At 42.4% G+C, this 72,089-nt stretch overlaps 1 protein-coding gene across 1 annotated transcript; it reads left to right on the top strand.

Moving 5' to 3' along the window:
* The first annotated feature begins 33,529 nt into the window (after positions 1–33,529).
* Positions 33,530–62,802, top strand: LOC116528413 (nucleolar and spindle-associated protein 1-like). Its single transcript, XM_032245649.1, is given in 7 exon segments — positions 33,530–33,708; positions 34,861–35,055; positions 38,629–38,889; positions 39,223–39,308; positions 60,880–61,188; positions 61,523–61,708; positions 61,784–62,802. Coding segments are annotated over 7 exon segments (1,986 nt in total). The 3' UTR covers positions 62,554–62,802.
* Positions 62,803–72,089: the final 9,287 nt, after the last annotated feature.

The following is a 72,089-nucleotide window of genomic DNA, read 5'->3' as shown; positions in this document are numbered from 1 at the left end:
AAGCATTTGTCTGTATTGTAGATGTATACTGTGGCTAGCAGGAAAGATCTGGTGTCCCCTAGGGGTCTGGAGGACCTCAAGGATGCCCTGCCCCTCCAAAAGGAACCAAGACCCTGAGGGGAGGACCAAGGTGGTGGGAAGACCCAGGTGTTCATGAGGTGGAGGGAGAAAAGAGATGGGAGAGGAAACAAGGGAATCCAGGGAGGGACCTTCGAGACTCTCTTCAATCATCATTGTCAGAGGGCTGGTCTCGTTGAGGGTTTGGGAATGGGGTAGGTGGAGGAGCATTTGTAGGCTTTGTGGCTGGTGCACTGTGGACACGTAGGATGAGATATAGTCCTACTCTTTGACTTCAGATAATACTTCACGAGGTCTGATTGTGTCATTCCTTCCTGAGCCTTTGGTTTCCCAAACAAATCATTTCACTCCAGCCGTGGGTTAATATCACTCTGGCTCTGGGGCTTTGGTCAAGCTGACATGGGTGGGGCTTGCAGAGCTCTTTGTACTTCCACGTCTGGATTTGCAAATTGGCTGCTGACCTGGGTCGGTAGTTTCTGAAATGTAGCCCCTCTCTGCTCCAGCTCTGCTGATAGTCTCCTTCCCAGATAGGGGGTGAGGGTACTGCTGTGGACCTATAGCCTCTCCTGGCTCCATCAAGGGAGAGAAGGACCATCTTTCTTGGGACATTTCTGGTGGGAAGACACCTTCTTCTTCGGTGGTGAGCTTTGCAGTCAGACTGCTCTGGGCTCTGCTAGCTATTCATTTTTATGGTTTGAAATCTCCGACACAGGGAAGTTGCTGGTTGTGCGACTTGGATCATGTGATTTTACCTCTCTAAACCCCAATTTTCCCACTGAAAAGTAAATAAAATAATAGCTCCAACATATTATTGTTGTTGGAAGAATGGATGACAGAGACTAAATTGCTAGGCATGGGAAGTGCCTAATGAATGGGAGATAATGTAATATTCAGAACTCTGAATTTTTAATATGATCATGTACTTATCAGTGAACATTAGCTGATTTAGCCTTTATGAATTGATAAATCCTGCTTGTACTGGACCATCTTTCCCTGATTCTAGAGTAAAAGCTGCATTTTGGGTATGTATGTAGATGAGGAAGGTAGGTATACGCAATGCTATGGGGTGAGGCAGGGTTTTCTTTGTAGGAGATCCTGTCAGTGACATCAGCACAGATCTAGGCCTCTGGAGAGACCTCAGAATTGTAAGAACTGTGTCAGTTTCCACATGGAATATGGTGCTTGGAACTGATATAGAGAAAACCATCTCCTGAGAACTGCTGTATGTGCTGGGCACAAGGGGCTCTTATGATGGAATGCTATGGAAACTTCTATTCTTTCATGGACCATATTTAGGAACACTGAACACTAGGGGCTCAACTCCATCTTATTTACTTGGGACCTGAGGGGAGACTTGAACTTGGCTCACAACTTAGGTTTGGTCATGTTAGATCCTGTCTGAGAGCCTAGAAAAGGATTTCCAAAGGGTGCTAGACTGCAGGGAGGACCATGGCGACTCTGGAGGGAAAGTCACCTGCAGTAAAGAAGCTTGGCAGAGACAGTGGAGAGTATCAGGAGGCAGCCAGATGCCTAGGCAGCTAGGGGTGGATCCCTGGTGAAACCCCATCTCCAAGCCAAAGACAGTTTAAAAAGCCTGGAAGCCAAACTACAAGTTAAATCCTTGGACCGGATTGAGAACTTGTCTTCCTGTTTGGCACACTTTCCTCTGATTGTTCCCCACCCTTCACCTGTTTCACATATACGTACCCTTTCCTAATTGGTTTTCTACACTCTTGTGCCCACCTTTGAGTGGTGTCTTTGCTTTAACCTTTTTTGCATACTCACAAACCAATCAGCAAGCACTCCCCATTCTGAGTCCATAAGAGGCCCTGAACCCAGCCATATGGGGGGAACTTTCCTGTCTTCAGGTAGGGGGTCCACCCCCGTGTCCCATCTCTGCTAAAAGCTGTTTTATTGCTCAATAAAATTCTTCTCCCCCCTCTTCACTCTTCAATGCACAGTGCATCCTCCTTCTTCTTGGGTGCAGTATAAGATCTTGGAACCATTGAACATGGGTACAAGCTATAATATAGGCGAGCTGGGGCACCTTAGCATAGCCAAGCAAGGCCCGGGTGGGGTATCATTGGCCCAGGGGTCCCTGGCATGCAAAGTGACTGAGAAGAAAAATCCTGCATCACAGTCAGATGAAACAGCAGGGCTGAGAGGAATCCCAGGTTTCCAGGTGTGCGTGGGCTCCATTTCCATGCCGGTTCCCTCACTAGCCCTCCGGCTAAGGGTGCTCTGGAAAAGGGCTGGGGTAGTAAGGTAAGAACTGTCACTTGCAGTCAGACATCTTTGCTGTGGAGAGCCCAGGACACAGAAGATCCCTGGTGGTGGGTGGTCAGGAGAGGGTGGTGGCAGTTCAGGCAGCACCCGGTGGAAGACAGAGGAACAGCGGCCCGGCAATCACAGGGCAATGAGTCGGTGTGGCCCTGAGTGAGGGGCTGTCAAGCTACGTTTCACATGGTCAGGCTCATGTAACACAAGTTCTTACCTCTGTGGAAAGGGCATAATAATAGTACCTATTGTGGGCCAGGCATGGTGGCTCATGCTTATAATTTCAACATTTTGGGAGGTGGATCACCTAAGATCAGGAGTTCGAGATCAGCCTGTCCAGCATGATGAAACCCCATCTCTACTAAAAATACAAAAATTAGCCAGGCATGGTTGGGGGAGCCTGTAATCCCAGCTTCTTGGGAGGCTGAGATAGGAGACTTGCTTGAATCTAGGAGGCAGAGGTTGTAGTGAGCCAAGGTTGCACTACTGTACTTCAGCCTGGGCGACAAGAGTGAGATTCCATCTCAAAATAAATAAATACAATTTTAAAAAGTACCCATCTCCTGGATTGCTGACAGCCAAGAACAGTGCCCAGTACAAAGTAGGTGCTCAGTAAATGTTAGCCATTATTGTGTGAGAGCTGTCCAGGAGACAGACCTCCTGAAGAGGAGAGTTGGAAGTGAAATCTTGGGAAGAGTCTGGGCAGTCTGGGGTATGGCTATCAATGAGACCGTGGTACTCACTAGTGGGTAAAAACGTGGAACATCCAAGTAACACACACTCAGGATCTGCTTCCCCACCAGCTCTCTCACCAGCTCTTTTTCCCTGTGGCCTCTGATCCTGGGACTGGACCCAGAGAAGACACTGGTTTGTAATAAAATTCATGGTTGATTTGTCTACATCAAACGGATGGCTTTGATTGTGGCTTGTTGAAACAGCCTATTCTGGGGTGATTGAGGTGGAACAGTGTTTCTGAAGAGCCTGAATATTCCAAGTGTTTTGCATTTGGTGCAGGGTTGTATGGTAGGACAAAGCCCTCTTGCTTCCATTTGCAGTAATCTTTCAGCTGGGAGATTATTCTCTTTACTTCTCCATTACAGCAGTTAACTTCCTCTACCTGCTGATATCTCCTTCCTACTGAGATCCTACTTAATTTCTAAGGCCCAGCTCATGTTGGGTTAAGTCATTCCTTGGTCCTAGAACTCTTTGTTTATATATTATCCTTGGTCATTATCCCATTCATATTCTGCAATGGTTCATGAATCTCTGTCTCCTTTATTTTGTTGTCAGTTCTTTGAGAAGGTGCCTAAATGTATGTGGGTATCTCATTCATTATTTTATTGCCCATGGGGTTCCGTGATGTTTACTAGAACCACAATGAAATACCGTGAAGTAAAAAACACATCACCCCATTTCATAGATGAGGAAACACGCATAGAAAAGGCCACCCAACTGGTGGGTAAGGAAGTCAAGATCCAAGGAATCCAGGGTCCCAGCCTCCCCACTGCACTCTACTGATTTTCATGGTAGGAACTTCAATATTTCATGAATTGAGTATGGTGAGTTTCACAGGCTTTGTTCTAAATATTATCTATAATATGTATTCCTGCCATTTGGGGATGATAGGCTGCTTTCTCTTCTAAGAAGACTGTGTCTAAAAGACTGCCAAAAGCAGCATCTTCTCGAATTGCCTGTCGTTAGCTTAAAAAAAAATTTCCAGAAGGCCAGGCATGGTGGCTCACACCTATAATCCCAGCACTTTGGGAGCCCGAGGCGGGTGGATCATGAGGCCAGGAGTTCAAGACCAGCCTGGCCAAGATGGTGAAAGCTTGTCTCTACTAAAAATACAAAAAAAATTAGCCAGGTGTGGTGGTGGGCGCCTGTTATCCCAGCTACTCGGGAGACTGAGGCAGAGAATTGCTTGAACCCGGGAGGCGGAGGTTGCAGTGAGCTGAGATCACGCCACTACACTCCAGCCTGGGCAACAGAGTGAGACTATGTCTCAAAAAAAAATTTTTTTTTCCAGAAGATAAAAAAGCAGCATATAGTGACAATGTGGCTTTATCCTTGGCATTGACAGGCTTCTTTGGGGCTGCTAGATACACGGTAATATATTAAGTTACATGCCTTTCAGTTTGAAAGACTTTGAATAAGGCTTACGATCAGCATTTGGAAGGCCTTTCTTCTACTTTTTCCCAGCTAACATTGCAGTCCCTCTGGCTGAGTAATTTATCCTGTAACATTAATATATAGAGTCTGTTCATGTTTTAAGAAATGTTCTAGTAACTCATTTTTTCTTCTCTGTGAAAGTCATTGAATTGAATTATGCTCTCAATGAAACTCTCTTAAAATACATTAATGAAAATGTTAGTACCTTAACAGAGTACTGTGATATCCATCTAGATTTAAATGTTTATTGGGCAAATAGGAGAAATGATTAAACCCCCTTAGGAAAATCAATCAAAACTGCCCCAAAGCCTTGTCTTGTAAATAGTGTCACATACCAGCAACACTCACCCTCTCATCTGCTTTTTTGGCACTAAATTCAGTCAGCTGAGACCAAGCTACCGTGTAAGGAACAGATTAAACTAACATCCATCAAGGTGAAAGATAATTATTACTTGTGTCAGACAACACCTGTTTTTGCAGCATTCCTCAACTTCGTTAAACTGGAGACAGGCTAAACTTTCCACTGAATTTTCCATTTGACAGTTCCTCCAGGCGGTGTGTCTGCAGAACACCCTTGCTGTGTTTATGTTTTTGAGGAAGATTAAAAATGTCATCTGTGAAATATAAGCTGAAAATCTCAAACTGTAATATATTCACCTATATAAATATAGGGGCTGAATGGGAGTCAAACGGAAGGAAAGGCAAGCCCTTAGCTTCTTCTGGAGCAGAAATCTTTCATCGGACGTCTTTTATGATGTTAAACGTGCAGGTTGTCCACACTCTTCATACTTCAGATTGTGGTGGTGTTGATCACTCTTCACTTTACAGTTTTAGGACTATTCATCATTTCTCAACAGCTTGTGGTATTTTCTTACAAATGGGGAGCCAGATGTCAGGTGCCATTTGGAGTATGTGAGCGTGGGTCTCCTTTTCAGTCTTGACTCCATGCCTATGATGACATTTTTACCTGAGAAAAGAATCTCTGACCTGGGGCAAAAATCTGAAACGAAATTGTTTTTTTTTTTAATTGACACTGGTTTGGCTACTGCAGAAGTGCTAATGTCATTGTCAAGTTCGCTCCAAGGCTTGTCCCTTGTTGGAGAGGCACTGGTGCACTTCAAGATGTTTCAGCTGGGGCACAATTTGGTACATGTCCAAGAGACAAAAGAAGAAAAAAAGAGAACACATTGGCTCCCCTCTGGGGGAAGGTGATGGGCCCTGCAGCTTTTCTGGCTGTTAATCTTACTCGTAACATCTGTGTTGACTTCAATCACTGTTTCTCTTGACATTCTCTAAATACAGGCTCCAGCCCAGCTGAAATGGAGGGGAAGGAGACTTGAAGCTTCCCTTTTATTATAGGGGTAGACATTAAAAAGCATTTAAGATACTTTATTCTTGGGATTACAGTAATGAGTATATTTTTAAAAATTCTTTACTCATTTCAACTTCTCATGCTCCGTATTCACTCAGGTTCCAGGCCCTTTCATGGGACCTGAACCTCATCTCTTTTCCTCCCCACCCCCAAGCCATCCCTTGTTTCAGCCCACCTCACCTTGACTGCTACAGTAGCTTTCTGTCCTTTCCACAGTGGGGAGGGGAAGCTGCTGGCAAACGGTGGTGGGTGCTGTTGGTTGCCTGTCCAGCATCAGTGCCCCCTACTCCCTTCTTAACCAAATCCCAGGTTTCCTCAGGTCCCTCTTCTTACCCCACAAAGCCATATGCCTCAGGGGAAGCATCTCAATCCAGTCAGTTGCAATCCCTGTTTATCTTCTGTGCACTGACAGTCACTTGTCCCAAACACAAGTTAGGTCACTCCCCTGCTAAAAATGTCTAACCCTGATAACAGGTGCCTGCATTGCTCATCCCTCACCATGGCTTTCAAGGTCTTTTGTAATCCGGCCTCGGCCTTTTAAATCAACAGTATCAGTCAGAATGCTTTGGGCTGCAAGTAACAGAAACTGTGATTCAGATAACAGGAAAATGTACGATCTCACAATACAGAAAGTCCACTAAAAGGGAAGGCTTCAGGTTACTTGTTTTAAGGGCTCAGTGACTGACATCCATGAAGAGCCAGATTCTTTCCACCTGTCTGTTCTGCTCTCCTCTGGGTGCTGATTTCTTCCTCCACTTGGGTATAAGATGGCTGGAGGGATTCCATGACACACAGCCAGACCAATGATGTCCAGATGAAGAGGAGAGAAGAAAGCCTTCCTCAGAGCCCCGTCTCTGCTGACTTCCCTTCTTCTCTCACTGGCCAGAACTAGGCTCATTACCCACTGGCTGGTGTCATTCTCAGGCCAATGGGTCACCTCCCATCTCAGAGTGGGGAGCGGTGCCAGCTTCCCCTGAGGCATGTGGCTTTGTGGGGTGAGAAGAGGGACCTGAGAAAATGTGGGATTTGGTTAAGAAGGCAGTAGGGGGCACTGATGCTGGATAGGCAACCAACAGCACCCACCACCATTTGCCAGCAGCTTCCCCACTCACTGTGCTCTGATACACCTGTCATGGCCTTTCTATTTCTTCTCAAGAATGTCTTGCAGCCGGGTGTGATGGCTCACACCTGTAATTCCAGCACTTTGGGAGACCGAGGCAGGCATATTACCTGAGATCAGCAGTTCGAGACCAGCCTGGCCAACAGGGTGAGACCTTGTCTCTACTAAAAATGCAAAAATTAGCCAGGCATGGTGGCAGATGCCTGTGGTTCCAGCTATTTGGGAGGCCAAGGCAGGAGAATCCCTTGAACCTGGGAGGCAAAGGTTGCATTGAGCCAAGATAGCACCACTGCACTCCAGCCTGTGCAACACAGTGGGACTCTGTCTCACACACACAGACACACACACACACACACACACACACACACACACACACACACGTCTTGCTTCTCCATGTTCCTTCTGGAAGACTCTTCTTCATCCTTAATGGCTGTATTAGTTTCCTACTGCTGCCATAATGAGTTGCCACACTCTTCGTGGTTTAAATGACATAAATTTGTTATCTTACAGTTGTGGAGGGCAGAAGTCAAAAATGGGTATCTTGGAATTAAATTCAAGGTATCTATAGAGCCACGTTCCTTCTGGAGGCTCTAAGGAGAATCTGTTCCTTGGCCTTTCCAGTTTCTAGAGGCCTCCTGCATTCCTTGGCTCACAGCCACATCATTCTGACCACTGCTTCTGTTGTCACATCTTCTCTCTCCGATCCTCCCACCTCTCAAATGAACCTTTGTGATTACATTGGGCCCTCCCCGATAATCACCCTGTTTTACCACCCTCAACTTAATCACATCTGCAAAGTCCCTTTTGCCATATAAGGCAACATATTCACAGGTTCTAGGGATTAGGATACAGACATATTTGGGTGGCCAGTATTTTACCTATCACAATGACCTAGCACAATGCCACCTTTTCTATGATACCTTCCCTGGTTCCATTCCAGAAATATCATTCTAGGAGAAATAGAAGAGATGGGAGGGGCAGGACATTTGCCACCCTTGGGGTCCTGGTCTCATGCCACCTCCCTTGGCTGTCCAGGGAAGGCTGGATGGCGACCATCTGTGGCCTCCACCTCTCTCTGACCTGCTCTCTGGGCATGTTCTCTCACCTCCCTTTCCCTGTTTTTTGACCTGACATTGAACTTCCTTCAGGTCTGAGTCAAAGAGACTTTATACCCAACCCACTGTGGTTTGTGGAGGCGTTCACTAAAGGAAATGAAGAGGAAATTCTACCCACAGGACAAAGTGTTGTCTTTTTCTGCCCCCAGGTTACAATGATTTTTCTAGGGTGAGCCCTTTTTTTCTGACCGTATGCTGTCCTGGCCAGGCCTGAGCTCTTGTCTGTGGACAAAAGTGGCTCAGGTCATGATTGAATGTCTCTCTGCCTCTGTCTATCTCTCCAAATATTTACCACACACCTGTGCAAGGCATGGTGGTAGATACCATTGCTGCAGAGCACAGTTTCCCAGGTACAAACCCTGAGATGTGGAGGATTCTTGCCAAGTGATTTGTTTGTAAGTATTCCCAGGAAAAATCAGAGGGCAGTGGGGAATGAGGCAGGCAGGGGAGAAAGCTAACCAGGATGTTCTATCAAGCACAGTCCCACAAAAGGCCACTTTGGTTCCATCGTCCAGGGTAGCACTGAGGCCTGTAGGTCACATCTCAGATGGTCCTGATAGGGGGGCGATTGTCATTGGTTAAGGGCTGCCCCCAAAGAGACAAATTCCCAGGGAAAAGGAATTTCTGACAGCCAGAGGGGAGCCCTCCATTAAAAGAGGTGCAGGTACTGTTGTGAAGAAAAGGCCACTGGGAGCCAATACGCCCCGAGATGGTGCAGCAATCCGAGCTGCTCTGGGCAGAGCCCTGATATCCTCCATGCGCTGGAGAAGGCCCTGTACTTCAGGCATTTCCTCTTCTCACATGGCCTCTTCATCCCTGCCCCAAACCCACTCCCACCCAAGACGCCTGGCCTCTGCAGAAGGCTGATCTTCCGGCTGGTCTTCCCAAGCTCAGACACTCTGTGTAGGCTTCAGGTCATACTGTACGTCTTTTTGGACTTTGAACTCCTTTTTGAACCTGAAAATTGCTTGCTGCCTTCTAGTCACCTCTGTCCACTAAAAACTGCTTGATTGCCTGAGGATGATGGATGCATCTGTCTCCGAGGCAGGCCAGGACTCCTGCCCTCTGCCTATTGCTGTGAGCCGGCTGTTGGGCCACCCTCCTGAGCACCCAGACAGGGAGGAGGCCATTTTGTCCCTGGCTGGTCATCTTGTCTCCTTGGAGGCTCATCTCTCTCTCCCTGCTCCTTGCAACTTGACCCCATTCTTGATTCTGCTCACTTGGTCTATACTTCCCTACCATTTAGCAGAAGCTGGTTCTGCATTTGAGGCAGACAGTTTCATCCAGAGCTTTTAGCTCCCTTTTCCTGATGCTCTGACAGTCATCAGGTGCTACAATTACTTCCTTACGTGTTAACACATGACGCTCCTCCTCAAGTAACTCAAATGGAGGACTTCCCAAAAATACATCATTGTTTTAAAATTGTAATCACTGTTTTATTCTACTTAAACTGATACATAAGTTATGCTAATGATAATAAGCATAACAACAGCTCATATTTGAGTACTGTGCCATGTACTTTACATGCAATATTTTTTGTTTCATTCTTCACCCACAAATAGTCCTACAAGGTTGGAACTCTTATTATCACCATTTACTTGATGGGAAATGAGGCTCAGAGAGGTCAAGTCAGAGCTTGCAGAGCTAAGACTTGAACCCAGGTCTGGCTGAGTCCATAAAACCTACCCTCTGCCTTATCACTCTGTATTACCTCCCACCTCACAATGACAGAAGGGGTCTCCTACTCAGAGTTGAGGGTATTGAATAGGGATGAATAAGTCTGGCAGATGAGAGTGTTTTTCCAGAGCTTTAAATTCCAATGGTGTTTGGTCACCTCGTTTATTAGATTCCTTACCCAAGAATTAAGTTAAGAAATGGGCTCTTTCTCCAAAATCCCTTTCAGATGTGTTGGCCAGCACAGCAGCTCTCATCACCCCAAAGTGAGTCACCATGCAAACCAGTTGTGCTTTTCTGGGAGAGGGGCTTAGACCCTCCACATCAGTTCCTTTTGAAAGAGTTTTTCCTGGAAGCTTCACAAAGTAACTGTTGCTTTTGTCTTGTTGGCCAGAACTGTGTCAAATGGCTACTCACCCTTAGCTGCAAGGCGGGCTGAGAAGGAAAGTTTGAGTTTTCTGTTTGTTTGTTTGTTTAAGTTTGGCCTTTTCTATCTTTTCCCTCCTCTGTTCAGCAATATATGAAAAGCATAATATATTGTGATCAACTAAGATTTATACCAGGGTTACAAGGATGGTTCAATTTAGGAAATTTCTCAATGTAATTCACTATGTTAACAAGTTAAAGGCAAATAATCACAGGATCATAGACTGAGAAAAAGTATTTAATAAAATTAACATTTTTTTTCCTATAGTTAGAAACAAACAAGAATAAAATATCTAGTAATGAATTTAGCCAAAAAGGTACAATAATTATATACTATAAGCTATAAAACATTACCAAAAGAAATTAGAAAGGCCTAAATAATTTTTTTTTTTTTTTTTTTTTGAGACGGAGTTTCGCTCTTGTTACCCAGGCTGGAGTGCAATGGCGCGATCTCGGCTCACCGCAACCTCCGCCTCCTGGGTTCAGGCAATTCTCCTGCCTCAGCCTCCTGAGTAGCTGGGGTTACAGGCACACACCACCATGCCCAGCTGAATTTTTGTATTTGTAGTAGAGACGGGGTTTCACCATGTTGACCAGGATGGTCTCGATCTCTTGACCTCGTGATCCACCCGCCTCGGCCTCCCAAAGTGCTGGGATTACAGGCTTGAGCCACCGCGCCCGGCCACAGGCCTAAATAATTGAAAAGACATCCTGTGTTCCTGGATTAGAAGGCTTGATATGATTGAAATGGCAATACCACCCAAAGAGATCTACAGATTCAATGCAATTGTAATCAAGATACCAATGTCCTTTTTTTCAGAAATGGGAAAGCCAGTCCTAAAATTCACAAGAAATTGTAAAGGACTCCAAATAGTCAAAATAAATTTGAAAAAGATGAACCAAGTTGGAGGGCTCACACTTTCCAATTTCAAAACTTACTATAAAGTTACAGTAATCAAAACAGTGTGGTCCTGGCATAGGATAGCAATACAGATCAGTGGAATAGAATTGAGAGTTGTTTTAGTCAGGTGGTGTTGTCATAATACAATAGACTAGGTGGTTTGAACAGCAAAAATTTATTTCTCATAGTTTTGGAGGCTGGAAGCCTAAGATAAAGGTGTTGGCTGATTCAGTTCCTGGTGGACTCTCTTCTTGGCTTACAGATGGCTGTCTTTTTGCTGTGTCTTCACATGGCCTTTTCTTGACCCTTTTGAGAGGAGGGCTGAGAGAACTCTCTTCCTTCTGATAAGTCTACTAATCTCATCATGGGGGCCTTGTGGTTTTGACTTAATTTAAACCTAGTTACCTTCTGCTATGGTTTGAATGTGTCTTCCAAAAACCACGTATTGAAAACTTAACCCCCAGTGTGACAGTGTTGGGAAGTGGGGTCTAAATGGGAGGTGTTCAGGTTATGCAGACTCCACTTTCATGATGGATTAATGCAGATTAGAAAAGGGCTTGAAGCTGCAAGTTTGAAATCTTGCTCTCTCTTGTTCGTTGCCTTCTGCCATGGAATGATACAGCAAGAAGGCCCTCACAAGATGTTGGCTCCCTGATCTTGGACTTTCCAGCCTCCAGAACCATGAGCCAATAAATTTCTGTTTATTATAAATTACCTAGTCTCAAGTATCCCATTATAGTAGCACAATATGGACTAAAATACTTCCTAAAGTCCCATGACCAAAAACCATTGCATCGGGGGTTAGGGCTTCAACATATGAATTTTGGGGTTATATAAACATTCAGTTAATAACAAAAGTCCAGAAATAAACCCAACATCTATGGTCAATTTATTATTACAAAGATATCAAGACCATCCAATGGGGAAAGAGGCTACTCTTTGACAAATAGTGCTGAGACAACTGGATGTCCACATGCAAAAGAATAAAGTTTGGCCAGGTGCAGTGGCTCATGCCTGTAATCCTAGCACTTTGGGAAGCTGAAGCAGTAGGATTGCTTGAGGCCAGGAGTTCAGAATCAGCCTGGATCACATAGCGAGACCCTATAAAAAATAAATAAGTTGGACCCTTATTTCATACCATATACAAAGTTAACTTAAAATGGACAAAAGGCCTAAATATGAGAATGAGAGCCAGAAATCTCTTACAAAAAGACATAGGGGTAAATCTTTATGACCTTGTTTTGGCAATGGTTTCTTACATATGACACCAAAAGCACAAACAAGATAAGAAAAAAACAGATAAATTGGACTTCATTAAAATTAAAAACTTTTGTTCTTTAAAGAACACTATCAACAAAGCGAAAATATACCCACAGAATAGGAGAAAATATGTGCAAATCACATATTTGACAAAGGACTAGTATCTAGAATATACAAATAACTCTTGCAACTGAACAAAAAACAGGCAAACAAAAAATAGGCAAATAAATTGAATAGACATTTCTACAAAGATGATATACAAGTGGCTAACAAGTATATGGAATGATGGTCAACATCAGTAGCCATTAAGAAAATTCAAGCCAAAACCACAAGGTATTACTTTATATCCACCAGGATAGTTATCATTTAAAAAAAAAAAAAAAGAAAGAAAGCATGGGCAAGTATGTGGAGAAATTATATCTCTTTCACATTGCTAGTGAGAATGTAAAATGGTACAAAGTCTGTGGAAATTACTTTGACATTTCTTCCATAAGTTAAACATAGGATTAGCATATGACCCAACCATTCCATTCCTGGGTATATTACTGAAAGAACTGAAAACAGATGTTCAAACAAAAACTTATTCACAAATCTTTATAGCAGCACTATTCACAATAGTCAAAAGATGGACCCAATTTACATGTTCATCAACAGACAAATAGATAAACAAAATGTGGCATATCCAGATAACAGAATATTATTCAGCCATAAAAACGAGTGAAGTACTGATATATTCTACAGTATGGGCAAACCTTGACAACATTATGTTAGGTGAAAGAAGCCAGACACCAAAACCACGTATTGTATGAGTACATTTTCAGAATATAAAATGTATAGACATAAAGCAGATTAATGGTTGCCAGAGGCTGGGATTGGGTGAGGATGGGGAGGATTGCTTCATGGATGCAGGACTTCCTTTTAGCATGATGAAAATTTTCTGGAACTAGATAGTGGTGATGATTGTAAAAGATTACAAATATACGAAATGTTACCAGTGATAGATTTTATGTTATGTATACTTTATCACACACATACATGGGCCAAAAACAAACAAATAAGCATTAATTTTTAATAAAATGGGAATAAAAGATAACTTCCTCAACATGGTAAAGAGTATTGGCTAGAAACCTATACAGTACTAGTAAGTCTAAGTGAGAAAGCATTAGAAATCTCACTATAGTTAGGATTAAGCAAAGACGTTGATATCATCTCTATTACCAGCATTGGACTATAAATTCTGGACAATGCAATATGACAGGAAACAGGAAAAGCTCCTTGGGGTCTTTAAAATGCTGGAAGTTTTCAGTGTCCTCTGCAAAGGTGTTAGTTGAAGCCTTAAGCATAGGTGGCTGGAAGAAGCATAGGTAAATCAAGCCTTAACTTTGAAAACTCTTATGTGTATGTGGCGTTCGGGGTGGAGAATGGAGAATAAAGAAGGCTTAACAAGAACCACATAATTTATTATTATAGAAGTATGGGAGTTTTAGGAAGGAGGGAGTGGTCAAGATGTAAATTCTATGGAGAGGATGAAAAGAACAAAAGCTGAGAAACCTGTTTTCTTTGTCCACTAAGATTATTAGTGAGCTTTAAGAAAATGGTCTCAGTGGAGGGAGTAGAAACTGGTTTGAAGGGGAGATGTGAGAAGGAGAGGCAGTGGTGCAGAACATTCCTTTGAAAAGCTGGGTGGTGACTGATAGCAGTGGTACTGCCCGAGATGGCTTGTGTGGCAGGGGTGGACGTAGTTTTTACTTCCCTGGCAGCTCTATTAATCCTCACAAAACTACTCTAAATAGATAACTGAAGTAAAAATAGTGTTCTTCAAAAAAGCCCCCATGTCTAACTAGAATATTGTCATCAAATCATTCATATGTTGAAATCCTTATTGTTTAGGCTGGGCACTGTGGGTCACGCCTGTAATCCTAGCACTTTGGGAGGCTGAGGCAGGTGGATCACCTGAGGTCAGGAGTTTGAGACCAGCCTGGCCAATATGGTGAAACCTCTTCTCTACTAAAAATACAACAATTAGCCAGGTGTGGTAGTGCATACCTGTAATCCCGGATACTCAGGGGGGCTGAGACAGGAGAATCACTTGAACCCGGGAAGCAGAGGTTGCAGTGAGCCAAGATCATGCCACTAGGTGACAGAGTGAGACTCCACCTCAAAAACAAACAAAACAAAAAAACCTCTTTTCTAAGTTACCCAGTTTCAGATATTCTTTTATAATAGTGCAAAATGTACTAATACAAACTCCAACCACATTTCTCTTCAAGAAATACTAAGGAATACACCCATGCTAACAGTGTTGATTTATGTGATAATGTTCATGTGAAATGTTCCCCCCACCAGTTCCCTCCTTACCCCATTCATCAATGGATTCATACTCAGCCAGATTTTGCTTAGGTCATCCACCTCCATGATGGCTTCCCTGACTTTCCCAGACTGGGTTGATCTTTCTTTTCTTTGTAAATTTTATTTTACTTTTCTGATAGATGAGTGATATGGTTTGAATGTGTGTCCCCTCCAAATTTCATATTGAAATGTAATCCCCAAGGTTAGAGGTGGGGCCTAGCGGGAGGTGTTTGGATCATGAGGGTGGATCCCTCATGAATGTCTTGGTGCCCTCCTCACAGTAATGAGTGAGTTCTCACTCTGAGTTTAAGTGAGATTGTTTAAAAGAATGTGGCACCCCCTCCACCTTGCTCTGTTGCCATGTGACATGCTGGCTCCCATTGCCTGATGTAACTGTAAGCTTCCTGAGGCCTCATCAAAGCAGATGCCAGGACTATGCTATGTGTACAGCTTTCAGAATCATGAGCCAAATAAACCTCTTTTCTTTATAAACTACTCAGCCCCTCAGGTATTCCTTTTTTTTTTTTTTTTTTTTTTGAGACAGAGTTTCACTCTTGTTGCCCAGGCTGGAGTGCAGTGGTGTGATCTAGGTTCACTGCAGCATCTGCCTCCCAGGTTCAAGTGATTCTCCTGCCTCAACCTCCAGAGTAGCTGGGACTACAGGTGCACGCCACCACGCCCAGCTAATTTTTGTATTTTTTGTAGACACAGGGTTTCGCCATGCTGGCCAGGCTTGTCTCAAACTTCTGACCTCGGGTGATCCACTCGCCTCACCCTCTCAAAGTGTTGGGATTACAGGTATGAGCCACCGCACCTAACCAGGTATTTCTTTATAACAATGCAAATGGACCAAAACAATGTGTTTTGATGATGGCATTGGTGTTATTGCTTCCTGATATGATTTGGCTGTGTCGTCACCCACATCTCATCTTGAATTGTAGCTCCCCTAATTCCCACATGTTGTGGGAGGGATCTGGTGGGAAAGAACTGAATCATAGAGGCTGTTCCCCCATACTGTTCTCATGGGAGTAAATAAGTCTCACGAGAGCTGATGGTTTCATAAAGGGTTTTCTCTTTCACTTGGCTCTCATTCTCTCTTGTCTGCCACTATATAAGACATGCCTTTTGCCTTCCACCATGATTGTGGGGCCTCCATTGCCACATGGAACTGCGAGTCCATTAAACCTTTTTTTCTTTATAAATTACCCAGTCTTGGGTATGTCTTTATCAGCAGCATGAAAACAAACAATACACTTTCATTGCTGGGAAAACTCTTCAAGAATAGGAATTCTGGCTGGGTGTAGGGGCTCATGCCTCTGTAATCCCAGCACTTTGGGAAGCCAAGGTAGGTGGATCACAAGGTCAAGAGATTGAGACCATCCTGGTCAAGATGGTGAAACCCCATCTCTACTAAAAATACAAAAAGTAGCTGGGTGTGGTGGTGGGCACCTATAATCCCAGCTACTCAGGAGGCTGAGGCAGGAGAATTGCTTGAACCTGGGAGGCAGAAGTTGCAATGAGTGGAGATCGTGCCACTGCACTCCAGCCTGGTGACTGAGCAAGACTCCGTCTCAAAAAAAAAAAAAAAAAAAAAAAAAGGGAATTCTGGCTCACTCATCTTCATGGCCCCAAAGCCTAGCTCTTCTCCCAGCTCTTGGAGCTCATGAAGTCTTTGTTGAATTGAAAGACAATGAACCACTGATATGGAATATGAGCAAAAAGCCTTGGGAGTACTCAGGAAAGACTGATGGGGCCTGGAGTTCCCCAGGCACAGGGAAAGGGTTTTCTTTGTAGAGAAAACAACAAGTACAAATGCCTGAAGACTCAAAAGACCAGAAATTCAATATAACGGTAAGATAGAGGTGGGGCTGAAGAAGATGGTTTGATCATAATGATCTGTACTCTGGGGAATCTGGGCTTAAGTTACAGAGGCCCAATGGAGGTTTTTAAGGAAGAGTATGACATAAGACTTGTTTTTTAAGAAGATAACTCTAGAACCTTAATGTAAATGATGGACTTCCAGTGCTAATAATGTTTCAATGTAGGTTCATCCATTGTAAAAGTGCACCTCTCCAGTGAGGGATGCTGATGATGAGGTGCACTGTGCATGTGGGGGAAGCGGGTATATAAAAACATCTCTGTACTTCCTCCCAGTTTTGCTGTGAAACTAAAACTGCTCTATAGAACAAAGTCAATTAAAAAAATGAGGGTAACTTTTGCAGAAGTGGGCTTCTAATGGGTGGCCTTTTGTAAAATCATTTTCTTTGTGTGCTCTAGAGATGGAATGGGCTAAATTTTTCATTGGGTATTTTAACTGTCAATTGTCACAGTCCCATAAATCACACTGGATGTAGGCATGTTCTTCTGACTAAAACCAGAAGTGAAAAGGAAGCCTTAGCAGGGTATCAGAAGTTTGAGCCTAGAAAAATAGATCTCATGTTTTCCAGCAGGAAGTATTAAACTGGACAAGCAGAGGGCCAGCAGGACAAGGTTATGTCTGGAAGCCAACTGGGCAAGAGACAACAGAGAACTGGTTAAGATGAGAGCTAGGCAAGAGAATCTGTGAAGTTGGGAGGTTCCGCAGTGGCCGGAAGGAGTTTCTTTTAGGATTACAGAATGTGGTTGTTTAACAAGTCTTTGTTGCTTCTAAGGGAATTCTTGAAAAAGGACTGGGATGTAGGTTTTAGAATAAATAATTTTTTACTTTATCCTTTTCTTTGCCATGTCCTAACTGCGTTCTTGGGGTGACTTTCTTAATTTCCCAAGTCCTCAATCTCCTTGTCTATAATGTGAGGATAATGACACCTCACATGCGAAATTATTGTAAGAATTAGAAATGATATACGTACAAACCATTTAGCAAAATACGTGGAAATTACATAGGAGTTACCATGCTTCTTAGCCTATATTTTTAAAATTTGACTTTTCTAAGGGAGGAAAATGTATTGAAGTCTCTTGTCTTTGCATGATTGGCATGTTGTTCCCTTAGGAAAGGCTGTTTCTTTGGCAATTGGAGCTTCCTCAGTGGGTGGGTTACAGTTCTTAGGCTACATCTTACACGGAGAGGCTCCTGCTGGTGCCTCTGCTCCCCACATGGGCTGCCCTGTCTGTGTGAGGAGGCCCCCACACACAGTGTGAATGTGGGAGGCCTGGCCTTTGCTATTGTATGTGCCCAGTGTCTGTTGAGGCGCTCCTGTTTGTGGCTTGGCCTCTCTGCTTCCCACTCCGCCTAGCAGGAGCCATGCTGTCTGTTCTATGAGCCAAGCCTGTCTGCTACTGCTGGTTCCTGGGAATCAGCCACTTCCCTCTCCTGGGGAAGCACATCGTCATAGCATGGATGACGGCCACTGGGAAACTCAGCCATGGCTGAAATAAGGCAATTGCTTTCAAGGCAGGAATGGGAGAAAGCAAATTATGAGCTGAATGTACTCTGGTGAGTCTGGGAGTGTTTCCTCCCAGCTAAGCTATGGTGGACACCCAAAGGCGGGCAAAGAGAGTAAGAGAAACTCAAATCACCATGGAGTCCTCCAAAGAGGCATTTTTTGGCCAGAACTCTTGCCATGAGGAAATAATCTGCCCATAAAATGAAGTTTAGGTTGGGTGTGGCGGCTCACGCCTACAATCCCAGTGCTTTGGGAGGCCGAGGTGGGGAGGATTGCTTGAGACCAGGAGTTTGAGGCTAGCCTGAGCAACATAGCAAGATCCTGTCTCTACAAAAAAATACAAAAATTAGCTGGGCGTGGTGGTGTTTGCCTATAGTCCCAGATACTGGGGAGGCTGAGATGGGAGGATCACCTGAGCCCAGGAGTTTGAGGCTGCAGTAAATTATGATTGTGCACTCCAGCCTGGGTGACAGAGTGAGACACTATTCCTGCCCTCTCCACAAAAAACATTAAGTTTAGTTGAAAGTTGTGGACAGCTTTCTTTTTTAACCACAGGGAACAAAAATTTCCCTCAGGGAGGAAACCGTTTTTGTTCAAGAAAATAACTCAATATGCCTCTTGAGGCAGAAGATGAGATAATGAGAGCATGGGTTAGCAAAGTTCAAGGAAACAAATATGACAACAAAATTGATTATCATCATAATGGAAAAGAAAGAAAAGAGGTTGGAGAAAAGAGGAGGTGGCAATTGCAGTGCAATTAGGAGAAGCAATAGGGAAGGGGAAGAGACTTTTTAAGAACAGAAAATGTCCAACATTCAATTCAAAGTTTGGGTCCTAGCATTTGGCCTGTCTTGGTGAATGTTCCACGTGTACTTGAAAGTAATTTGTATTCTGCAGTTGTTCAGTGCTCTATAAATGTCAGTTGGACCAAGTTGTTTAATAATGTTGTTTCAATCTATACCGTTACTGACGTCTTCTTGTTCTGACGATTACTGAGAAAGGAAGTGTTACAGTTTCCAAATATAATTGTGGATTTATCTATTTTTGCATGTGTATTTTGAGGCCACATTACTAGGTGTACATGCAGTTAAAATTGATATATCTTCTTCACTAATTATTGTAAAATGTCCCTCTTTATTTCAAGTGATTCTGTGTGGTAATCCACATCAAAGGTCTTGAAGTATTCTTTATCTGATATTAACATGCTTAGTGTTTGTACAATAACTATTTCTTTCAATTTGTGTTAATGTGTATTTCTTATAAATAGCACATAGTTGGATGTGAAAATATCTAACTCTTAATTGGAGTGTTTAGTCTACTCATAGTTAATATAATTGTTGATATGATTGGGCTCAAGTCTATAATCTTGCTATTTGTTTTCTATTTGTCACCTCTGTTCTTTGTTTCTCGGTTCCTAGTTTTCTGCCTTTTGGGGGCTAACTTAAAAAACAAACTGTGTTTCCTTCTGTTTCTTATATTGAATTTTTAGCTTTTTTTGTTTTGTTTTATTGTTTTAATGGTTGTTCTAGGGACTATAATATGGATCTTCATCTTAATCACAAATTGTGTTTTTTCTTGATTTTATTCAGTCTGAGGTTCCCTTGGTGTCTTAGGTGTGTGGGTTGATGCTTTTAATCAAAGAAGCAAAAAATTGGGGCCAATATTACTTCAAATTTATATATTTTTCTACCCAGTCTTTCTCTTCCCTTACTTTTTGTGATTCCAGTTACCTGTATGTTAGGCTAATTTTGTTTAGTTTTTCCCCCCCCCCCTTTTTTTTTAAGACAGGGTCTGGCTCTATCACCCAGGCTGGAGTACAGTGGCACGATCCCGGCTCACTGCAACCTTCGCATCCTGGGCTCAAGTCATCCTCCCACCTCAGCCTCCCAAGTAGCTGGAACTACAGGCACACACCACCAGGCCCAGCTAATTTTTGTATTTTTTTTTTGTAGCAATGGGGTTTTAACATGTTGCCCAGGCTGGTCTCAAACTCCTGGGCTCAAGCAATCTGCCCTTCTTGGTCTCCCAAAGTGCTGGCATTACAGGCGTGAGATTACAGGGATTACCACATCCAGCTTTGTTTAATTTCTATTAACCGATCAAGTTCACAAATCATTTTACTGTATTGCCAAGTTTGCTGTGAATCTTAAATAAATGTTTTTGTGTCAAATACTTTATTTTTCAGATTTGGGAGTTTCATTTGATTCTTTTTTTAGAGTTTCCATGTCTTTCCATTTTTTCACCCATTATATTCCCCTTTTCCTATAAAATTCTGTAACATATTTCAGAGTTACTTTATGGTTTTTGTCTACTAATTATAACCTATAGTCACCTTTGAATCTGTTTCCATTGATAGCTTTTATTTCTTTTCATGTCTGAATTACATTTTTCTGTATTTTCATGCATCTAGTAATTTTTCCTTGACAGTAGTATATTATCATAGATATTCTGGGCTTTGTCTTTTTTTTTCTCACTCTGTTGCCCAGGCTTGAGGGCAGTGGCATGATCTTGGCTCACTGCAACCTCCGCCTCCTGGGTTCAAGCGATTCTCCCGCTTCAGCCTCCTGAGTAGCTGGGACTACAGGCATGCGCCACCATGCCCGGCTAATTTTTGTATTTTTTAGTAGAAATGGGGTTTCACCATATTGAACAGGCTGGTCTTAAATTCCTGATCTCATGATCTGCCTGCCTTGGCCTCCCGACGTGCTGGGATTACAAGCGTGAGCCACCGTACCTGTTTTTTAACTTTTAAGTTCAGCGATACATGTGCCGGTTTGTTACACAGGTAAACTTGTGTCATGGTGGTTGGTTGTACGGATTATTTCATCACCCAGGTGTTAAGGCTTGTACCCATTAGTTGTTTTTCCTGATCCTCTCCTTCCTCCCACCCTCCACCATCTGAGAGGCCTCAGTGCGTGTTGTTCCCCTCTATGTGTCTATGTGTTCTCATCACTTAGCTCCCACCTATAAGTGAGAAGATGTGGTGTTTGGTTTTCTGTTCCTATGCTAGGTAGAGGCCAATGGCCTCTAGCTCCATCCATGTCCCTGCAAAGGACATGATCTCATTCCTTTTTATGGCTGCTTAGTATTCCGTGGTATATATGTACCACATTTTCTTTATCTAGTCTATTATTGATGGGCATTTAGGTTGATTTCATGTCTTTGCTATTGTGAATAGAGCTGCAATAAACATATGCATGCATGGTTTTTTTTGGTCGAGCAATTTATATTTTGGGGAGTATATACCCAGTAGTGGGATTGCTGGGTTGAATGATATTTCTGCCTTTAGGTCTTTGAGGAATTGCCACACTGTCTTCCACAATGGTGGAACTAATTTATACTCCCATCAGCAGTGTATAAGCCTTTGTTTTTCTCCATAACCTCACCAGCATCTGTTATTTTTTGGCTTTTTAATAATCAACCATTCTGACTGGTGTGAGATGGTTGTCTCATTGTGGTTTTGATTTGCATTTCTCTAATGATCAATGATGAGAGTTTTTTCATATGCTTGTTGGTCACATGTATGTCTTCTTTTGAAAACTGTGCATGTCCTTTGCCCATTTCTTAATGGGATTGTTTGCTTTTTTCTTGTAAATTTGTTTAGGTTTCTTGTAGATGTTGGATATTAGACTTTTGTCAGATGCATAATTTGCAAAAATTTTGTCCATTCTGTAGGTTGTCTGTTCATTTGGATGATAGTTTCTTTTGCTGTACAGAAGCTGTTCAGTTTTATGAGAAACTATTTGCCTATTTTTGCTTTTGTTGCAATTGCTTTTGGTATCTATGTTATGAAATCTTTGCCCATACCTATGTCCTAAATGGTATTGCCTAGGTTATCTTCCAGGGTTTTTATAGTTTTGGGTTTTACATTTAAGTCTTTTAATTCACCTCGGGTTAATTTTTGTATATGGTGTAAGGAAGGGGTCCAGTTTTAATCTTCTGCATGTGGCTGCTGGGTTCTGTTTTCTTTCTTTAAGGAGTATCAACTGAATGTAGTTCCAGCAGGCAAATCACCCTGTGAAGGCATGGCATACGGCTTGTTAGAGTTAGTTTATATGGACTTTGCCCATAGGTCTAGAATATAGCCTTTATGCTGTGCTGTGATCCTTACTCCTAACGATTGAAGTTCCTCCTAAGTATGGCCTTTCTGGGTTTCATTGGAAGACTTGAAGAGTTTGCCAACTGTCTGTGACTTGCTGGGACTTGAACTTCAAACTCCAGGTCCCCAGCACTGGTTTTCTTTTCAGTCTCTGAGTTATTGCTTTCCACGGGGCTTCTTGTAGTCTTTCCATGCATGCACAGCTCAGGGGTTAGTCAAGGATTTAAAGAGAATTTATATGGAAAATCTGATGCTCCCCTTCTGTGACTCACTGTTTTGGGAATTTCTCCCTTCAATTTTCAGCTGCTATGACATCTCTGAATTCCAAACTCTGACTCTTCAGCCTGATAAAACTGATATTGTCTGCTTGAGCCCCATCTGTTCTGTACCACTCAGACAGAGGAACACCCTTGGGTGAAACTTTATATAAAAGTAGATTTCATCCATTTCAGTTCCATTCTTTAAGTGTCTGTCTCCTCCGATTTCTGCTGGGTTTTTATTGCTCTCTAGTGACTTTGAACTGTTATTTTGTCCAATGTCTATAATTATTAATAGGAAGAGACAGAACTAGAGATAGAATTAGATAGAGACAGACAGAACTTCCAAGTGATCATTTAAAAATACAATTATTTCTTTAATGGCGTCTATCTTTCTGCTTTGAATTCCCTCAGAACCAGGTTCCAGTATAAGGGTTTTTAAGGCAAATAGTTTATCTGGGTGGTGATCCCAGGAAACACCTGCAAGGGAGTGGAGACATGAAACCTGGAAGCCAAAATAAGATGTGTTAGGTTGTGAGTTACAACTGGAGCTCAGCCCTGCCAAAGAACTCTGAGAGAGAGCAAGGCTATGCCTCTGAGTTATCCCAACCAAGGTACGGGGTAGGGTATTTATCCACCAACTCCCTGTATTAATCCAGAAGTGCTAGTGGTATTTATCCACCAATGCCTTACCAGAGAGCAGCTTCCAGGTACACTGATGCCAGAACTTCCGGCTTGCTTTGCATGCAGTCCTCAGGCAGACAGGCACAGGTGTTTGCAGTAAGCACGCTTCGGTGTTTAGATGTGAATGCCGAGAAGATCTGAGTGGGGCATCTACATATCATACTACTATGAAAAATTACTACTACTAAGAAAAAGTCAAACCCCCCTATCCTATCTTAAAAAGCATTGCCTACCATTCCTACCTGATCCCCATTCTCCCTCTCACCCACTAGGACCCAGGCATGCCTTAGCCTCCAGAGTGGTTAGAACCACAAGGCATGTGCCACCATGTCCAGCTTATTTTTTTATTTTTTATTTTTTTTAGAGACAGGGTCTCACTGTGTTGCCCAGGCTGGCCTGAAACTCCTGGCCTCAATCAGTCCTCCCACTTCAGCTTTCTGAGTAGTGTGGACTCTAGCCATGAGACACCTTGCCTGGTGTTGGCTCCTTTCTTACATTCAAATTTTTGCTCACAAGTTATCTTTTCAGAGCTGTCTTCCCTGAGCACCCTGTCGAAAGTAGCCTCCAACTTGTTAACTGTAACGTCATTCCATTTTAATTCTATGCATATCACTTATCATACTGCATGATTTTTGATAATTTATACACTTGCTTGTCTATCATCTGCTTCTCCCACCAGTATAAAATCTGTGTGAGAGTAAGAACCTTGTTTATCTTGTCATAGCTATAAACCCCTGAGCTTATAAAAGGAAAGAATACATATTTGTTAAATGAATGAATAAATGAATAGTTGAATGAACATACTATAATTTGCAAATAAAATAAGTTGCAAATAAAAAAGTTAAGGTGGAAACAACCCAAATGTCCATCAACTGATGCATGGATAAACAAGAGATGAGATATACAACAATAAAATATGATTCAGCCTTAAAAATGAAGGAAAGGCCGGGCACGGTGGCTCACGCCTGTATCCCAGCACTTTGGGAGACCGGGGTGGGTGAATCACCTGAGGTCAGGAGTTCAAGACCAGCCAGGACAACATGGTGAAACCCCATGTCTATTAAAAATACAAATATTAGCTGGTCATGGTGGCGGGAGCCTATAATCCCAGCTACTCAGGAGGCTGAGGCAGAAGAATCACTTGAACCCAGGAGGTAGAGGCTGCAGTAAGCTGAGATAGCGCCACTGCACTCCAGCCTAGGTGACATAGTGAGACTCCATCTAAAAATAAAAAGGAAGAAAATTCTGACACATGCTACAACATAGATGAACCTTGAAGACATTATGCTAGGTTAAAGAAGCCAGTCACAAAATGACAAATATATGATTTCATATATAATTTGCAAATAACATACTATAATTTGTAAATAAAATAAGTTACAAATAAAAAAGTTAAGGTGGAAGCAACCCAAGTGTCCATGCATCAATTGATGCATGGATAAACAAGAGATGAAATATACAACAATAAAATGTGAGGTAATTAGAGAAGTCAGATTCATAGAGACAGGAAGATGAATGGTGGTTATCACAGGCTGGAGGGAGGTGAGAATAGGGAATTCGTGTTTCATTGGTACAGAGTTTCAGTTGGGGAAAAGGGAAAACTAGAGAGGGATGGTGATGACAACTGCATAACAGTGTGAATGTACTTAATACCACAGAACTATATCTTTCTAAATGGTAAAAAAATGGTAATTTTTATGTATTGTATTAGTCAATTTTCACACTGCTATAAAGAACTACCTAAGACTGGGTAATTTATGAAGAAAATAGGTTTAATTGACTCACAGCTCCACATGGCTGGGGAAGCCTCAGGAAACTTACAGTCATGGTGAAAGGCAAAGGGGGAAGCAAGGCATGTCTTCTCATGGTGACAGGAGAGAAAGAGAGAGTGAAGGGGGAAGGGTCACACACTTTTAAACCATCAGATCTCATGAGAACTCACTCACTATTACAAGAATAGCAAGACAGCAGACAGCAAGTCTGTACTCATGATTCAATCACCTCCCCCCATGCCCCTCCTCTCACACACCGGGATTACAATTTGACATGAGATTTGGGTGGAGACACAGAGCCAAACCATATCGTGTATATTTAACCAAATTTTTTTTTTCTTTTTTTGAGATGGAGTTTCGCTCTTGTTACCCAGGCTGGAGTGCAATGGCGCGATCTCGGCTCACCACAACCTCCGCCTCCTGGGTTCAGGCAATTCTCCTGCCTCAGCCTCCTGAGTAGCTGGGATTACAGGCACGCGCCACCATGCCCAGCTAATTTTTTGTATTTTTAGTAGAGACAGGGTTTCACCATGTTGACCAGGATTGTCTCGATCTCTTGACCTCGTGATCCACCCACCTTGGCCTCCCAAAGTGCTAGGTTTACAGGTGTGAGCCACCATGCCCAACCAATTTTTGAATTTTTAATAGAGAGAGGGTTTCACCATGTTGGCCAGGCTGGTCTCAAACACCTGACCTCAGGGGATCCACCTGCCTCAGCCTCCCAAACTGCTGGGGTTACAGGCATGAGCCACCATGCCTGGCCAGAAATTATATTATAAAACTTCTATAAAGTAGTCTCCTCATCTGTAAAGTGAGAATAATAATAGTATCCACCCTGTAGCTTTATTCTAATAATGTAGGTGTTCCTGAATTTATAAATTTTATGACTTATTAACATGTCAAAGGAATTTTGGGAAATGCTATTAGATTGACATTATTTTTGGTCAAATAGGATCAAAAACAAAACACAAAACTTTAATTCACTCTGACCATCACTTTATAAAATAAAAGGATTTTAATGTAAAACAATCTAGAAAATGAACAATCTCAATGTAAAGAACATTAAAAATATGTTTTTTGAAATAAAAAATAAATTTTTTGAAAACTTTCACTGTTAATAATTATAGCATAGGTAATTTGGACCAACCCTACTGATGAGGATAAGTAGAAAAGCTAAACAAGGCCGGGCGCAGTGGCTCAAGCCTGTAATTCCAACACTTTGGGAGGCCGAGGCAGGTGGATCATGAGGGCAAGAGATCGAGACCATCCTGGTCAACATGGTGAAACCCCGTCTCTACTAAAAATACAAAAAATTAGCTGGGCATGGTGGTGCGTGCCTGTAATCCCAGCTACACAGGAGGCTGAGGCAGGAGAATTGCCTGAACCCAGGAGGCGGAGGTTGCGGTGAGCCGAGATCGCGCCATTGCACTCCAGCCTGGGTAACATGAGTGAAACTCTGTCTCAAAAAAAAAAATAAATAAATAAATAAATAAAAAAAATAAAATAAAATAAAAGCTAAACAAAATATACTTTTAAAAAAATCTGTGTATAGACATTAGAAAGGCATAGAGATCATGAAGAAATACCTGTACAAGATCCAAGAAAAGAAGGAAATCCAGAAAGGTAATTCTGGCACTCAGGGTGTTTGTGGAATCTGGAAGAAGTGATTGAGCAAATGATCTCTTCTTTTAACAGTCTTTTGGGGGTAAGGGAATAAAAGTTGAAAGGTAAGACCTGAAAAAGTGATTGGCTAATCCCTCCCACTACTGTCTCTTTGTGTAAAGATTTTGAGGGGCTACACCTTTGGTGTAAAGGTGAACTTTAGGCTTTCTCTGCCCAGCTTTGAATGGTGTCAGTTCAAGAAATTGGATTAGAGTAAGCCTAGATTGCTAGTGCCCCTAAGCACCTGGAATAAGCAAATATAAACCCTCTCTAGAGGAAGATAATACCATATACCTTAAAATAATTTTACAAATAGTTTTACAAACACAACATGTGACACACGATAAAAAAATAACCAGACATGTTGGGCGTGGTGGCTCACACCTGTAATCCCAGCACTTTGGGAAGCATAGACGGGTGGATCACCTGAGGTCAGGAGTTCAAGACCAGCCTGACCAATGTAGAGAAACCTCGTCTCTACTAAAAATACAAAATTATCCAGGTGTGGTGGTACATGCCTGTAATCCCAGCTACTAGGGAGGCTGAGGCAGGAGAATCGCTTGAACCTGGGAGGCGGACGTTGCAGTGAACTGAGATCGTGCCATTGTACTCCAGCTTGGGCAACAAGAACAAAACTCTGTCTCAAAATACAAACAAACAAACAAACAAAAACACACACAAAAAAACAGATACAAATGGAGACAAGGCAACACAAAATAAATTAAAAGAAACAACAGATAATAGAACAGTCCCATATAGACTCTAGATATTGAAATTACTGAACACAGACTTTAAATTAACTATGCTTTGAACATTAGAAAGGCATAGAGATCATGAAGAACTACTGGTATGAGATCCAAGAAAAGAAGGAAATCCAGAAAGGTAATTCTGGCACTTAGGGTTGGTCCATAACATTGAGCACAGGCTTAGTGTTCAATGCAAAAATGACAAGATTGAGAATTTGGCAGAGATCTGAAAACCATAATAAAGGACTTAGTAGATCTGAAAAGTAATCAAATAGAAAACTTAGAACTGAAAAATACAGTAACCCAAATTATTAATACCACTGATAGGTTTTATAAAAGAAGAGAGACTGTTGAAGGGAAAATTAGTAAAGTAAAGGAATGTCACTGAAAATGATCTGGAATGAAACATAAAAAATTCAGAAAGGATAGAAAATACGGAAGAGAGAGTAGGAGACACAAAAGGATGAGAAGGTCTAACATACATACATTTGGAATCCCCGAAGTAGAGTAAGGGGAGATGAGGCAGAAGTAGTTATTTGGAGTTGAAGGCTGAGAATTTTCCTAAACTGATAAAATCATCAAGTCACAGATTTAACCCCAAACAGGTAAATATAAAGAAACTCACCTGGATTCTTCACAGTAAATCTGCTAAAAACCAAAGATAAGATATCTTAGTCAGTTTTGTGCTACTGTAACAGAATACCTCAAAGTGGGTAGTTTATGAAGAAACGAGATTTATTTCTTACAATTTTGGAGGCTGGGAAGTCCGAGACTGAATAGCCCACAGGACTTTTGTGCTGTGTCATCCTATGGTGGAAAGCAGAAAGACAAGAGAGTGCGAGAGCAAGAGAGCACTTTGCTCTCACTTTTACAACCCTTCTCATGCTAATGACATTCATCCATTCATTGTCTTTATGACTTAATCATCTCTTAAAGGTTCCACCTTGAGTGTAAATTAGTTCAACCATTGTGGAAGACAGTGTGGCAATTCCTCAAGGACCTAGAAATAGAAATTCCATTTGACCCAGCAATCCTGTTACTGGGTATATATCCAAAGGATTATAAATCGTTCTACTATAAGGACACAGGCACACGAATGTTCATTGCAGCACAGTTTACAATAGCAAATACCTGGAACCAACCCAAATGCCCATCGATGATAGACTGGACAGGGAAAATGTGGCACATATACACCATGGAATATTATGCAGCCATCAAAAACGATGAGTTCATGTCCTTTGTAAGGAAATGGATGAACCTGGAAACCATCATTCTCAGCAAACTGACACAAGAGCAGAAAATCAAACACCGCATGTTCTCACTCATAGGTGGGTGTTGAACAATGAGAACACATGGACACAGGGAGGGGAGCACTACACACTGGGGTCTGTTGGGGGAAAATAGGGGAGGGACAGCAGGGGGTGGGGAGTTGGGGAGAGATAGCATGGGGAGAAATGCCAGATATAGGTGAAGGGGAGGAAGGCAGCAAATTACACTGCCACGTGTGTACCTATGCAACAATCTTGCATGTTCTTCACATGTACTCCAAAACCTAAAATGCAATAAAAATAAATAAATAAATAAAATAATTTAAAAAAAAAAGAAAAAAAAAAGGTTCCACTACTCAACACTATTGCATGGGGTATTAAATTTCCAACACATAAACTTTGGGGGACACATTCAAACCATAGCACAAAACAAAATCTTAAAAACAGCCAGAGAGGCTGGGGTCAGTGGCTCATGCCTGTAATCCTAGCACTTTGAAAGGCTGAGGCCAGAGGTTCACTTGAGCCCAGGAGTTCAAGACCAGCCTGGGCAACACGGTAAAACCCCATCTCTACAAAAAATACAAATCAGCCAGGCGTGGTGGCAGGCCCCTATACTCCCAGCTACTTGGGATGCTGAGGTGGAAGGATCACCTGAGCCTGGGAGGTTGAGGCTATGATAAGCTGTGATCATGCCACTGCACTCCAGCCTGGGTGACAGAGTGAGACCCTGTCTCAAAGAAAAAAAAACACAAAACGAAAAACAAAAACAGAAAACAAAAAACAGAAAGAAAGCAACAGTTAAACTAACACTAAACTTCTCAAAAGATATAATGAATGCCTTAACAACAGAAACATTGGCAGGCAGAAAACAATGGGATTATATATTTAATGCAGTGAAGAAAAATAACTGCCAACCTACTATTCTAAAGCCAGGAACATATCATTTAAGAAGGATAACCAAAGTTAAGAAAATGTATCATCAGCAGATTACATGGAAGGAAGTATAAAAGAGTGTTCTCCAGACGGAAGAAAAATAATCCACACAGAAGGTTAGAGATTTAAGAAGTTAGAAAAAAGCCAAATATGGCGTAAATCTAAATGCGCATTACTCATATAAAAAATTGTAATAACTAGGGAGGCTCAAAATGTAGAGTTAAAATACAAAATCATGGTATAACATAATGGAGGAGTGATTAATAGGAAATGGATGAAAGTGTCAAATAACACTAGAACCTGACAAATCAAGGATGAGTGTTATGATCTCTAGGTGTAATGGTCTGAATGTTTGTGTCCCCCCAAAATTCATGTTGACACCTAATCACCAGTGCGATTGGTATTAGGAGGTGAGGCCTTTGGAAGGTGATCAGATCATGAAGATGGAGCCATCATGAATGGGAGTAGTAGCCTTATGAAGGTGACCTGAGAGTGACCCCTTACCTCTCCACCACGTGAAGACATGTGAGGAGATACCATCCATGAGCCAAAAGGCAGGCGCTCACCAGTCATCAAATCCACTAGCACTTGGTCTAGCCTCCAGAACTGTAAGAAGTAGGTTTGCATATAAGCTACCCAGTTTATGACATTTTGTTATAGCAGCCTGAACAGACTAATGCACTAGGAGGGACCCTAAAAATTAATATAGTGTACATATCTACAAACTAATGGTGCATGGGTAGAATAATAAAACAATATTTTATTAATCTGAAAGAAGACAAAAGGAATGTAAATCAGGTAGAACAATTCAGAATGCAAATTATAAGATGGCAGCTTTCAACCCACATAAACTAGTAGTTAAGCTAAATGTAAACAGAAAAAGTGTCCAATTAAAAGAAAATCATCAAATTAAAAAAATCCTGGCCAGGCACAGTGGCTCATGCCTGTAATCTCAGTACTTTGGGAGGCAGAAGTGGGCAGATCATGAGGTCAAGAGATCAAGACCATCCTGGCCAACATGGTGAAACCCCCGTCCCTACTAAATATACAAAAATTAGCTGGGCATGGTGGTATGTGCCTGTAATCCCAGCTACTCAGGAGGCTGAGGCAGACGGAGGTTGCAGTGAGCCAAGATCATGCCACTGCACTCCAGCCTAGCAACAGAGCAAGACTCTGTCTCAAAAAAACAAAACAAAACAAAACAAAAACCAAACCAATATCTACATATTGCTATATATTAGGCATATATAAAATATAAGGGAGAAGTCCTGTTGGACATTGGTAATGGCCAGAGTATAAAGTAGGAGGACGTTGTGTTCATATTTTCTAAGTAGGAATAAACAAAATGTAGTACTAGGTAACTTTGTTAAGCATTTACTAAATAACTAGACTAAGCATTTTATGTGTTTTTTTCTCAATTATCAATGTCCAGCAGGTTTTCTTCATTGGCTTTCTCAAGAGCAGTCACACCAAAGGCAGTGTGACCAGGGATAGCAGGGGTTAGTACCACACTCTAGGAGAGCTTTGGCACAGTTGCTCCCAAATCCAAGAGGTGTGAAGTTTTTGTTTTTTAAAGCAAAAACTTTGAAGCCATAACTCTGATATTTTGTCCAGACAAACCCTCCTCTCCACCCTTAGCCTGCCAACCTTCACTCTCAAACTCAGTCAAAATTTTTAATGTGGAGGTCGAGACCCAAAGGACATCATGTTGACTTTATAGTCAAGAAATGGAAAGAGGATAAGCTTTAGAGTCTGGGAATTTATCCGAACTTTGCTCCTGCCAGCTGTGTGACCTTGGGCAAGTCAACCAACCCACCTAAACTCAATTTCTTCCATAAAGTTGAGGTTACCCTACCTCAACTTACTTCATAGGTGGTGTTGGGATTACTGTGAATGAAAGCTCTTCTAGGCCAGGAGAAGTGGCTTACACTTGTAATCCCAGCACTTTGGGAGGCCAAGGCAGGCGGATCACCTGAGGTCAGGAGTTCAAGACCAGCCCGGCCAACATGGAGAAACCCTATCTCTATTAAAAATACAAAAATTAGCAGGGCATGGTGGCACATGTCTATAATTCTAGCTACTCCAGAGGCTGAGGCAGAAGAATCGCTTGAACCTGGGAGATGGAGGTTGTGATGAGCTGATATTGCACCATTGCACTCCAGCTTGGGCAACAAGAGCAAAACTCCATCTCAAAAAAAAAAAATTCTTTAGTCTTCCACATGGAACGCTCCCTCTCTGAATGCCGCATTCATGTAAGCCAGAACTTAAAGCCTCAACTCTGAGATCACTTAGTCCAACATCTGTTTTGCAGATGAGGAAATGGAGGCACAGATATCAGCTGTGTGATCTTGGGCAAATTGCTTAATGTCTCTGGTCTCAGTTTTCTCATCTATAAAATGGAGCTGGTAATCCTAGCCTGGCATCATTTTTGTGAAGACTGAATGAAGAAGCGTGTGTCTGATACTGGTACTTGGTAGTCATTCAATGCATCGTGGTAGCTACTTATTTTTTAAGTGAATATTCTTATTTTGTGTGGCATTTGAGAGGTCATTCTGTGCCAAGGTATTGAGAGCTGGCAGGCTGCAGCCATTTGGTCACAAACCTTAGAGTTGGTGTGTTGTCCTGGGGAGACCTTCCTCACGGGGTCAGGGAGAGTTCAGTGAACTCGAAAAGAAGCGTGATTTTAGACGCTCCAAGGTACATCCACTCATCTCCTCTCCACTCCCTCTGCCTGTTATTAAACTGGTAGTTTTTACAACATCAATAAAGAACTTTCCTACCCAATTACCCCAGACAATAGGCTGAAAAGCAGTTTCGACTATGAAAACTTCGAGTTGGGTTCATTTAGATTGTTTTGCTGTGTCAAATCCTCACTTGAGTTCAAAAGTTCAGCTGAACCATGAACTTTGTAATTTCACAGCAGGCTGTTCTACAAATATAGGGGAAAGTGAATAAACATACAATATTTAAGGTGGGCTTGCCACGTCGTATATAATATAGTTAGGAACGGTTGTAGGTAAAACAGCCCTTAATTTCCAGAGCACAGTGACGTATCAAAAAGAAAGAGGGAAACAAAATTAAACCAAACTGTTCCTTGAGTTACCTGACCTCTGAGGCTTCCAAGGGAATGCACATTCAGTGACTAATCATTAGTGGACAAACTAAAGCTAACTAATCTTCTTAATAAATTGTGAAGTCTTGTATACCTCTTGGTTTTAGTGGTGGCTTTTCTGCCTGTCTGGACCAGGCAGCATATCAAAACAAAAGGGTCATGACTTTATGTATTTGTTAAAGTAAGAATCCACGTTCTCATATAACTCAGGCTTGATTTGACCTGGTTACACAAGTGTAGGTGGAGTGAAAGTTTCATAGGAATGAGAATAATGCTGCTTTTTCAGTTGTCTGTTAATAAATACATATACACTCAAATTCAGTTCAAGAGCCCCTCATGTTGTAAGCCTTGTGTTTGCAGCTTTAGGTTTGGGGCTAAAGCAAACATGATAACAAGCCTCCTTGGGTTAGGATGCCTTTCAGCTTGAACGCAGTGAAATCCTCAATACCGTGGAATGAGATTTCACATTGCATCAACTTATTATTCTTTGATTCTTACAAACAAATGTGTTTCTCATTGGATTTTAGGTTGCAGTGTGTAAAAGCAAAGGGACAACTTTGAGGCAGACAATCTGGGACAAGTGGAGTCACTCCAAGCAAGGTGTTTTTATATGGCAGCTGTTTATCCCCCTTTGTTTACCAAGGGGTTGGTCTGCAGGGTCATGAGAAGAAAGCTATGCTTGGTCATTTGTGGAAGCAGAGAGGAAGGGACGGGGTGAGAAGGTCAAGTCCTGTGAAAGATGGTTCTTCATGAGTTAAATGAGACTGGCTTTTCCAAAGCAGTTTCATCCTGCCCTGACTTTTATCTCAAAGTTGCCCAAATTTTAGCTCTAGCCAGCTTAGGAGACTTTTTAGCAAAATCCCCCAGCAGAGATGGTCCAAGGCTATCCCATTGTCCTGAATGGTGTGTTTTTCCATACAGGAAGGTCTTCTTCAGTTCAGTCAAGAATTGATGAGATTTTTCATTTTTTTCCAGACGTAAATCATCACAATAAATTTGATGCCTCCAACCAAGAACTGAGAACCATGACGATAAAGGGGAAAAGTGTGGGGTGAAGACTGTGAAATTTGGTTGACCTAGTTAAAGGTGGTCTGTCTTCCCGGTGGGGTTGTGAGGCTGGAAGGAAAAACAAGGTTCACTGCTTTTGTGGCTGGCTGAACTGGGCTGCCCAGATTTTACGGCTCTGTTTCTGGTTGACCTGCCCTGTATAGTGGCTGCGTGTCTCTTGATGAGGCCAGGACAGGAGGGGAGTTGGTGGCATTCTTTTAAAGAGCTTGTAAGATAGTGAATAATGACAGGAGTTTTTGTTCACTCATAAAGCATTTATGGAGAACCCACTTCAGGGGAATGATGGCTGGGTATCTGTTGTGGGGGGGTCGGGCGGGAAGTGAGAGAGACTTCTGTGGGGACACATCAAGAGAGGAAAGCTAGGAATGGAAATGGAAGCTGCGGTCTGCTCTCCACCCTTTGGTCATAGCTGTAGGACAGTGAGAAGGGGACGTGGATTTTCAAGGGACAAAAGTGCACATGGCAGTGACTCTAGAATAACAGGCAGATGTATGGGAAAATGACAGAAACAAGACTTCTGAGAGGGTCAGGCTAAGAAGGTCCCATTCAGTTTAGGCAGGGCTGACTGTAGAGAGAGAGAGAGAGAGAGAGTGAGAGAGAGAGAGGAGAGTGTGTGTGTGTGTGTGTGTGTGTGTGTGTGTGTGTGTGTGTGTGTGTATAGTGGAGACTGGCAGAGAAGACTGCATTTCAATGCAAAAATGTCCAACATCCCACTCACCATGGATTTGTGCTGTGTCCCACTGACTTCCTGTCTCCCAGGACAGCCTGGGGCTTCTCAAATCCATCCCAGAGGATGGAAGCCCAGACCCAAGCAGTCTTCCTGGTGGCCTGAGGCTACCCACAAAGGTAGCCAGTGGGATTTCACTCTGCATTAGTTTTTAGGACTCCTAGCAGCTGTCTAGAGGGAACCCTAACTAGCAGTTACCTGTCAATTTCTTTGTACCAACATTCTTATGTATATATGTATTAGCTCTAATCCTTAAACAGTCTTTCAAGGTAGGCTAGAGCTATAATTTATGACTGAGGAAACTGAGGCCCAGAGGTTAAATGACTTAACTGGTTACACCTGTCTAGAAGGTAGCAGGGATAGTCTGGGAGCCAATTCCTCTGACGTTAGGCCTTCCTTTACCTTAAGGGGAGAAGATTCAACTGTGTCTTTGGATGGTGGGGACAGGAATGGCTACCTTGATGGGTACCCTCAGGCCACCAGGAAGACTGCTTGGGTCTGTACTTCCGTGCTTGGGGATGAACTTGAGAAGCTCCAGGTGTCCTGGGTGACATCCTTGGCCAGGTGCTCGCAGTATCCCTTCTACAGTCACCACAGGACAAGGTTTTTAACCTAGGTTCCTGTCCAACAGGGCTTTGTAAAAAGGAATAAAGCTTTACTTTATTTTATTTTATTTTTGAGACAAAGTTTCGCTCTTGTTGCTCAGGCTAGAGTGCACGATCTCAGCTCACTACAGCCTTCACCTCCTAGGTTCAAGTGATTCTCCTGCCTCAGCCTCTCAGGTAGCTGGGATTACAGATGCCCACCACCATGCCTGGGCATTGTATTTTTTAAAAATACAAAATTTTTGTATTTTCAGTAGAGACAGAGTTTCTCCATGTTGGTCAGGCTATTCTCAAACTCCCTACCTCAGGTTATCTACCCACCTTGGTCTCCCAAACTGTTGGGATTACAGGCATGAGCCACCACGCCCAGCCAAAGCTCTTTTTAAATTGACTAAGTCCAGGATAGTTTGAGTGGACTGTCAGTGATAAGAAAAGCAGGAGGAAAAATCAGGCTCAATTTGCTATGTGCTTTTCAACTTCTGTTTCATTCTCAGGAGCATTAGCCTGCCCATGGTGGTGCTGAGGGCAGTGGTGCCAGGTAACTATGTTTGGATCATGGCATCTGTCCTCCAAATTAGAACTGATTGGATGCAAGGGTTGCCAATTTATAGCTTTGAAACTGGCTGAAAAAATAAATGGCACCATTTGGAAGGCTTTGGCTTTGGGAAATTGAGTAAGTGAGTGTACTGGGGAAATTGAAGCTTGAAAAAGGTAGGATTTGGAGGAGCTGAGGGAAAGGAGAAGACATTTTAGGTAATAGAAACAGCATGACCATATTTACAAGGTGACAGGGCCTCTCTTCATGTTTGGGGGACAGCCAGTTGACCACTTTGCCTGAAGCGGAAGATTGGTGCAGGGGTGTGGCAGAAGCCAGGGAGGAGGACTCAGTTCACAGTGAGGGGTTAGGGGAGACCTTCAGATGCCAGGCTAAAGAGTTTGGGTTATAGATTATGGGGGTTTATTGAAAGTTAAGTGTTGAGGAGAAGGCAGGAAATATATTTTGAGAATATTAACCTCGTAGCATTGTGCAGAATGGATGGAAGGACATGAATCTAGTAAAGAATTAATGTCAGACAGTAATCAAATGTCATAATCACAGTTTGGGCCAGCTTCTAAGCTAACACAAAGATGATCATTATTTGAGTGGCTTGTGTCTCTGCTGCCTCCTCTATTCTCAAACTGATTGCTGGTTTCTATTCACTCACCACATGTTATTTAGCACTTCTCTTCTGGCACCATGCTTCTCCCTGTTTAGCACTAACAACCTTCTGCTTCATATATAGCTATTTATAAGTCTGTCTCCACCACGATAGCACCTCCCCAAGGAATCCAAATGTTCAACTTGAGTCTGTTTCTTAGAGTGTGCCTGCACTAAGATCACTGGAGCCAAGGAGATCTCTATCAAAGAAATAGCAACCCTGCCTCCTAGTTCCTGAACTTGGCTTCCAGGGTAGGATCTATTATTAAATAAATAAGATATTAACCAAATTAAACAACTTTTAATGACCCAGAAAAAATAATTCACGGAAAAAAAGCAAAGAGAAGAGCAGATGTCTTAGCAACCCAGCTCTCAACGAAGAAGTATGAGCATGCTGGTAGCAATGTGATTTCAGTTCATCTTGCGAGATTCCTGTGCTGTTTCCTTGATAAGATAGGCTCCTGTCCTGCAGACTTTGTTGACATGTGCTTGTGGACAACAGCTGGAGGTTATCATTCCTTCCTCCTTTCAGCAGGTATTGAGCACTGTGCTAGGCTCTGAGGGTGCAAAGACAAGGAGGATCCCTCTCAGCCCTTGGGAAGGGGGAGACAGATGTGTCAACGAATCCAGTGTGAATGGGGGCCCCACAGTGGCTGGTTCAGAGAAGTATTTAGGAAAGAACCATTAGCTCTGCTGCTGGGGGTGTGTAGATGGATTGATTTTCCCTCAGAAGGCTTCCTAGGGGAGATCAGTTTGGAACTAGGCCTTTGAGGAAGAACAAGTTCGGTGGAGTGGAATGAAGGCAAGAACACTCTAGGCAGGAGACACAGCAGAAAGAAAGACCAGAGGCATGAACTCTATTTCACAGGGGCCCAGGGTTCTTCAGCAGGGCTGCTATTGGCATTTGGTCCAGGACAGTGATAGACTGCCCACACCCCAATCACACTGCATACAGTTTACATCCCTTCCCCATAAAGCACTCCTGCAGTGACAAGCACGAGATTCCAATCATTTCCAAAAGCCTCTGGGTGTGGAACGGTGGATGGGGAGGGCCAGCTCCTCCCTGCATGAAAACCCGGGGAGGTGGGGCTTGAATGGGAGGCTAGCTAGAGCTGTAGTGTATAAGACCTTTTCGTTAGAGTGTGAAGAACCAGGGCAAATTCTGGACAAAGGAAAGACCTGGTCAGAGAGATCTGGGTTTATAACGGTCACTCTGGCACCAGGGTGTGTTAAATTAGAAGAGGCAGAGGCTGAGAAGTACAAAGTGGACTCTCTCTCTTTTTAATGTGGATCAATTTTTTACCAACACACAATTAGCTAATCGTTCTCTGCTTTCTTCTTGGCCATTCACAAAGAAATCTGGAGGAATGGGGCCTCTTTCCCATGAACTGCCGTGATTTCTGGAATCGCCTGTTTCTGAAATGGTTGCAAATGATCTCAGCTGTCACACCAGCGCCCTGTGCTTTGGGTGATCCTTGCATTATGAAGCAGGAATTATTGCACCTGTTATATGGATGAAGAAATTGAGGCTCCGAGGTCTGAATCGAAATCCTGGGCTTTTGGGCCAGGCATGGTGGCTCACGCCTGTAATCCCAGCACTTTGGGAGGCCAAGTCAGGCAGATCACTTGAGGTCAGGAGTTTGAGACCAGCCTGGCCAACATGGTAAAACCCTGTCTCTACTAAAAATATAAAAAGTAGCTGGGCATGGTGCTGAGTGCCAGTAGCCCACCTACTAAGGAGGCTGAGGCAGGAGAATTGCTTGAAGTTGGGAGTTGGAGGTTGCAGTGAGCCGAGATTGAGCCACTGCACTCCAGCCTGGGTGACAGAGCAAGACTGTCTCAAAAAAATCAATTAATCAATCCTGGGCTTTTAACCACCTTATAATAGCTACTGGGGAGTTTTTGTTGGCATTTTACTATTAATTTTCTAAAAATCATCAGTGTGGTACCCAAGGAAACATCCCTGAAAGATGGAGACTGGTTCTCTCCCCTGCTTTTCTCTTTTCCACCAGCTTCTCTTCTGTGAGCCTGTCCCCCGCCGCCATTCTGTAGTTAGCACCTTTGTCTAATGTGAGAGGCCCCAGGCCTTTGGTTTCCCTTTGAGTAGATTTTTTTTTTTTTTTTACTGAAAATCACTCACTGCCCCCAACATCTTTAGCCAAGATGTTCTCATTTTCTTGGAGCCAGAATAAGCTGGCAGGGTGCTAGAGTCAACGCCGGCTGCAACCCACGTGTGCTTCGGCTGGCCGGGGAGCGACAGGCCAGGCAGCAGCATCCTTCAACTCAGACTTCTCCCGGCCTGATTTATTGCTCCGGTCTCCTGCTCTGGCTTTTCGCTAGCATTTCCTTCCAAAATCTTTGCTGCTGATCCAGGATTGTCCATGTGCGTTTTCGCTTTGCCGCAGTTGACGGAGAGCTTTGGGTAAAAGCCCTGATACCACCCACTCCTGCCCTGTCTGCCGGAGTCATCTTTAATCTGTCAAAACCCAGGCCTGTTCACATGCTGCGAGGGTGGCACGGATCCAAAGCCACTTCCGCTCCTTCCCTTGCTCTGGCCACATGGCGGCTGAGCAACCGGCTTCAGAGGCTTCGGGGCTGGGCCCAGCCTCTTCGAATCCCGAACCAGGCCTCCTAGTACTCTCCCTGGTCAATTGCATCAGGGATCTCTTTTGTGAAAAAATAAAAATAAAAATCATAATAATGTTTTCTCAAGAGAACAGGATGAGCCATTTATTTTGGCTCCACCATATCGATTCAAGGAAATCTCTTCCCTTGCCTTTAAATTGTCCCTGGAGTCAGCGGGTGTTTGTGCTCAACCATTTGCCAGGGCAAAACCCCTTAAAGCCAACCCCTCCAGATCACATTTGCCAAAGTGGGATAGCACTCAAGCAAAATACTTTCCCCAGAATTAGTGAAAGACTCCTTTTTAGGCTAGTTAATAAAAATCAGGCATTTCTTTTGGTGTAGTTTTTCATTCCAGGAGCCAAAGTATAGACTGGCTTTTAAGATACGCAAACGGCTGCAGGCCTTCCCTGGGTGGATGAAGGCGACTGGTGGGTTCTAGATGCCTGGGGCTCTGGAGTTCCCCAAATTGAGAAGAGCCTGCCTGCAAACATGTGGGACTGCCCTCCCTCTCGTAGTTCACATTTCCCGTCATTGCAGTGTCATTCCAGTGGCATTGTGCAAAATGAGTACTTTTATTTTTGATCTTTGAATTTTTTTTCTTCTAGCGCCTAGAGATAGCTAATAAAGCTGGGCTATGAGTCTCCATAGGAAAAGAAAAATTCCCTTCTGTTTCCCCAAACTGCAGGGTATCTAAGTCTGGTCTTGGGATTTTCTTGTATCAGCAGTTGCCACTCAGTCCCTTCTCTTTGTGGAGGAGGGGAGGACAGGTATGTGTGGTTTGAATTCTCAAGATGATTCTGACAAACATCATCTGCACCCATTGAAATTCCAGGGTCTAAACAGAGACACAACTATTTGGTCTCTTTAAGTCACAGGATTCTGGGTCAAGATTTCTAGTCTGAAACCTCAACCAAACCATTTAATAGTTCTAATTTGGTCAAAATGCTTAAATTGATTATGTCTGGATGTCTAAATATAGGCACATTTCAAGTTCTTTAGTCTTTCTGAGAAGCCTCTTAAACTTTTACACAATTCCTTTTGCGCAGTTTCTGCTCCATTGGGCTTAAATTCATTGTGAAAACTTTGGCAAATCGTTAACCATCTGTAATGTCGGATTCTTTATCTGAAAAGTGGGAAGGATATGTACCTTGCAGTGTTACAAGAATTAGAAACGGGGTATATATGTTGCCAGGTGCAATGCCAGCATGCAGTAGGGCACTCGATAAATAACTGCCACAATCAAGATCATGATGGTGATATTTACAACTGTAAGTAAAATGGCTTGATTTTCTTCTCCCCAACACATCCTAATATCCATGGGCAAGGTAAACTGAGATGCCCAAAATGGAAAATAAGTGTGACAATCCACTATATATTGTATTGAGCTTCTACTGTATACATGAAGTAGGGTTAGGTGCCTTCGTGTGCCCTTTCATAGTTTTCCTCCCAGTACTCAGAGGCAGCACCATTAATCCCATTTTATAGATGACCACACTAAGTCTGAAGAGGCCATTAATATATCAGTCAGAGCTCTTGGTTACAAGCAACAGATTGATTTAAGCAGGAAATAAGTTTATCAAAAGGATATCTGGGAGTTCACAGAGTCACTGGGAAGGTTAGGGGACAAGCTTGGAAAACAGGACAGGCACAGCCTTAGAATGAATGCTCTGAGGACTATAGCCAAATCCACATGGCAGAACTGTTCACCAGTACCACTAGCCCTTGACCCAGGGGGCTGCTGCTGCCACCACCACTTCAGCCATTTGGAAACTAGATGTTGCTATTACTGCTGTGGCTGCAGAAAGAACTCCCTTTATCTTGTTTCATGAGTTGTCAGCTCCCAGTTCTATGTCTGAGGTGAGCACTCTGCTTTTGCCCGAGTGCAAAGGATGCTGGGAAATGCAATATTTGGCTTTTGGGAGAAGGGAAAACACTATTCCAAGGTTCACAGAGTGGGAAATTCCCCAAATGTCAAAAGGGAAATCAGACACTACAGCATCCTAAAAGCTACCAAATGTTTACCTTATTAAGAAATTTGGATTTGTTGCCCAACCTGGACACACCCAAGACTCCTTTACTGTGACTTTTCATGAGATGTGTGAAGTCCCATCTGCCTACTCCAAGCTGGGTGTTCTATTGTTGCCAGGCTAAACACCAAATCTTTTTCCTCAGTGAATATTTATTTGGTTCAGTTTAAATATTGAAGCTTATAACAAATAAAATACATGTTAATAGTGCCCCCCCCCCAAAAAAAAAAACTTCCTTGGATACCTAAATCAATGTGAGGGCTGGAGATTGAGGATTCCTGAGAGCAGTCTTTGACTCATGGATGGAGTCATAGGTTTTTGAATGGATAGTGCGCCTGAAATGGTCTAATCTACCTCTTCACCTGCCCCTGTAAGTGCACGGAGGACTCTATCACCTGTTATAGACAGGTTGCCCTAGAATTTACCCTAGAATTTCAACTAATAAAACACTGTGAGGGAAGAAGGCAAACTTCCTTCAAAAATAAAGTTGGAGGCCAAGTGGGAGGATCACTTGAGGCCAGGAGTTCAAGACCAGCCTGGCCAACCTGGCGAAACTGTATCTCTACTAAAAATACAAAAATTAGCCAGGCGTAGTGGTGCACAACTGCAATTCCAGCTACTCGGGAGGCTGAGGCACAAGAATCGCTTGAACCTGGGAGGTGGAGGTTGCAGTGAACAGAGATTGTGCCACTACATTCCAGCCTGGGTGACTGAGTAAGACTGCCTCAAAAAAAAAAAAAAAAAAAAAAAAAAAAAAAGGCCGGGAGCAGTGGCTCATGCCTATAATCCCAGCACTTTGGGAGACCAATTGGGTGGATCATCTGAGGTCAGGAGTTCAAGACCACCCTAGCCAACATGGTGAAACTTCATCTCTACTAAAAATACAAAAAATTAGCTGGGCATGGTGGTGGGCGCCTGTAATCCCAGCTACTTGGGAGGCTGAGGCAGGAGAATTGCTTAAACCTGGGAGGCAGAAGTTACAGTGAGCCGAGATCATGCCATTGCACTCCAGCCTGGGCGACAGAATGAAACTCTGTCTCAAAAAAAAAAGAAAAATTAAAAAAATAAAACCAGCAGATAAAGCAAAAATTGGTACAATCTTCTGGAGGACAATTTGACAATATGTATCATGAGCCTCAAAAATGTTGATTCATTTATTCCCCTTTTAGAAATAAAACATGGGCAAATATAGACAGAGATGTAGAGAAAGTTTGTTCTAGGATATTCACTTATAACAGGGTAATTTATGCTGGAAAAATTTTGGTCCTGATTTTTATTTAAAGTTTTATTTGAGGTTTAGAGGTATACATGCAGGTTTGTTACATAAGTAAACTTGGGTCATGGGGGCTTGTTATACAGATTATTTCATCATCTAGGTATTAAGTCTAGTACCCACTAGTTATTTTTTTCTTATCCTCCCCCTCCTCCCACCCCCAACCCTCTGAGAGGCCCCAGTGTGTGCTATTCCCCACTGTGTGTCCATGTGTTCTCATCATTCAGTTCCCACCTATAAGTGAGAACATGTGGTATTTGGTTTTCTGTTCCTGCCTTGGCTTGCTAAGGATAATGGCCTCCAATTCCATCCACGTCCCTGCAAAGGACATTATTACATTCTTTTTTATAGCTGCATAGTATTCCATGGTGTATATGTACCACATTTTCTTTATCCAGCCTGTCACTGATGGGCATTTAGGTTGATTCTATGTCTTTGCTGTTGTGAATAGAGCTGGAATAAACATATGCATGCATGTGTCTTCTTGGTAGAACAATTTATATTCCTTTGGGTATATACCCAGTAATGTGATTGCTGGGTCAAATGGTATTTCTGTCTTTAGGTCTTTGAGGAATTGCCACGCTGTCTTCCACAATGGTGGAACTAATTTACACTCCCACCAACATTGTATAAGCATTCATTTTTCTCCACAACTTCACCAGCATCTGTTATTTTTTGACTGTTTAATAATAGCCATTCTGACTGGTATCAGATGGTATCTCCTTGTGGTTTTGATTTGCATTTCTCTAATGATCAGCGATGTTGAGCTTTTTCTATATGCTTTTTGGCCACACGTATTTCTTGTTTTGAAAAGTGTCTGTGTCATCTGCTTGCTTTTTAATGTTTTTTTTTTCTTGTAAATTTAAGTTCCTTATAGATGCTGGATATTAGATCTTTGTCAGATACAGTTTACAAAAGTTTTCTCTCATTCTATAGGTTGTCTGTTCACCCGGTTGATAGTTTCTTTTGCTGTACAGAAGCTCTTTAATTTGATATTGTTTGTCAATTTTTGCTTTTGTTGCAATTGTTTTTGGCATCTTTGTCATAAAATATTTACTTGTTCCTATGTCCAGAATGGTATTACTTAGGTTGTCTTTCAGGGTTTTTATAGTTTTGGGTTTTACATTTAAGTCTTTAATCCATCTTGAGTTAATCTTTGTATATGGTGTAAGGAAGGGGTCCAGTTTTAATCTTCTGCCTATGGCCAGTCAGTCATCTCAGCATCATTTAGTGAATAGGGAGTACTTTGCTTGTTTTTGTCAGGTTTGTCAAAGAACAGATAGTTGTAGGTTTGTGGCCTTACTTCTAGGTTCTCTTCTGTTCCATTGGTCTATGTGTCTGTTTTTGTACTAGTACCATACTGTTTTAGTTACTGTAGCCCTGTAGTATAGTTTGAAGTCAGGTAGCATGATGCTTCTAGCTTTATTCTTTTTGCTTAAGATTGTCTTGGCTATTCAGGCTCTTTTTGGGTTCACATAAATTTTAGAGTAGTTTTTTTCTAATTCTGTGAAGAATGTCACTGGTAATTTAATAGGAATAACATTGAATCTATAAATTGCTTTGAGCAGTATGACCATTTTAACAATACTGTTGCTTCCTATCCATGGGCATGGAATATTTTTTCATTTCTTTGTGTCACTCTAATAATTTACTTGAGCAGTGTTTTGTAGTTCTCCTTGTAGTGCTCTTTTGCCTCCCTGATTAGCTGTATTCCTAGTTATTTTATTCTTTTTTTTTTTTTTTTTGAGAGTCGCCCTCTGTTGCCCAGGCTGGAGTGCAGTGGCACCATCTCATTTCACTGCAACCTCTGCCTCCTGGGTTCAAGCAATTCTCCTGCCTCAACCTCCTGAGTAGCTGGGATTACAGGTGCGTGCCACCATGCCCAGCTAGTTTTTTGGAGACACGGGGTTTCACCATGTTGGCCAGGCTGGTCTTCAACTCCTGACCTCGTGATCAGCCTGCCTCGGCCTCCCAAAGTGCTGGGATTACAGGCGTGAGCCACCTCGCCTGGCCAATATTTTATTCTTTTTGTGGCAATTATGAATGGGATTGTATTCTTGATTTGGCTCTTGGCTTAACTATTGTTGGTGAATAGGAATGCTAGTGAGTTTTGCACATCGAATTTGTATCCTAGACTTTGCTGAAGTTGTTTATCAGCTTAAGGAGCTTTTGGGTTAAGACTATGGGGTTTTCTATAACAGGGTAATGTATGCTAGAAAATTTTAGGTAATTTCTTATATTTTAGGTAATTTTCCCTGTATTTTACCTAATATTTTAGGTAATTTCATAAATTTTAGGTAATTTCTTATAACAGGGTAATTTTTGCTAGAAAAATGTTGGTCCTGATTTTTAAAATACACATCCACACCCAGGTATATTCATATAAAAAATAGGAAGTATACCAAAATATCAACTGTCAAATTATCTCTGGAGGAAAAGATAGGAGTTGATTTTTAAAATGTTATTTTAAATATTAGGATTTCCAGAACTTTCCACAATAAATATGTTACCTCTTTTACAATTAGAAAAATATGTATTTTTAAAATAAATTCCATCATATAATACCATCTTCAAAGAAACCAAAGTGAAAAAGAGTTAAACCAGTTTTTAGGGGGAAGGGCTATTTCCACCTTCCCAAGGGGCCATGTGGGTAGAAGGCAAATTAAAGCCTGAAACTTTAAAGTCAATCAGTTTGTCTTAATGGGCCCTAGATGGGGAAAACTTCAGTCATTTCCCTTGCCTGGCACTCTTGTGGTCAGGGGATGAAATCCAATCACAGGGTCAGTTGGGTTTGTACATTCCATGGCAAACCTATTTGGCCATTTCTCTGCATTTCCCAAAAGTTCTCTGACTTCCTAGACAGGAATTGTGAGCACAGGGAAACCTTTATCCTGGTTGCTGCAGCACATCTGGTTTACAGCCTGTGCCAGATGGGCTCCCTTTCATCTGGGAAGAGGGGCAGGAGGGGACACCCGAGCCTCTGTAGGTCCAAGGAACTTCCTCAGTGGAGGCTCTAATTTTTGGTGAAGTGTTTCAAGTTAAGATGTAACTATATCATGTTGGAGTCACAATGTCCCTTAAATTTAGGGAAATATGCTTTTCATTAGAGTCTGCCCACCTCACCTTTAGGTTCATTGCTCAGGCCAAAGATGTTTTGAATAAGCTATCAGTTGGTTTCTGAAACCATTCTGCACTATGTAAATATTTATTGAGCATTTATTATGTGCCCTGCACTGGAGAAAGACAATGAACAAGATAGATGTGGTCTTTACACTCAGGGAGCTCTTGCATTTGGGGACAGACTTCTGACTTTTTGCCTTCACTAACCCCAGGTTATTTTTGGTTTATACCAGGCCTCTGATTGTACCAACCACTCCATCATCTTAGATGTGCTGGGTTAGAAACAAAATGCTGGAAAATACTTAAATCTACAAGTCTAATAAAAGGAGGCTGGGCACAGTGGCTCTACCCATAATCCCAGCACTTTGGGAGGTTAAGGTAGGAGGTTGCCCTGAGCCCAGGAGTCCAAGACCAGCCTGGGCAACACAGGGAGACCCCATCTCTACAAAAATTTTTTAAAAATTAGCCAGGTATGATGATATGCATCTGTAGTCCCAGCTGCTGGAGAGGCCGAGGAGGGAGGATTGCTTGAGCCTAGGAGTTTATAGGTGCAGTGAGCTCTGATCATGCCACTATACTCTAGCCTGAGTAACAGAGTGTCATCCTGTCTGAAAAAAGAATAAGGAGAAGTATTGCTAGAAGAGGGAGACTGGGTTCATCGGGTGGCTGGGATAGATGGTACTGATGCCAGTATCACCAAGGGAAAAGGAATAAAAGAAGAGAGAGGGACTGAGAGGCAAGCATCATTGCAGCTATGAGAGGCTCTGGCGAATCCTCTGCGTAGACCATGATCAGCCTCTTTCCAGGAACTTCTTCCAGCCATGCATTTGCCCATGCACTCTTCTTGAAGATTGTTCTTTTATTTTCCCTTTCTTGCTGAAACTCTGGGGGAAAGGAAGCAGATTCATTTTCCGCTTTCCCTAGTTACCACCAAATTTCTCCCTTTAAGAAATTCTCTCACCCCAAAGGCCTAGGTAATCCCAGTCCTGCACTTTCCTAGACAACCAGCCCAATGGGGCTAACCAACCCTCAGGTCACATCACAAGATATTTCTCTTCACCCCGAAACCAAACAATGAGAAGCCCAGCCACTGAAATGCTCACTCTTCTCTTCCAAACACAATTTACAGCTCCAACACTTCTCAAGACCTTAAAATGTCTTTTAATTTATTATAGATAGAAGAAATGGTGTTTTGAAACATTCTTGGCTTATGAGTTTGGTGCCTTCTTCAATTTTAAAAAATGTTCATTCAGGCTGGACATGGTGGCTGAGACCAGCCTGGCCAACACAGAGAATCCCATTTCTACTAAAAATACAAAATTAGTTGGGCGTGGTGGTGCATGCCTGTAATCCCAGCTACTTGAGAGGCTGAGGTAAGAGAATCGCTTGAACCTGGGAGGTGGAGGTTGAGGTGAGCCAAGATCATGCCATTTCACTCCAGCCTGGGCAACAAGAGGGAAACTCTATCTCAAAAAAAAAAAGTTAATTCATGTATGCTTTAAATATGGAACTTCTCAGGGTCCAACCAGGAAACAGAATAAACCTCAGGTGGTTCAAATCAGGAGACTTGTGAAATGACCAGTTATAGAGAAGTGATCAGGGTAGAGGGAATTCACAAGGGAAACTGAGGCATCTACAGACTAGCAGCAGTGGGGATCCATGACCATACCTGGGCCTGAAGTGACAAGGAGAGGAAGCATTGTTGCTGGAAAGGTCTGGAGAGCCATGGAGGAAGGAGCTGGTGGCGTCCACTGTCTTGGATGGATGCAGCCTCTATGAGGGCCAGGGTGCTGAAGTGGAATAGGAGCAGAGAAGAAGAATTTTGACCGCCTTCTCCTTCAGCCTGCTAATCTCCACTGACCAAACCCAACTGGAAGACAGAGGTCAAGGTCAGCCACTCAGGATACAGAACAGGGCAGAAAAAAGTAGAGAATGCATTGGATGGGGCAGGGGTGGGTGGAATTCAGAGAATAATCCACTCCAGGTACTAACTCTCTCTCTCACACCCAGAACATGTATTCGCTCAGAGCATTGTTTTTCATTACTCTTGCTAAATGCCATTTTTCTTGGTCAAACGTCTCAAGAATTGTGGGGTGGGACACCCTCAGCCCCACCCCAGTGCTTTCTGAAAGTCTTGGCCGTTATCCCTATAAATGATCATTTTCATTTCAAAAATATTCGAGTACCTGTTATGTACCAGACTCCGTAAGAAGAAGGTCCCATTTACCCCCCACCCATCATTCTCATTCACAGGGATAATTTCCTCCCATTTTTCAGTGAAATTCCAATTAATCCTCTCCATTTGGACCAGTATTTATATAACCACATCTGCTTTACTTTTTTGGTAAATCCCAATTTTGTTTGACTTGATTTTCTGGACAAACGAATCCCAAAGCCTCTCAGAATCTAAGAGAACGTTTATAGTTTTTCCTGGACAAGAACTCAAGTTTTGGTGCCCCTAATTTTTTTTTTTTAAAGCAGAGGCAGTACTTTTGATTCTGTGAAGCATTTAAAAATAAAATTTGTTCTTGCTGAATGTAGATAATATTTTAGCAAAATGGTCCTTTCTAAGAACTATAAGCAAAACAGTCTATATCAGTGGCTTTCAAAATTTTTCACCGCAGCACACAATAAAAATACATTTTTATGTGTCAACCCAGTTTCATGAAACAAAACTTACCATTACTTTGTTTTGATGCATGCTGTTATTTTCTATTCTATTCCATTTCTTTAAAAAATGCTGGCTGGAACTGTTGGCTCACTCCTGTAATCCCAGCACTTTGAGAAGCTGCTACAGGAGGATCAGTTGAGGCTGGGAGTTTGATACTAGCCTGGGCAACATAGTGAGACCTTTTCTCTATAAAATTAATTGTTTTTAAAAAATGCTGATAGCAACCTATTAAATTGATTTTCTACTATATTAATGGGTTGCTTTCTGCAGTTTGGAAAATATTGGCCTACGTAGTATATTGAAACTATTTTTAAAATAGACCCAGCAATGGAATCTATATTTAAAGAGTGGCTAAAATGCTTTAAATGTTTATTTTCAGCCATTATCAAATGTGCCAATCTCGCCATTTTTCTTTCATTTAAAGAAAGCCAAACTGCTTTGAGCAGTGGCAGTCCCCTATTCTCCCCTAGCTCCCCATTCTGGCCGAGGGTCCTGCATTTACTGCCAGTTTGGCCTGTGGCTGGACCCAGCTGGCAGTAGGGCTGGGCCGCTGTGGCTTACCAAACCCTATTGGTAAATACAACCAGTGTTTTTTGTTTGTTTTAACCTGAAGAAATCTGCCTATGTTTGACTTGCAGTTATCGGGGGAAAGGTTTCACTGTGCAGGTGGGCCTGGGTAGGCACCTGACTCAGAGACAAGGCTATCTCTCCCCATCAACACCACATGGTCTCAGGATCAGGAGGGTGGAAATCGTAGCTGCTATTCCTCAGGCACTTACAATGCATTAAAGATGTTCTATACGTGATCTCATTTAATTCTAACAAGCCAGTGGGTGGGCATTATCTTTACATTAGGGCAGAGAGAAGTATTATCATTGCCATTTAGACAGGAAGAAACTGACGTTCACAGAGATTTCATAACTTCCTGAAGCTCCCATCAGTATTGTGTAGGAGAGCTAGAAATCACGTTCATCTCTTATTCACGATACTCTAATGCTTCCCCATCTGGCTCTGAACTGGTGTGAGGAAAGAAGGGCAGATAGAAACATTTCTTTTTGCTACCGAGGCATTAGATGCAGCATTTGAAGAAGGGAAGCTCTCTTCTAATTTCTGGGGGTTTTGCACTGGGAAAGATGTAATTCCTGTGTCTGGATTTCTCTGTTGGAATTTGGAATTCCAGGAGTAACTCAAAAGAAATAATGGGAAACTAGAGGACAACTAATATTATCTCAGTTTGATAATAAAAACAAACATACTTCTGTGAGCCATGTAGACTGTATGTATCATTCATAACACAGTCTCTGTGTGTGGGGGGGAAGCATGTTAAGTCCCAACAACATATTTTTGAAACAGGTTTAATTTGTGTATTATGGATGCCTACATTTAATGTATGTAAACCGTATCTGGTTGCCTTTTTTCTCCCTAAATGATAATGCATTGTGTATTTACATATGTAGAGGAAGAGAATTGGAAAGTACAGAAGTAAAATGATGTTATAGGTGTCTGCTACAAAGGATAGAGAAGTTACAAAAAAAAAAAAAAAAACGAGTAAGAGAGGGTTGGCCAGGTGCGGTGGCTCATGCGCCCGCCAGGTGCGGGCGGATCATGAAGTCAGGAATTTGAAACAAGCCTGGCCAATGTGGTGAAACCCTGTCTCTACTAAAAATCAAAAAAATAATTTTAAAAAATAGCCGGGTGTGGTGGCACATGCCTGTAGTCCCAGCTACTCAGGAGGCTGAGGCAGAAAAATTGCTTGAACCTGGGAGGCAGATATTGCAGTGAGCCGAGATTGCACCACTGCACTCCAGCCTGGGTGATAGAGTGAGACTCCTCAAAAAAATAAAATAAATAAAATAAAGAGAGGGTTGCTTCTGGAATTCCAGGAAAAACTGATGCTGAAGCTGTTTCAGAAAAAGGAAGTTTTTCTTTTTCTGAAAAACTTGATGTCCTGACACTTGTCTCTATAAACTTATTTTAAAAAATAATTAATTTTTAAAATTAATTCTCAGGGCATCAAGTATAGACTTGATGTATATAAACCATATCTGGCTGCCTTTTTTCTCCCTAAATGATAATGATATCAAGTAGAGATTTGATGCCCTGAGTACCTAGAAATAATTAGCATGTATGTCAAAGAATTGTGATTTTTAGCCATCTAATAGGCAGCTCAATAGTGTTAACGTGCTTTTAAAGACCTTCTCATTTGAAATTCTGTTTAAAAGAGTCAGTAGGTTCATAGTCAAGGTCAGAGACTACATATGTCTTCTTACTTTAACTTTTTCATTTTCTTTAAGTGATGTTATTACAGTTATATGTTTGATAAGTGAATTAACTAGAGATTTTAAAGCCTAACAGATATTTTTCTGTACTATATGAACATTTGCAAAGTATCTCTCTGAGTTTTCGCTTTCCAGGACTTAAATTGTCCATGAAAATACTGTTTTGCTCATTACATTAGCCAAAAATAAAAGCAAGACAGATCAGTTGATGGTTAGAACTTGAGGTGGGAGTAGGGTAGGGCTGCTTTTGAGTTACATTCCCCGACATTAAACATGGATAATAAAATTACAAAAAAATAGAAAGAAACCATGAAGAAAACCCACATGCAATTATAAAATAATTACATTACATAAGTTATACAAGTTCCAACTTTGGGGACCCACAGAATCAAATGCTTGTAGGGTCTGGGAAGTAATATGTATCCTCAAAAATTCAATGGCTCTGGAAATCTCTTTTATGTTGCTTTTTAGAGAAAGGCCAAAAAGATTTGTAATCAAAACAGTCGAAACCATGGTTCTATGCAGACACCGCTTCTGAAAAATCACAAGCGACCTTCTAATGACATTCTGTTTGGTTTTTGGCCTTATAAACAAAGATGTTTCTATTAGATTTGACCCATTGAGGAGAAAGAGAGAGGGCCAGGATGCTATGAGGACTCCTTCCAGCATCCAGCCCAGATACACTATCTTGGGAAGTGGACCATTTTTACGCCCTGTCTGTAAGCTGCTTCTTGAAGCTTGAGCCTAAGGGACTAACTAATTTATGTTCTCACTGAAGTTGATATTTCAGATTAGATACCGACTCCCTGAGCGAGCCACAGTTTCTGAAAGACGGGCTCTGGATTCTCAAAGCAAGTTCCATTTTCTTCCCTTCTTCTCTATCAATCTTGGTGCATTTGTAAAGAAAAGGACAGAGAACCAGGTTTGGAGCCAACATGAGGAAATGCTATGTAGATACATTTGTTGTGGTGATTAAAAGGGCCAATACTTATTAAGTGGAATTTGCTCTCTTCCAACTGGACATGCACAGGAGTTGGATTTTTTTTTTAAGTATTAACTTTTTTTTTTCCCCTTCAAGCTTAGCCAGAGACCTCATGGAGGTCTAAACCCAAGCCAAGCTTGATCTGTTTTAATTCAACCACTGTTGATTTATGGCTTAGCAAAAAATGTCTGAGAATTTTTTTAAGGTAAAAAAATTTTTTTACCCCAACTTGACTCTCTCACATCTCAAATCAAGCTGAAGGGATATTTCTCAGACTTTCAAAAGACAAAGTCATCATTGGAGTGAAAGAGAGCACTGAAAGTTTCAAATCCCAGAGAGAAATCCCATGAAAGTGTATATATAAGTGAAAACAAATATATTGGAACACTATATGAAACATTAAATAGGCTCATTTGATTCCCTTTGAATAGAAACTAGAATAGAATCAACCCAAGGCTGGAGAGGAGGAGGAGGAGTAGGTTGGGTTGGGGGTGTTTTTTTTGAGGGTTTGCACCAGAAGAGACACAAAAGTTCTCTCTATGCTTTCTTTTTTTTTGGGACGGAGTTTCGCTCTTGTTACCCAGGCTGGAGTGCAATGGCACGATCTCGGCTCACTGCAACCTCCGCCTCCTGGGTTCAGGTGATTCTCCTGTCTCAGCTTCCTGAGTAGCTGGGATTACAGGCACACGCCACCACGCCCGGCTAATGTTTTGTATTTTTAGTAGAGATGGGGTTTCACCGTGCTGACCAGGATGGTCTCGATCTCTTGACCTCGTGATCCACCCGCCTCGGCCTCCCAAAGTGCTGGGATTACAGGCTTGAGCCACCGCGCCCGGCCTATGCTTTCTTTTATAAGCCCTCTTCCTCTTCTTACCAGCCAGACCAAAAATGATCCATGGTGAGTTTTATTCTCTACCTCGCTCTGGAATGTGGATTGTTATACAATATAAGCAGGAATTAGACTAATAAGCTATTACCAACTGCAAGAAGAAAATCAATACCAAGCCACTGGTGCCTTCCAGCTTTGCTATTTAATGGGTCTAACCTAGTTCACAATGCATGATCCTTTCTCTGCCTCCTGTAACATTTGGGCTGGGCCCTTAGATTTAACCATTCATTAGCTGTGAGTTTATAATTTGTACCTTCTGTCTTTTCCTGTGTGAGCATCCATCTTTCCCATAAGATTGTAAGCTCCATGAGAGGAGGAACTGACCACATATTCCATCTAATTTCCCACAGCCGAGACCTCCAACCTTCCTCTCGGTTTCTCACACCTTAGCCCCGTGACTGTCTGAGTCCTCCGCCTCAAAAGGACACACAGAAGAAACAAGGTAAGATGTGCCTTCTTCCTAATGCTGAGGAAGAACCAAGCATATAATTCCTGATAATTGCATTGTGCTCTTCTTCCTGAGGGATCTTTGAGAAGCGGGGAGGGGGCACTCTCTGCTACCACATATTTGTGCACTGTGTGCTTCTCCACTAAGTGCATATCTTCATGAAAAAATTACTGGTTATACAGCAGCTCCGCTTGTGAACGTTAATACACATCTGATACTTAGACTGCCTTGGCTCAGACATAGAATTACTGATATTACTTCTAATGCTTTACATTCCTTCCATGGTTTTAGTTTTTCAATGTCAAGAACAGGCTTTCACTCTTCTCTCCTGCGACTACAGTGAATTCCTCAGAGACCAAGGCCACATCTGTGCTGTACATTAGCTTTCTCACCCCAGACATCGTCCTGCTTGCATATCAGATAAACAGATTAATGGGCAAGGAACAGGCCTGCCCCAGAAAACAAATGAAATAATGGGACAGAATTGTGTTTAAGTACAAAAACTCTGATTCTTGTTATACACACTTTTTGCCATCACATACCCCAGCAGTGTTTATAAGTGAATTTATATGAACAACATCCTGAAATTTATTGAGCATTTACATTATTCTATATACTCTCCAAAGTACTTCATAGATATTATCTCATTTAACTTTCACAACAATTGTATGAGTAGTTACTATTTACAATTATGTTCTATTGCTATTGAATTTGTACTACCAATATTCAGTATGACTTATTTGGTCCTTACATGAGGTTACGACGTTGTGTGATTATCTTGTGCTGTAGGAATATTTTGCAGTGTTTACTATATGCCTCATTTGTGGTTGTTGTTAGTTGCTATAAGAAGGAGATCTCCAAGACCAGTTGCTTAAAGAACGGAAACGTGTATTTCTGTCTCATGTAAAAATCCAGGAAGCGGGTTTCAGATTGGCAGGTGCCTGTTGTCCATATAGCCATTCAAGGACTTGGTTCTTTCCATATTTTTTCTTTACCATCTCCTAGGTATAGCCCAGTGCTAAGGAACCAGAGTGGAGGTGGCATCTATCACTTCTGCTTACCTTGGAGAAAACTTAGTCACATGGCCATAGCTAACTCTACAGGAAACTAGGAAATGTGTCCACTGAGTAGCCATGTGTCTAGCTACAGTTTTATTTCTATGATAAAAAAGGAGGATTGGAACTTAGTAGCTCACTATGTTCATCATAATCTTCAATAAATAGATTGTAAACAGTTGGAGAGCTAGGCCTATGTCTTGTTCATATTTGCCCCTATCACAGGGCTAAGCACCTGCCACAGAAATTCTGGGCTCATGTTCCAGCACTCCCTAACTCAGGTGTAGGGATATGTAGGGTTTGTGATGGCAGATATAGCAAGTCAACTATGGCACTACTGTTTCCTGAACTTGGGTGTGCCCTTAGAATATTTTGCAATACAGTACACCTGGAAGCCACTTGCAACAGGTGGGGACTGGCACATGATCTGAATCCTATTAGCCCTCCCTGATTGTAGGTATTCCAATATTAAATAAAGAAAGAGCTGTGGTAGTTTTCCCTCTGTTTCCATGGAAGCAGTTATGTTGGTTACTGTGGTGATTTTAACGTATGTCTTCAAATTCTTTGACACGCCTTCCTTCAGAAGGTAGAATTTAATTCCTTTCCCCTTGAATGTGGGCCATAGGTGAGTCACTTATAACATAGAATATTGGCCAGATGCAGTGGCTCATGCCTGTAATCCCAACACCTTGGGAGGCTGAGATGGGTGGGTCACCAGAGGATGGGAGTTTGAGACCAGCCTGGCCAACATGGTGAAACCCTGTCTTTACTAAAAATACAAAATTAGTCAGGCATGGTGGCAGGCACTTGTAGTCCCAGCTATGCATGATGCTGAGGCAGGAGAATTGTTTGAACCCAGGAGGTGGAGGTTGCAGTGAGCTGAGATCGTGCCATTACACTGCAGCCAGGGCGACAAGAGTGAGACTCCATCTCAAAACAAACAAACAAACAAACAAAAACCCCATGTTATAAAATGGGGCAGAAGTAATGCTATGTGGCTTCCAAGCCGTCATTCAAAAGATACAGCTTCCCCCTTGCTCTTTCTCACGTTTGGAATGCACACTTTGGGGAAGGCCAGCTACCATAGCCTAAGGACACTCAAGCAGTCCTGTGGAGAAGTCCATGAGGAGAGGAACTGAGGCCTCCTGCCTAGAACCAGCATCAACTTGCAAACCACATGAGTGGGCTACCTTGGAATTGGATTCTCCAAACTCCATACAGCCTTTGGATGATGCAGCCCCAGCCAACATTTGACTGCAGCCTCATGAGAGACCCCAAGCCAGAACTGCCCAGCTGAGCCACTTCCAAATTTCTGGCCTATAGAAGCCATAGAGATAAGAATTAGTTATTGTTTTAAGCTACCAAGTCTTGGGATGATTTGCTATGCAACAGATAATATAGACAAATTAATAAATAAATAAAATAGTTGCCTTCTCAGAATGGGAACTTGGAGAGTGTCAGGAGAACTACGGGAGGAGTGAAGGATAAAAATTTTATAATTTTTTTGGGGGTCGTTATTTCAGCGCTAACAGCTCCTGACTTGGACTGGACCAGGAATGAACTCATTTTATTAAGTTGCACAAAGCTGGCTTGATTTTAAGGAAGAATCAATAGATTTGGCTGGGCACAGTGGCTCATGCCTGTGATACCTGAACTTTGGGAGGCTGAGGTGGGCGGATCACAAGGTCAGGAGATCTAGACCATCCTGGCCAACATGGTGAAACCCCGAACCTACTAAAAATACAAAAATTAGCTTGACGTGGTGGCGAGCACCCAGCTATCTGGGAGGCTAAGGCAGGGGAATCACTTGAACCTGGGAGGTGGAGGTTGCAGTGAGCCGAGATTATGCCACTGCTGCATTCCAGCCTGGTGACAGAGTGAGACTCTGTATCAAAAAAAAAAAAATCAAATAGATTCACAAGAAATCGAAACTTACAGTTATTCTGTGATTTTCTCAACCAGCTAGATCACAAGAGCTTCAACAGTTCAAAGTTTCTCCTTTTGTATCCAAGACACCTCCCAAACCATACTCATATCCCACATTTCCACATGGCCTCATCCCAGTTACCCATAACTGCTCCTGGGATTTCTGGTCTTACCAAGCGCTGAATCTCATCCATCCACAGGACGCTGCTACAAAATGTTTCCTCTCCATGTCTCATGGTCCTGTTTTCCAATCTAATTATCCCTTACACTACAACAGAATGAATGGAAACATACCCAATTTCGTATCAACTCTGTGCCTGCTCTTGCGCCTAAGGCAGGGGTTCTTAAGCTGGGACTGTTATGTCTGATCATATAGTCATTAGAGCTTGTTTGGGGGCAAGTAACAGAAACACACTTTTATTATTATTATTATTATTATTGAAATGGAGTCTTTCCCTGGCACCCAGGTTGGAGTCCAGTGGTGCGAATCTCGGCTTACTGCAACCTGCACCTCCTGGTTCAAGCGATCGTCCTGCCTCAGCCTCCCGAGTAGCTGGGACTACAGGCATGCACCACCACGCCCGGTGGTATTTTTTGTATTTTTAATAGAAATGGAGTTTCACTGTGTTAGCCAGGATGGGACACTCGAACTTTTAAAGCAAAGGTAGACAATTTATTATTGAGATTCAGGGACATCCTACTAAATTAAACAGTAGGAATGAGCCAAGCTTCATGAGGGGCTGGAATTGGAAAGTGGGAAGTCTGCACAAATCTTCTTGCTTCATGGGTCTCTGCTTCTCTCTGGACCTCTATGTTATTCTCGCTGCATACCAGTTCTCTGATATTGTCTATGGGGCAAATGCAGAGAGTTACCCATAGTGCCCAATGTCACGACAGTTCCAGGCAGCTTGAAATTCCAACTCTTTCTCCATTCCAATTCCAGATTCCTAGGATAAAGACTTTGATGGCTTTTGGGAACTCATCATAATGGGTAGGTGAGAGGGAGTTAAAGGAGTCAATGTAAAATGAAGTACTTCAAAATATGTCCACTCTAGCGTGTGCGCACATTTTTAGGGGATAGTGCACGTTATTCTGAGCAAACTACTTAAGTCTCTGGGCTTCCAGTTTCTCATATGCAAGAAGAAAACAATATGTTTAAGAACAAATTATCTACATTTGCACTTAGACTATACCTGCCACATAATGAGTACTCAGTAAACATTAGGTGTTATCAAACTTTGCACAATGAGCTACTACTAAGAAATTCGGCAGTACCTAAATCCTCATTCTCCATAGTTGAGAGTTAATAGATACTATTTAAGACTGAGAAAATTATGAAAGTACTATAAGCTGTTATTTATAAAAATGGAGTAAAATAGAAGAAATAGCTGAAAAGATAGTAAGTAGTTACCTCTGGGAACAAGAATTGAAAGTGGGTACAGGTACAGTTATTTTAAAAATTATAAACCTATTAGTACTATTTGACTTTTAAATCTGTTTGGTCAGTGTGATTCCAATTTTGTGTTACTAAACCCCCCCACACACGCACACACCCCTTATACATATTATATGAATGACAGAACATATTATATACGTGTATAATATATAAATATTACATTGTATATCTGTATCTATGCACATTAAAAAAATAGAAGAAAACATTAAAAAGTCAACTATGGCTGTCTCTTGGGAGGGGGAGGTTAGGGTTGTAGGTAAGTTTTAGTTTTAATTTGACCTGTTTTTCCCTATTTCCCAAACTTACTGGGAAGAAGACACATTGTAATCTCATTGTAAATTTTTTTAAGAGGGCGAGAAAGAGACAGGAAGGAACCAGGAGATATGGGTTCAACCCCAGCTGTGCCACTAATTCAACTAATTCACTGTGATCTTGAGCAAACTGCTACCTCCCTGGGCCCCTGTTGATCCAGCCATAAGCACAGGATTGAGCTGAGCTCTAAATAATAACAATGCAAAGAGCTACCATTTAAGACTTACTATGTTGCCTACTCTGTGCTAGACACTTTAGTTACACCCGTGGTTATCAAATGCTTTAGAATCACCTGGAGAGCTTTTTGGATCACAGGTTTCAGGGCCCACCTCCTCAGCTTCTGATTCAGTGAGCCTGGGGTGAGGCCTGATAATTTGCATCTCTAACAAGTTCCCAGGTGATACTGATGCTGCTGACCTGAGGACCACGGCTTAAATTAACTCATTTAAGACTTGCAAAAACCCTGTGTTGTATTCTTTGTCCTTTGGATGGGGAAATTGAGGGTCTGAAAAGTCACAGTGTCAGAGCTATCATCTGAATTCAAGACTATTTAAACCAAAGCTCTTGCTGTGATCATATTGCTTTCCTCTGAGGCTTTCTCTCAGTTTCAACTTTCTATGTTTCTAGTTTACAAACAACAAAACCCACACATCTGAGACCAAATCAAAGCTCTTCAGATAAAATTCCAAGAAAATCCCAACGTGTGCAACTTCTGCCTCGGGGCGGGGATGAATCTGGGGCTGAACCCCAACAGGGAGGGTGATAGACTGCAGCTGACTGGCTTGCACGGGCCTAGCAAAGGGACTGCAGCTTCATGAAGGCACCCCTGCAACTGACTTGAACTTTTCTTTCCCTTCTCCTACAGTTTATTTGGCATTCTCTGGGTCTCTTAATCCACAGTCATTTGGGTGGCAAAAAAAAAAAAAAAAGTGGAAATGAGTTTTCTTCAATGTTGACTTTCATGGTGTCCCCGGGAATGGTTATTTTCTTCCTTTTCTCCCTAGTGTGAATTCTCAAATGATTTCAAATGCATGCCGATTGCAGTGGCCAGCTGCCAGGAGAGAAGTGAAAATAAACTGGTGACAGGAAGTGTCTCAGTTCACGGAAAGGGCAGCAAGGATATAGTGGAGCAGGCCCATGACACTCCTGGGTCCACATGCTGAAAGACTTACCCGGACAGGCTGTGTAGCCACAAATCTCCTAGTAATTCATTAAGTAAGGGGAAATGCTCCCAGAAGCATTTCTCTCCTCTCCTAACACCCTTTGTCTTTTAATTTCCAAACTCCGGGTTCATTCCTATGTCAAGCAAGCCTGGGTGAGTCTCTCTAAACAACTCCTTCATTCGTGATGGAACACACTGCCACAGACTAATGCTTTGACGCTAAGTGTTTTAACAGGCTGAGGTTTCCAAGCTTTAGGATCACAAGACGGATATATGATCGGTGTGAATTAGAAAATAGCATCAAAAACAGCATGAAGGGCGGTGGAAAGAAAAGTGCGTTCCATGGAACTTTGCCCAGTGAAGGGCTTGCAGGCTGCAAGGAAAGTTTCAAGGATAAAAAAGTATATTCAAAGTTAGTCATAAGATAAAATAAGATCATAGAACAAGGTCAAATGTTTCAATATCAATAAATGTAAATAGGCTTAATTTACCTATTAAAAGATCTCCACATTGGTGAATATGGCAAAATTTAACACTGCTCCACACAAGAGACACAGCAGAGGTCCTGAAAGGTTAAAAAAAAAAAGAAAGAAAAAGATATTAAAGCCAATGCAAATTAAAACTTAAAGGAGTTGCAATTTTGATATTTGACAAGATGGAATTAAAACCAAAAAGCACTAAAGGAGGCAAGAAGGAGACTTTAAAATACTGAAGGTAACAATTCACATTGAAGGTATGTAAGTTATTCACATTGAAGCACCTAACCACTAAAGGTGCAGGGGAAATGGAAACAGGAATAACTGGTGATTTTAATCCATTTCTGTCAATCCAAGAGAGATCAAGTGGACAATGAGGAAGCAGGAGACGCAAATGTAACGGATAAGGTAGACCTTTTAAATGTATGTAGAAACCTGGGCCCCATAGTGGCAAAAACACCTTCTCAAGTGACTACACTTTGGGCCACAAAGAAAATTTCATTAAATTTCAAAAAACAAAGAGAATACTCTCTGATCACAATACAATAAACTTGAGCATTATAAACAAAATTTAAAAACCAAAATTATTAATGATCAAATAGAGCATTGATAATTTTCTCTACAGTAGGCTAAAACATGTTTATTATGCTTATGTTTGTGAGTTTATAAGAGAGATGCCAACTGTAATAATACAAAACCAAAGTGAAACCACAAAAACCAAAGCATAAACAAAATTAAAAAACCAAAAGACCAAAGAAAATTTTTTTAAGACCAAAAAAAAAAAAAAAAAAGACTATCTGAAAATTAGGAAAAAACCATGTTAATAAGAAGCTGTTAGAGATAGAAGAGCAACTTGAAATTACAGAATTTCTGAAAAAGAATGATAATGGAAACACAAATAATCAAGTCTATGCTATTTAACTAACGTCATTAATAGAGGAAAAAGTTTAGCATTAAATATCTATGTCAGTAAAAATGAAAATAAATGAATTAAATGCCCCATTCAAAAAGCAAGAAAAAAAACACAAAGTGAGCCAAAACAATCTAGAAGGAAGGAATTAATAAAGATGAAAGCAAAAATTAATAAGTTAGAAAGTAGAACTAAAAAATAAACCCAAGGCTGAAACAATTAACAAAATGTATAAAGCACCCACTAAACTGGTCAAGAAAATAAATGAGAGGAAGCATGGACACACAAGATTAGAAATCCTGGGTGTGGACAGATGGGCAGGAGCATCAAAGCAAAGGAAATCTAAACTAAAAACATAAGAGACTGTTTTCCTCAACTCTATGCAAACTATTTGAAAACTTATCTGAAATGGATAATTTTCTAGAATAATGCAACTTACCTAAATTGGTCTCAGTAGAGACACAAAGTCTTAACAGACAAATTATCATGGAAGAAATAAAGAGCTTGCCAACAAAAAGCACCAGGCCCTAACAGTCTCGCAGGAAAATTCTAGCAAACCATTGAAGATCAAATAATCCCAATACTACTTAAGAACAAAGGAAAAAGAAGAAAAACTTCAGATAATTTGAGTTTTAATAATTTAGCCTACAATAGACTAAAACTTGTAAACCATGTTTAATGTTTGTGAGTTAATACAAATACCAAGTAATAATGACACAGAAACAAAACAACAACAACAACAGAATTCACTGGTCACTTTGGATGATCCCAATGATCTTCATTTTGAAAGATGGCCATAAGGAATCAAGCATCGCTGGGCTCGGTGGCTCAGAGGATCACTTAAGCCCAGGAGTTTGAGACCACGCTGAGCAACATAGTGAGAGCCTGTCTCTAAAAAAATAAAAATAAAAATTAGCTGAGTGGCCTGGGATTTCAACCGTGCTACCTGAATGTTGTGATCCGTCTTCTGCGTATCGCCGGAATTTCGAATCGCGATGGTCGTCCCCTCATAGAGGAGCTGGACTCCCTCAAGTACAGCGACCTGCAGAAATTAGCCAGGAGTCTGCGTCTCCGGGCCAACCTGAGGGCAGACCAGTTGTTAAAAGCCGTGAAAGGCCACATTAATCGTGAGGCAAGAAAAGGAAATGAGAATCGGGATGAAAGTCAAATTTCTGCATCCTCTTGTCATGAGACTGAGATACAGATCAGCAGCCAGGAACAAGCCGAGAGAGAGCCAACTGGCCATGTCACCAAAACAAGGAGAAGGCACAAGACTGCCCGTGTGGACCCTGACTCCCAGCAGGATCATTCAGAGATAAAAAATAAGTGATCCGGGCCGGGCGCGGTGGCTCACGCCTGTAATCCCAGCACTTTGGGAGGCCCAGGTGGGTGGATCACGAGGTCAAGAAATCGAGACCATCCTGGTCAAAATGGTGAAACCCCGTCTCTACTAAAAATACAAAAAATTAGCTGGGCATGGTGGCGCGTGCCTGTAATCCCAGCTACTCAGGAGGCTGAGAGGCAGGAGAATTGCCTGAACCCAGGAGGCGGAGGTTGCGGTGAGCCGAGATTGCGCCATTGCACTCCAGCCTGGGTAACAAGAGCGAAACTCCGACTCAAAAAAAAAAAAATAAATAAATAAAATAAAATAAAAAATAAGTGATCCGACTGAATTCCAGAATCATGAAAAGCAGGAAAGCCAGGATTTCAGTGCTATTGCAAGAGTTTATTCTGCAGATGAGCACCAAGGAGCTAAGAATGCTGTTTCTTCAGGAAAACGTGGAATAAATGGTAACAAAGATTCAAAGATACCTTCAGAAAGAAAGAAATCTCTCTACACAGGTGGGTTATCCAAACCTGGAAAAAATAAAAGAACTGCAAAGATACCTTCAGAAAGAAAGAAATCTCTCTACACAGGTGGGTTATCCAAACCTGGAAAAAATAAAAGAACTGCAATGACTACTCCAAACTTTAAGAAGCTTCATGAAGCTCATTTTAAGGAAACAGAGTCCATTGAGCAATATATTAAGAGGAAAAAGAAACATTTTGAAGAATACAATTTCATCAGTGAACTGAAGCAGCAGCCCATCAATAAGGGAGGAGTCATGACTCCAGTACCTCCAAAAGGAAGACTCTCTGTGGCTTCTACTCCCATCAGCCAACAACGCTCTCAAGGCCAGTCCTACGGCCCTGCATGTCAGAGTACCTTGGGTCTGAAGGGGTCACACAAGCGCTCTGCTATCTCTGCAGCTAAAACAGGTATCAGGTTTTCAGCTGCTACTAAAGATAATGAGTATAAGTGTTCACTGACCAAGACTCCAGCCAGAAGGTCTGCACATGTGACCATGTCTGGGAATACCCCAAAAGTTATTACTCCATTCAAGTTGACAACTGAGGCAATGCAGACTCCAGTCTCGAATAAGAAACCAGTGTTTGATCTTCAAGCAAGTTTGTCTCGTCCCCTCAACTATGAACCACACAAAGGAAAGTTAAAACCATGGGGGTACTCTAAAGAAAATAATTATCTAAATGGACATGTCAACAGAATTGATTTCCACAAGAAAACTTACAAACAACCCCGTCTCCAGACAAAGGAAGAGCAACGGAAGAAACATGAGCAAGAATGAAAGGAGAAGAAAGCAAAGCTTTTGGGAGTGCGAAGGGGCCTCAGTTTGGCTGAAGATTAGTAATTTTTTAACATCTTGTAAATATTCCTGTATTCTCAACTATTTTTCCTTTTGTAAATTTTTTTTTTTTTGCTTTCTTCCCCACTTTAGTCATGAGATCTTTTTCTGCTAACTGTTCATATTCTATGTCGTGTCCATGGGTTCTTCATGTGCTACAATCTCTGAAAAGACATTATCACACTAAAGCTCAAATTCTTTGGGATGGTTTTTGCCTAAGTCCCTATACAACTCGGTTTTCTAATGAGACCCTTCCTAAGATTCTGGTCCTAGATTTTTAAAGCCAAGTTCCCCCTGCTGGTTCTAGTATGAACAGAACTGCAGTCTTCTGCTAGGCAATAGCATTTACCTGTTGGCAGCTAATTATACAAGCTTCAGTAGAAATTGAACAATAACAACAGTAGGGTAAGCTGGGGTAGAAAGGCCACCTCTTCACTCTCTAGTCTATAGAATATAGTACGCTTTATGAAATGGGGCCATATGGTTTGGTTATTACATCAATATTTTATCTAGATGAAATTGTTTAGGCTCATATCCATCTTTGTTGAAATAGCCTCCTGTAATTACCATGTCACTCACTATATTTGCAAAAGTAAAACTCTCTGTAACTCATTCTAATGTTGCTGACTTAAAATAAAAGCTACATAGCCCTAAAAAAAAAAAAAAATTAGCTGAGCATGGTGGCATGCACCTGTGGTCCCAGCTACTTAGGAGGCTGAGGTGGGAGGACTGCTTGAGCCTGGGAGGCTGAGGCTGCAGTGAGCCACGATATCACCACTGCACTCCAGCCCAGGAAACAGAGTGAGACGTTGTCTCAAAAAAATAAAATAAATTTTAAAAAAAACACTCATTGTGCTTTTCATAGATGAACTGTAACTCACAATGAAGTTAAGTTTTTCTTTATAGAGACATTCTAGCTAATACATGGAAAGTACTGATAGGTTTAAAATACCACTGTTTTGTAACCCCTGATGAAATTTGTGGATCTGGGCTATGATCATCAAAGCCTGTTCACTTCTCAAAGTGGGAGATTAAGAGACAGACATTACATGTCTCCCACTGGAAGTCCATCTATAATGTATTCTTGACATAGAAATTTTAATTTACAAGAAACACACAGTCCAGGGAACATGTGAGCTAATACTAGAGGGATGCAATCAGCGAAATCCAGGCTATGGAAACTCTATAGGACAAATGATTCACTTTCCTAAACAAATGAATTACAAAGGGGAAAAGAAGAGATGGAGGAGGAATCTATAGATTAAAAGAAATTTGAGAAACCTGAACCAATCCAACATGTGGATGCAATTTGGGTCCCCATTCAAGCAAACGAACATTTGTGAGACAACTGGAGGAAATTTAGACCTGGCAGTATGATAATATTTAACATTATTAGTGTTAAAAGGTATAATATTGGAATTATAATTTAAGAAAAGAGACTCTGTATATTTCAGAGATGCATGCTAAAATATCTGGAAAGGAGATTATCTGGGATTTGCCACAAAAGACTGAAGGCAGAAATGGGAGAGAAGTAGATGGGCTATAAATGGAATAAGATTAGCCTAAAGTTAGTATTTAAAGAAGCTGACTGATGGGAACATGAAGGTTCCCTGTACTATCCTTTTTTTCTTTTTTATATGTTTGAAATTTCCCAAAGTAAAGAGCTTTTTCTGGTTGTTTTTAATCAGTTGCCATTATAGGTGATCGTTATTGCTCCCTGTATACTTATCCCTCTTTTTCAAATTTTTCACAATGATAGTGATTTACTTTAAATCATGGGAAAAGTACTTTTTGGCAGTAAAAGAAACGAAAGATTTAGTCACTGCCTGATTTTTTAGTAGCTCATTGTGCAAAATCTGTTAACACCTAATGTTTATCTACTGCTTATTATATTCTAAGTGCCTATGTGGATTAATTTATTTGTTATTAAATGTCTTCTTATTTTCTTCTTGGAGATGAGGTAACAAAAATCCAGAGACTTTAAGCAGCTTGCTTGGAATAACACAGCTGGGGTAAGAGATAGAACCAGAATTTGAACTCGGGCTGTCTGGCTCCAAATTTTATTCTCTAAACTGTGATGTTGTGTTTGAGCCTGACTTGAGTCTTTGTATAGTGAAACTGGCATCCTCTCTCTCCTCCCTCAAATAGGAGCTGCCTGTGCATGTGCTGTGAAGGTGGCAATGAGCCTGGCTCTTCTTTGAGACATTATTAGCTGGGTGGGTTTGGGCACGAATCACTTCATTCTCTGAGCTTCAGTTTTATTGCCTATTAAAATTAGACAGGTGGAGGGGGCTGGACTATTTGATGAGGGAGTTGAACTATTTGATGCTGCTTGCCTGCTGTGCAGCCTTGCATAACCTCTCTGAGCTTGGTTTCCCATCTCTGAAAAGGGGATTATTATTCCTACCTCATAGGTGGTTGAGAAGAAGAAAGGCCATCTGTGAAAAATGTGGGGTACAATAATAATGCTAGACATGATCATTGCCATTATTCTTCTCCTAGAAGAGTCTCTGAGTCTGGAAGGGTTGGGAAAAAGGACCCGCTTACCCAGGGAGGCTCTCCTGGGCCTTCCACGTCATGCTGGTAACTATGGAGAGGACTTTGCAGCAGCACAGACACAGGATGAAGAGGGGCCTCGAGTCTTGAACCAGAAGGGAGCCTAATAATTGTGGAAGGCACCATGTATCGAACCCCTACTATTCTAGATGCTTTACAAATATTCCCACATTCAGCCTTGGCTCAGCCTAGCAGGGCAGATATTCACAGCATGCCCATGGCTAGTTAAGTGAGTAGAAGTGCCAGGATTTAAACTGTGCCTCTTTCTCCTTTCTCACTTTGCTCTGGTTATAATTAACCAGTTTTTAAATCCTGTGTGCAATATGGTCTTATGATTGCATTTAACCTGAAAATACCCAGGTCATTAGTCACATAGATTATTTTCAAGTGTAAAGCTAATACATGCTTACTATAGCAAATAAAACTTCAGAAAAAAGACAATTCACTCACAAATTCACTACCCAGCATTCAGAGACAACCGTGATTAACATTTTCTTCACTTTTTTTCTTATATCATTGAGATCAGACCATAGTAAATACATTTTGAAAATCTAAAATCATTGAAATAATAAAATGAAATGACCTTGGATTGTAAGGACCTCAGAGTAGCATCAATGTATTGAGGTTGATCTATTTCAACAGTTCTCAACTGTGTGAGATTTTGCCCCCAAGGGGACATTTGGAAATGTCTGGAGACACTTTTGTTTGTGGGGTGGTTGCTACTGGCATCTGGTGGGTAGGGGCCAGGCATGCTGCTGAACACCCTACAATGCACAGGACAGCCGTCCACAAGGAGAATTATCTGGCTCAAATGTTAATAGTGCCAAGATTAAGAAACCCTGGCCAGGCGTGGTGGCTCACACCTGTAATGCCAGCACTTTGGGAGGCTGAGGTGGGTGGATCACGAGGTCAAGAGTTCAAGACCAGCCTGGCCAAGATGGTGAAACTCTGTCTCTACTAAAAATACAAAATTAGCTTGATGCAGTGGCAGGTGCCTGTAATCCCAGCTACCTGGGAGGCTGAGGGAGGAGAATTGCTTGAACCTGGGGGGTGGAGGTTGCAGTGAGTTGAGATGAATAATAATCAAATAATCAACACCAACCCTTGTTGATGTTGGATACAGGCTGCTGCATCCTGCTTCCCTCCATGGCAACAAATCAAAATGCAGAGGAAGTGGCATGATTAAGTGGCAGGGAAGACCTATAGCTCTGACTGCATCCCAGAGGGGTTGGGATCTCATGTTCTGCCCCGGGGTAGGACTTTGGCCTGTCCTTCTCAAGGATGCTTTCCCAGCCAGGCGACATCCCCACTGCTTGGTCAGGGGTCAGTTGTGAGCACGAGGCCCGAGAGGGAAGCCGGGAGTATCACTCGCACTGACCATGATCGTCAGAGGTCAGAGACACTGCGAAACTCAAGAAGAGGACACAAACATTTCTACCAGAAGAGGGGCCCTGAGTCTATCCACACAGCCACCAGGTTACCATGAGAACTGACCACGTCCCAACAAAGAGAGGGCCAAGGACAGGGGCGGCTCTGGAGCTCAGCTCCAGTATCTCCACGTCCTCCCATTGTGAGGGATCTGGGTCAGGAACCACTGCTGGTGAATACGGAGGAGAAGCAGAGACTTCTCTCCAATGGATGAGTGTGCCAGGGCTGCTGTGACAAAGTACAACACACGGAGTGACTTACACAAGAGAAATTGATTCTCTCACATTGAGGGGGCTGGAAGTCAGAGAATAAGCCCTGCCTCAGAGGCAGGGCTGTGCTGCCTCTGAGGCACTGAAAAAAAATCTGTTCCAAGCCACACTCCTGGCTTCTGGTAATTCCTGCGTGTGGCAGCCCGGCTCCCGTCTTCACGTGGTGCTCTCCCTGTGTGCGCGTCTCTCCAAAGTCCCCCCTTCACAGGGACACCAGTCACACTGGATTAGGGGCCACTCTATTCCAGTATAGGCTCATCTTAATCACATCTGCAACAACCGTGTTTCCAAAGAAGGTCACATTCTAAGGTACTGGGGTTATGCCTACAAATTGGGGGTGGGGGGAACACAATGAAACCCACAACAGACCCCACATTTAGAAAGTAGTTTCAGTATCCCTAGCCAAGCAGGAAGATCTGATCATGCTGGCTGCTCGTGGACGCTCCTTGGTGATAGAGGCTTTCCTTGTAGATGTCTGTTTCCTGGAGGATCCCCAGACCCTTTTAGTACCTCAGGGTACATGAACATGGAGGGTCTCAGGTAACAGTGCTTATTCACTGTTACCAAGGTCTTGAAACCCATGAGCATCAAACATGGATCATCAAACCATTTTAGCTCTTCTGTTTCCTCTTTCTCCAGTGTAACCTGATGACCCCCATAGATCTGAGGCCTGTCAGTATCGTTAGGCAGAAGCAAACTGCCTGTATTTGTATTAAATGTCCAGGTCTCGGTTTTCACTGGTTCATTTTTTTCCCAGTAGAGCTTTATTGGAGGCTTGAGAGCCTTCTGGACTAGATTATAAATGCCCACAGAGATCACTATATCTCTGTTAAGCTTCAGCATTTTTTTTTTTTTTTGAGACTTGCTCTGTTGCCAGGCTGGAGTGCAGTGTGTGCAGTCTTGGCTCACTGCAACCTCTGCCTCCTGAGTTCAAGTGATTCTCCTGCCTCAGCCTCCCGACTATCTGGGACTACAGGCACATACCACTATGCCCAGCTAATTTTTGTATTTTTAGTAGAAGAAGGGTTTCACCATGTTGGCCAGGATGGTCTTGAACTCCTGACCTTGTGATCCTCCTGCCTTGGCCTCCCAAAGTGCTGGGATTACAGGTGTGAGCCATTAATCCAATATGACTGGTGTCCTTGAGAAGAGAAGAAACACAAGGACAGGACACACAGGAGGAAGGCGGCCATGTGAAGATGGGGCAGGATTGGAGTGACGCTGCCACATGCCGAGGAGTGCCAGGGACTTGCAGCAGCTCCCGAGAGCCAGGAGAGCTGAGGCAGGACCTCCCCTCCCCACTTTTGCCTTCAGAGAAAGTGTGGCCTTGCTGATGCCTTGCCTCCAGCCCTCTAGCCTCCAGAACTGTCAGAGAATAAATCTCTTGTTTTAAGCCAATCCATTTATGGAACATTGTTATAGCAGCTCTAGACTCTAATACATGCCCAAAGGTGCGAAGTCCCCCACAGCTGCCCAGGTACCCAAGAAAGTACTCAGGCAGAGAAGCAGAGATGCAGGCACTTGAGGTAGGATGCTTCAGTGAGCTCAGATGAGGACCAAGAGGACACAGCGTGGGACATCAGCAGCGTCTCCCAGCATAAATACTCTCATTAGAGGCAGTACATTGTGGCTAAGTTTATGCACTTGGAAGTCAGGCTCGAATCTGTTCCATTACTTACAAGTTGCAAGACCTTGGGCAAGTTACATGACCTCTATGAGACTCATTTATCCTTATTTGTAAAATGGGTATGACATGATACTTCACAGAAATGTGAGTATAAATTAGTTCACGTCTATAAATTACCTGGCATGGTGCCAGGCACATGGCATCATTCAATAAACATAACCTATTATTATTAGATATTAATAACTAATTATATTATTATTAAATCTTAAGTGCAGCCTTTGGAGTCAAATAGATTTAAATTGGAATTTCAGCTTTTGTAGATGAAAAACCTTGAGCAAGTTACTTGAGTTTTGATTTGTCCATGAAGATTGTAACAACATATGAGAAGCTAGCCAGGTGCAGTGGATCATGTCTGTAATCCCAACACTTTGGGAGGTCGAGGCAGGTGGATTGCTTGAGACCAGAGTTAAAGACCAGCCTGGGCAACATAGCAAAATCACATCTCTATTAAAAGGAAAAAATAGGGCCAGGCACCATGGCTCATGCCTGTAATCCCAGCGCTTTGGGAGGCCAAGGTGGGTGGATCATGAGTTCAGGAGTTCGAGACAAGCCTGGCCAATATGGTGAAACCCCATCTCTACTAAAAATACAAACAATTAGCCGAGTGTGGTGGCCTGCAGCTGTGGTCCCAGCTCTTAGGAGGCTGAGGCAGGAGAATCGCTTGAGCCTAGGAAGGAGGCAGAGGTTGCAGTGAGCTGAGGTTGAGCCACTGCACTCCAGCCTGGGTGACAGAGCAAGACTCTGTCTCAAAAAAATAGATAGATAGATAGAAAAAATAAAAGTATAAAGCCCTTGCTGGCTGTAATCTTTCTCCACAGTTCTAGAAGGCGTAAAAGGATTGTCCTGGCAGTGTCTTTCGATGCTTCCCCTCAAGCAGTGCTGTGAGGTTCCACGTGACGTTTCTGAAATCCATGAACTTTCCCTGTACCCATGGTAGAGCAGATATGCCCTTCTCTTGACCTTGTTTGCCGGTGCTAATGCTTCATCCGCCATCCCCTGAAACTTTGTCCCTACCGCCTCACCACTATCACTGCCCTCATCACACTGCACCTGAATTGTGCTAATAAAGCCCAAATCCCCAAAGTGACACGTAGGGTCTGGGCTTCGGCCCTGGCTGGCTGCCTGGTGGGCATTCCTTTGAGTAAGAAAAGGTAGCTCAGACGCCTGCCGCCTCCCCATACCTTTGTGTCTGAGCTGGAAACGTGGGCTCCGCCTGTGGAAACATTGGCAGCAGCTCCATGGAAAGGGGCTGGAGACTGTGCCTCTGGACCAGATAGATCTGCCCCTCTTTGGCTTCTCCTTGGTACGCAGACAATAAAGTGGCCGAGCAGGTGTGGCCTGGCTTGACAGTGGTTGTGACACCTTGCCATTCTCATCTCATTCTCAGCTAGCAGTCAGCTGGGGGTGTGAGCAGGGTGGGGAGGGTCACACTTACAGGAACCCTCCCCACTGCTCCATACAATAATTCCCACTGTCCAATGCCACGTGCTGCAGCGAAGTTCCTGAAACTGACTAGTACAAGAGAAGATTGCAATTGTATATTGATTCAAGTTTAATTTAAAAACCAATAAATATTAGCTAGAAGGAATGAGTTCTGGTGTCCTGCAGCACTGTGGGATGAATGTGGTTAACTGTCATTTATTATATGTTTTCACAAAGCTAGAAGAGAGGAGTTTGAATGTTCACAACACAAAAGATAAATATTTGAGGTGATGCATATGTTAATTACACTGATCTGATCATTGTACACTATATATGCATAATGGAATATCATGCTGTACCCATAAATGTGTAATATTATTACTTGTCAACTAAAAAGAGCAGAAAACCTAAAGCTTGATTTGGTTATTGGAAAAAATTTTTAAATGTGTTTGGAACAACTTAGGTATGTGGATCATACCTTTTACAACTGCAAATTTTATGAAATCTAAAAACAGATCAAGTATTTCCAGTGAAAATTTAGCATCTTAATTGAGATGTGCTGTAAGTATAAAATACATGCCAAATTTTAAAGACGCAGAAGGGAAAAAAATGTAAAATATCTCATTATAATTTTTTTTTGAGATGGGGTTTTGCTCTTGCTGCCCAGGCTGGAATGCAATGGTGTGATCTCAGCTCACTGCAGCCTCCGCCTCCTGGGTTCAAGCCTGCCTCAGCCTCCTCAGTAGCTGGGACTACAGGCACCTGCCACCACACCTGGCTAATTTTTGTATTTTTAGTAGAGATGAGGTTTCACCATGTTGGCCAGGCTGGTCTCGAACTCCTGACCTCGTGATCCACCTGCCTCACGCTCCCAAAGTGCTGGGATTACAGGCATGAGCCACTGCACCCGGCCTCACTATGCTTTTTAAAACACTGCTTAGTGGGATTACAGGTGACCGCCACAATGCCCAGCTAATTTTTTTGTATTTTTAGTAGAGGTGGGTTTTCTCCATGTTGGTCAGGCTGGTCTCGAACTCCTGACCTCAGGTGATCTGCCTGTCTCAGCCTCCCAAAGTGCTGGGATTACAAGCGTGAGCCACTGAACCTGGCCTGACAAAGGAATCTTTCTTGTGTGTTTGGCAGTAGCCCCAGGAGTGTGGTTGTGTGTCTGAGTGTGAGCCAAGTATGGGGTGGTAGTGGCTGTGGGTCATGAAGGTGGAGAGGCACCTTCCCAGTGCCTGGGTGAGCGGGGAGTGGACAGGTGTTATTAAACGAGTCCTGTAGACCAATGGAGAATTGGGGAGTGAGACTGTAGTGTGGATGTGGATGTGGGCAGTTGTGGATGTGGCTTATGGGCAGTTGTGCCTGTAGCGCTGTGCCTGCAGTTATGTGTGCTTGTAGAGTATGGTGTTGTGTGGCCATTTTACATCAGAACAGTGTTCCTATTGACACCAAAGCACTGCAAGAAATTGCAGTGCGATCACTATCACCTGGTCATCTCCCTTCCCTTTCCTTCCCTTCTTCCTTCCTCACTTCCCCTCCTCCTGTCCTTCTCCTGTCCCATCTTTTCCTCTCTGTATTCCATTTCAAGCTTACAGAACTCTGCTGTGAGCCAGGCACTATACTGAGATTGTCTTTTCTCCCCATCAACACACCCTTCAAAGTGCCAGTGTGACTGACCTCCATTTTAGGGCTGCCATTATGTTGGGATCGGGTCTCACTCAGTAATTGGTGGAGGCTGATACTTTATTCCCTCGATGAGTCCTGGTTGATGTAAACTTGCTGCAGCCCCTCCTCTCCAGGAAGAAGGGGAGTATGGGAATGAGCTGGGGGAATCTGTGACTACGTGGCTTGTTTTAGTGGGGACAGGGGTACCTGATGAGGCAGGTGATTCGAGTCTGATGGCTTGTGTCCCTCCTGTGTCCTTTCCTGGAAGGTCCATCATAGACTCTGGAGTATGCGACACCTCAGTCGTCGTCAGCACAGCGTGTGGCCTGAGCTGGCTCTGAGATGCGGGGGCTTACATTGGTGATCACCGCAGCCTTTCCCCCTGGCAGAGTCCTGAGCTGCCTGGCCACCTGCAACTCTCTCAGGTTCTCAGGACTCACCTCCAGCGCCTAGCTCCTGGAGGGTATCACAGGACTTGTCAGTGGTGCCTGGTCCTCCATGACGGCCAG

The sequence above is a fragment of the Sapajus apella genome, unplaced genomic scaffold (genome assembly GCF_009761245.1).
Source record: "Sapajus apella isolate SASKATOON/1434 unplaced genomic scaffold, GSC_monkey_1.0 scaffold58, whole genome shotgun sequence".
Classification (NCBI taxonomy): domain Eukaryota; kingdom Metazoa; phylum Chordata; class Mammalia; order Primates; family Cebidae; genus Sapajus; species Sapajus apella.
Note: the sequence above shows the minus strand (reverse complement) of the source record. Positions and strands in the feature narration are given on the sequence as shown.